The 60,948-nt window shown below is 53.5% G+C and overlaps 1 pseudogene; it reads right to left on the minus strand.

The window, feature by feature from the left end:
- Positions 1–4,140: 4,140 nt before the first annotated feature.
- Positions 4,141–59,872, minus strand: LOC113184383 (cyclin-dependent kinase 1-like; annotated as a pseudogene).
- Between the last annotated feature and the right edge of the window lie 1,076 nt (positions 59,873–60,948).

Below are 60,948 nucleotides of genomic sequence, written 5' to 3' on the forward strand. Positions count from 1 at the left end.
TAATGCTCTTTTGAAGCTTCTACCTTACAGACTTCTATACCTGGAAGATATGAATTAATAGCACCATAATTACATTGATGATTTTATATTAACCAAGTTTAGTTTTTAAAGAAATAACATTACAATAGTGAAAAATACCAGTTGTTGTTTAACCATAGTTGTATATTTTTTAATTTCTTTAAGATTACTTGTTCAAAAACTTACACATATAACCAATTTACACAGACCTTTTTTATCACTTACTTAAACCCTTTTATTAACTTAATCATATAGACTTTTTTATCCAGAAACACATTTTCCCTCTATTAAATCCATATCTAGAACCTTTTAGTTTTTCTTTTCCATCTGTTAACCTTCTTTTTTGTTCACATTTTGAAACAATACTTGTAAATTTCTGAATTTAAGCAATTATTTCATAGACATCAACATTTTATTAGGTTTTATTTTTGAACACCTAGAAAAACTTATAAGCTTAATTTTAAAGACATCTTTACTTTTATCTGTTTACCCAATTTATTTATTTATTTATTTATTTATTTTAATTTTTATTTATTTTTTTAGTCATACATGACAGTAGAATGCATTTTGATATATAATACATACATGGAAAGTACATGCATCAATCATATTGTCTATCTGAATAGGATCTCATAATTTTTGTTATAGGTCTAAGTATTTTCATCATGTTTACCCAATTTAAATTGAACCATTTGAATCACGTGAATCAAAGATATTTGGATCCGTTGTCTTTTTTTTTTTTTTTTTGAGCGCTCTTTGTATATCTGCCAATTGTCATATAACTGCATGATATATGGACATACACACATACAGACATACCGACATACAACACATAACACGAGTGTAACACATACACAAGGCCTTGTAGTTTTGTTGTTGTTGTTGTTGTTTTTTAAATCTCCATTGCAATGTTTAAAAACTCCACAGTTGATCAAAAATAGAACTGATCAGAAAACATTAACTTGTCTATAGGATCAAAACCGTGAGCTAAAAAAAAATATAGAATCTAAGGAAAAAACAAGAGTCAAAATGACTGGCCAGTAATTAGTAAATACCATACAATTTACTTTTTGGTTTGGTCTTGTTTGAGTTCAGATAAAAGGACACTTTTAAGAAAGGGGGATCTGTGGGGATGTAAACTTAAGAAATAAGCCTGTGAGAAGGGTAGAACATCCTTTTAAATATTGGCAGCGTGGTCTTCCATCTCCAGACGATGATAGTGGACCTGTATGGGCTTAGAGGCCAAAATATTAATCTGTTCTTTAATAAATTGTACCAGCCTGTTTATAATGCAGGATCCTATGGACACCATTAAAAGTAAACCCAACAAAGGGCCTAATAGTGGAAGAAGGTAGGGTAGAAATCCATTAAGCCCAGTCCAGAGGGGATTTTCAAATAGTTCCCTTCATCTCTTTTCTAAATCTTCTTGAAGCTACTTAATTTTAGTCCATACTATGCCTGATTTATTGGCATAAAAGCAGCATCGTTCCCCTAAGGCCAAGCAAATACCTCCCTGGTTAGCTGTCAGCAGATCTAAGCCTCATCTGTTTTGAAGGACCACTTCTGCCAGGGAGTCTATTTGGTCCTGTAAATCTTTAATGGTTCCTGATAGAGTTTGTACATCATCTATAAGTTGTTGAGGCAGGCGACGGTAAGAGTGTATAGCCGTGCCTAAGCCAGCTGTACCTGTGCCCACAGCAGCTGTTATTCCAAGGCTGGCAAGGAGTGGTAAGGCCTGTATTGCCCGCCTGTGTCTTTTGACTAAGGTGTCTAGGCTAGGAATGGGTAGAAGTTCATCTCCTGGGACAATAGTTATATCAGGGAGTAATAAGGCAAGAACACAGCCACCGGTCCAATTCGCTGGAAGCCTGGGGAAGGCTGGGTTTCCTCCACACATAAAAACTGTGCCATTGGGGGGACAAAGAGATGGGGTGGGTGAGGAATAATTTTTTACTGTTGAGCAATTTCCAAAGGAAGTAACTCCAACATCAATATCATAGGTATTATTCTGCATCGCGCCTAACTTACTATGGAGGCCTCCTCCACCAGGTGCTTGCTGATAGTTTTAGTGCGGCAGTTCACTGCAGTGCTCTGGGGACTGAAGGCTCACTCTGAAGCCTTGGAACGTCTCAAGTTGCGCACCCCCTAGAGTGGCTTTCCAGCCCGGAGCCCTGGAGCGAAGGCCGGCTTCAGAATTTCCTGCAGTCTGGTCTTGTGATCTGGTTGGGAAGGGTCATCTCGCTGGGGAACTCCAAAATGTTAGACCAGGATGCAAGAAAAGACCACTGACTCCAATTAAAATCAAATTAAAGCAAGCTTATTATTTCTACCAGCTGGGCTGCCTCTCCCTCCCAAAACGGCGGGAACAAGACAGCCCCCACCTTTCCTACAGTCCAGCTTTATAGCCCAGAAAGTTACACAAAGGGGGGTTACAGATAACAGAACTCTGACAAGCATCCCACTAATGATAGTTTACATTTTTTTGCTGGCCCCAACATCAGAATTTATGAGGACCATTAGAGCCTCAGAGAGGGTCGTTGTCTGGCCAGGGAAGGCCAATATTTATGAGGTGTCACTAAGTTTCAGAGAGGGCTGCTATCTGGTCAGAGAGCCAGGCATGGGTGAGTTCAAGGCACCGGCAGGCATTCCAAGAAGATTCAGAATTTGCAGTAATTTATAGTAAAGCTGAAATTATCTTTTCATGGTTTTTATGGCGAGATGCCCAATTTTAAAATAAAAGATCAGGTTGGGTCTATCATCAGATCTATCTCCTATTGAGCAGACTCCAGGCTTCTTCTATTTGCATATCAACTTAAGTCCTGGCTGAGGTCTGGAAGGAACTGGGAAAACTGGAATTCTGAGCAGAAACCTCATGCCTAAGGCATTTTAACCATAAGTCATAATTTCCAGGTTTGGATGTTGAAAATTATGATACAAGTTTAAGATGCAATTCTCAAAATTTTATATCTTTATATCTTTCTACACTAGAAAAACTTGCTCACACAAAACTGAAAATAGGATCTCTACCATCAGAAGAAATTTCTTTAGGATCATTAAGCTACTTTCTTTGTTCTGAAGTTCCTAAAGTAGTATTAAGTTACATTAAATCACCTGGAAAAAATCCACACACTACCATGTATATCCAAAATTAAGCTTTGAAAATTTCCAAGACTGTTGCTAATTAATGTCATTTCAATAAGCCAGACTAACGTTTTAATTTAACACTTGTTTTTTGAATCTTACACACTGAGGGGAACAGATATCATATCATAATTTATTATCCTTGCCCAAGTTAATATACTGGTACACCTAGTGAAATCTTTTCAGGCTACCCAGTTCAAAAATTGATGAAAAAATAAAACTCAATGATTGGGAGTTACTTGCCAACTTGGAAGTAGAGTTCTTTAATTTTCCATCCTAAGTATTTAAGTTTTCTAGCATGAACTATCTGAAATCACAAACTAAACAATTACTTAAACCCAACTTTTAACTGCAAGATTGTGCAATGCTTTAGAAACCCATTCAGATACCAGATTGTTACAATAAAAAATCATCTTTTAGATACACATTCAGCCAAGATCATCCCCAAGAAACAATCTATAATATCAACACATTACTGCATTCATTGTCCCTTTTTTAAGTAGACAGAGGTGGAGTAATCCTTAAAGTGTAGGTAAGGAGGAGGGAGTTTCCTCGAGAAGCGGGAAGAAATAGGTTGTCCAAGGGCATTTGTCTTAGATCTACACTCATTGGCCCAGTGACGACCTTTGCCACATCTAGGGCAAAGGGTGGCTGGGGGCGGTTTAGCCCCGGTTTGAGGAGACACTATCCCTAGGCTTTGTTTGCCTGTTGGACACTCGCGTGCAAAATGGCCAGGTTGTTTACAAGTAAAGCAAGTACGTGAGCCAGGATTGCGAAAGGCCTTGGTAAAGGCAGCACCTATGGCCAGACCCATGGCATGGGCTGCACCCACCCCGGCACAGAGTCTAATAAAGTCAGAAAGTTCACCTTTATCCTTATGTGGTCGAAGAACATCCTGACATGCGGGGTTGGCGTTTTCAAAGGCAAGATGTTTTACAAAGGTGCTTTCGCTTTCGCTTGGTCCAAGCAGGCGTTCCGCGGCTAGGTTAAGCCGGGCAACAAAGTCGCTATAAGGCTCATCAGGCCCTTGTCGAATTTTTGCCAGGGAAGTGGTAGCCGAGCCCTTTTGAGGGAGGCGTCTCCAAGCATGTAAGCCAGCCATCTGAATCTGCGCCAGAAGTCCAGCAGGGAAACGCGCCTGTTTAGGGTTAGTGTCAAAAGGCGCATTGCCCACTAGCTTAACATATGTCCAGGATTTAGAGGAGGCCTTAGTTAAATTTTTTTGAGCAGTTTCCCGACAGTGCTCTTTGAAATCTGCATTCCATAACAGGAAGTCTCCGGCACTGAGGGTAGCTCGGGCTAAAAATTTCCAATCATTAGGAGTAAGCCATTGTGCGCTGTGACTCTCTAGTAAAGCCAATGTGTAGGGCGCAGTGGGTCCATAGTGAGCACAAGCCTTTTTAAGTTTTTCAAGAAAACGCAGGCTTAATTTTTTGTAGACACTCTGGGTTCCTTCCTGCCTAGGGGTGAACTCCTCATCCTCTGAGTCTTGACCTTCCTCTTGCCCTTCCCCCGCTTCATCCCCTTGATCCGTTTCCTCTTCTTCCTCCTCTAGATCTGTTTCCTCCGCTTTCTCCTCTTTGTCCTCAGCCTGGGCGGGCTTATCGGTCTGACTGCGGGTGACTGGGAAGGCGAGACCAGGCCTACGGCGCGGCTTAGCCTTTGTATTAGACCGCCTTGGGCCAGCTCGGGTTGACTCCGTGCCTAAGGCTAATGAGCGGAGCTCAGAATCAAGGGATCTTAATTCTTTTAAAAGTTGGATCTGATCCCGTCTGTGTTGGAGAGACTCTCGCAAGGGAGCCAGGTTAGGCAGAGGAAGTGGAGAAAAAATATCTGAGGGGGCAGTTGGCCCCTGAAGGGCCGGAGCACAAAAGGCAGGAGGGATATAGGAGGGAGGTGGATGTGTGAGTCCTATAGACTGTGGCAGGGTCCTGAGAGGTGGCAGTTCTTCTGAATGATAGCGAGCTGCTTCCTTCTCCAAGGTAGCCTCCTCTCCAGGGGTCAATGTGTCTCCAGGATTTAAAACTGGATAAAGGTGGTTGGTAACCATTGGAGCCTTATTTATTAGGGTGGGGTTTTGAGCGGGACCAGGAAGGTTCCCAGGGTCCTGGGGAGACTGAGAAGGGTCTGTGTCTATACTAACTGAAGGGCATGCCGAGGGGGGACGAGAGGTCTTTTGCTTAGCCTCTTCCCCAATCCCGACAAGTTTTAAGGTACCATTATCAAAGGGTGAACTTTTAAGAAGTTCATTAATTAAGTTCCAGTAAGAAAAGGTGGGAACAGGCACCTTTTCTGGGCCAAAGGATTCATAATAACCTTTTAAACATTCTCCTACTCTAAGCCATCTTTTACCATCAATGGTCCCTTCAAGGGGAAACCATGGACACAATTCTCTTATGTATGAAAAGAATAATTTTAAGTCCTTTTTCTTAACACGCACCCCACGTGTCTTGAGGGCCTCCTTGAGGCCTGACAAAAACAACTCATGTGACGAAACTGCTTGTCCCATGGTGGGTCACTCACCTTGCGTCGTCCTCGCTTTCCTCCTGGATCTGTCTCTCGGTAGTGTCTGCCGAGGCGATTGCCTGCTCCCGCTTGGCCAAGTCTTCCTGGAGGACGGCGTTCCCCCTCAGTCAAAGGCTCGAGCCTCACACTGGGTGCCAAATGTCCCCACCAGCAGGACACATCAATGTGGGCAGCGAACCTAGATGGGGAGGAATGAAGGGACAAGAGACACGAAAGGTGACAGCAAGACAAAAGTTCTGATCAAGCTGCAAACTTTTATTGTTCACACAGGGGTATTTGTGGGCTGGGAATGGGGAAGCTCTCTTATTGGCAGTTGCTGGAAGTCTTCACAAGGTGAGATAACGCAGCAGGATGTTTCAGGAAGACAGATGGCCACAGGATGTCTCAGGGAGATGGATGGCTGCAGGGTGTCTTCCAGGCAAGATGTCTCCCAGGGGGCTGTTTCTTGTAACTGTCAGGCTATTCTTTGAAGGAGAACTCCCTTTTGGTCCCTGGCACTGTCAGGCTATTCTTTGAAGAACTCCCTTTTGGTCCCTGGCAAGAGGGTACTCGCCCCTCCAGGCGGGAAACCCCTCCCACCAGGGTGTGGGGGATAGAGCTTACGTATTCCTGCAGCCAGGATAGTGGGGACTCGCCCCTCCAGGCAGGAGACTCCTCCCACCTAGGTGTCAGGGGGAGCTCTTATACCACCGCAGCCATGGTAGAGGGTACTTTCCCCTTCAGGCGGGAGACCCCTCCCACCTGGGTTTCTGCAGAGCTCCTCTGATGCAGCTTGCGGGTTAAAGGGAACTCTGCCCTCCAGAAGGGAGACCCCTTCCACCTGGGTGTCCTGGGGAGTCCTATACCCCTGCAGGCAGGGTAGAGGGGACTCTGGCCTCCTGGCGGGAGACTCCTCCCACCTGGGTGTCTGGGGAGCTTCTATACTGCAGCAGCCAGGGTAGAGGGGACTCGCCCCTCCAGGCGGGAGACCCCCTCTCACCTGGGTATCAGGGGGAGCTCATATCCTGACACAGCCAGGGTAGAGGAGACTTGCCTCTCCAGGCGTGAGACCCCTCCCGCCTGGGTGTCTGGGGGAGCAAGTATACCGCTGAAGCCAGGGTAGAGGTGACTGGCCCCTCTAGGTGAAAGACCCTTCCCACCTGGGTGTGGGGAGGGAGGTCATATACTGCTGCAGCCAGGGTAGGGGGGACTCGCCCCTCCAGGCAGGAGACCTCTCCCACCTGGAGCTCCTATACTGCAGCTCCTATACGGGGGCAGCCAGGGTAGAGGGTACTCACCTCTCTAGGAAATAGATCCCTTTCACCTGGATATGGATTGGGAGCTCTTATACCTCCTCAGCAAGGGTAGAGGGGACTCGCCCCTCCAGTCGGGAGACCCCTCCCACCTGGGTGTCAAGGGGAGCTGGATTACTGCTGCAGACTGGGTAGCAGGGACCCGCCCCTCCAGACGGGAGACCACTCCCATCTGTGTGGCGGGAGTCACTTGTATACCGCCTTAGCCAGGGTAGAGGGACTTGCCCCTCCAGGCTGGAGACCCCTCCATGCTGGAGACCCCTCCCACCTGGGTGTCGGGAGTGGGGGAGCTAGTATACCGCCCCAACCAGGGTAGAGGGGACTCACCCCTCCAGGCGGCAGACCCCTCCCACCTGGGTGTCTGGTGGAGCTGGCATACAACCTTAACCAGGGTAGAGGGGACTCGCCCCTCCATGCAGGATACCCTTCCCACTGGAGGGACTCTATACCCCTGCCTCCAGGGTAGAGAGGACTCTTCCCTCCAGGCCAGTGACCTCTCCCACCTGTGTGTGTGGGCGGGGTTATCACTTATACAACTGAAGCCAGGGTAGTGGGGACTCGCCCCTCCAGGCAGGAGACCCCTCCCACCAGGGTGTCAGGGGCAGCTTGTACACCACCGCACCCAGGGTAGAGGGGAATCGCCCCTCTAGGCGGGAGACCCCTCCCACCTGGGTGTCAGAGGGATCTTTTATACCGCTGCATCCAGGGTAGAGGGGATTCGCCCCTCCAGGCATGAGACCCCTTCCACCTGGGTGGCCAAGGGAGCCACTAAAAAGCAGCAAGCAGCTTGGTGGGGACTCGCCCTTCCAGGCGGGAGACCCCACCCACCTGGGTGTCAGAGCGAGCTCTTATACTGCTGCAGCCAGGGTAGAGGGGACTTGCTCCTCTAGGTGGAAGACCCCTCCCACCTGGGTGTTGGGGAAGGTCATATACTACTGCAGCCAGGGTAGAGTGGACTCGCCCCTCCAGACGGGAGACCCCTCCCACCTGGGTGTCAGGGGGAGGTCATATATGACCTCAGCCAGGGTTGAGGGTACTTGCTCCTCCAGGCGAGAGACCCCTTCCACCAGGGATTCAGGGGGAGCTTATATACAGCTGCAGCCAGGGTAGAGGCGACTCTCCTCTCCAGGCAGGAGACCCCTCCCACAGGGTGTCAGGGAAAGCTAATATACCACCACAGCAAGGGTAGAGGGTACTTGCCCCTTCAGGCTGGAGACCCCTCCCACCAGCGTGTCAGGGGGAGCTCCTATACCACCGCAGCCAGGGTATAGGGGACTGGCTCCTCCAGGCGAGAGACCCCTCTCACCTTGGTGTTGGGGCCAGCTTGTATTCCGCTTAGCCAGTGTAGAGGGGACTCGCCCCTCCAGGCAAGAGACCCCTCCCACTTGTGAGTGTGGGGGGGGCTCGTATACAGATGCAGCCAGGGTAGCAGGGACTCGCCCCTCCAAGCGGGAGACCCCTTTCACCTAGGTGCCTGGGGGAAGGAAGTTGTATACCTCCACAGGCTGGGTAGAGGTGACTCTCATCTCCAGGCTGGAGCCCCCTCCCACCTGGGTGTCCTGGGAGCTCTTATATGGCACCAGCCAAAGTAGAGAGGACTCGCTCTTCCAGGTGGGAGACCCCTCCCACCTGGTTGCTGGGATGAGATTGTATACTGCCAAAGCCAGGGTAGAGGGGAGATGCCCTTCCAGGTAGGAGACCCTCCCACCTAGGTGTCTGGGGGAGCTTGTATGCTTCCACAGCTAGGGTAGAGGGGACTCGATGCTCAAGGCAAGAGACCCTTCCCACCTGGGAGTCACGGGGAGCTCGTATACTGCCACACCCAGGGTAGAGGGGACTCTCCTCTCCAGGCGGGAGACCCTTCCCACCTGGGTGTCTTTGGGAGCTCCTATACCTCCTCAGCCAAGGATTCGCCCCTCCAGTAGGGATATTTCTCTCACCTGGGTGTTGGGGGAGCAAATATAACTGCAGCCAGGGTATCAGGGACTCGACTCTCCAGGTGGGAGATCCCTTTCACCTGGTTTTCAGGGGAAGCTCGTATCCCGCTACAGCCAGGATAGAGGGGACTCGCCCCTCAAGGCAAGAGACCTCTCCCACCTGGATGTCCAGGTTGGGTCTCTTATACAGCTGCAGTCACTGTAGCAGGGATTCGCCCCTCCAGGCGGAGATCCCTTTCACCTGGGTGTTTGGGGGGAACTCATATACCTCCGCAGCCAGGGTAGTGGGCACTCACCCTCCAGGCAGGAGACCCCTCTCAAGTAGGTGTCAGGAGGAGCTAGTATACCATCCCAACCAGGATAGAGGGGACTCGCGCCTCCAGGCAAGAGACCCCTCTCACCTGGGTGTCAGGGGAAGCTCATACACTGCTGCAGACAGGGTAGAGGGGACTCGCTTCTCCAGGCCGAATGCCTTGCCAACCTGTGTGTGTGTGTGGGGGGGGGGGCTTACATAACACCTCAGCCAGGGTAGCAGGGACTTGCCCCTCTAGGCGAGAGACCTCTCCCACTTGGGTGTCTAGGGGAGCTCCTATACCACCCTAGCCAGGGAGAAGGGGACTTGCCACCCCAGGCGGGAGCCCCCCGAAACCTGGGTGTCAGGGAGAGCTAGTATACCGCCCCAGGCAGGGTAGAGGGGACTCTCCCATCAGGGAGGAGACCCCTGCCACCTGGGTTTCACTGGGAGCTTGTATACCACCTTAGCCAGGGTAGAGGGGTTCTATCCTGCAAGTAGGAGACTTCTCCCACCTTGGTGTCCAGGCAGCTTTTATAGGGCATCAGCCAAAGTAGAAGGGACTTGCCCCTCCAGGTGGGGGACCCCTCCCACCTGTGTATGGGGACAGGAGCTTGTATATCGCCTTAGCTAGAGTAGAGGGGACTTGCCCCTCCATGTGGGAGACCCTTCCCACCTGGGTGTCTGTGGGAGCTCCTTTACCTCTGAAGCCAGGGTAGAGGGGACTGACTCCCCTAGGCAAGAGACCCCTCCCACCTTGGTGTTGGGGCGAGCTTGTATTGTGCCTTACCCAGTGTAGAGGGGACTCGCCATTCCAGGTGTGAGACTCCTCCCACCTGGGTGTCGGGTGGGGAGGCTCATATACAACTCCAGCCAGGGTAGCAGGCACTCGCCCCTCCAGACGGTATACCCCTTTAACCTGGGTGTCAGGGGGAAATCCTATCCTGTCACAGCCAGGGTAGCAGGGACTCACCCCTCCAGGAGGGAGACCCCTTCCAGTTGGGTGTCTGGGGTACTCCTATACCTCCGCAGCAGGGTAGAGGGGACTCGCCCCTCCAGGCTGGAGACCCCTCACACCTGGTTGTAAGGGGAGCTCTTATACTGCCCGCAGCCGTGGTAGAGGGGACTTGCCCCTCCAGGAGGAGACTTTTTCCATCTGGGAGTTCTGGGGACCTCTTATTCTGCCACAGACAGAGTAGAGGGGACTCTACCCTTTAGGCGGGAGACTTCTCCCACTTGGGTGTCAGGGGAGCTCCTATACTGCAGCAGTCAGTGTAGAGAGGACTTGCCCCTCCAGGCAGAAGACCCCTCTTACCTAGGTGTAGGGGGAGCTCACATACTGCAACAGCAAGGGTAGAGGGGACTCGACCCTCGAGGTGGGGGACCTATCCCTCCTGGGTTTCTGAGGGAGCTCATAGACAGCTGCTGACAGGGTAAAGTGGACTCGCCCCTCCAAGCTGGAGACCCATCCCAGAAGGGTTTCTGGGGGAGCTCATAGACCGCTGCATCCAGCCTATGCCCTCTCACCTGGGTGTCGTGGGGGGGGGGGCTTGTATAGTGCTGCAGCCAGGGTAGCAGGGACTCGCCCCTCCAGGCGCGTATCTGAATGTCAGGGTACAGGGGATTCGCACCTCCAGGCCAGAGACCCCTCCCACTTGGGTGTCTGAGGGAGCTGCTTTACTGCTGCAGCCAGGGTAGGGTGGACTCTACCCTCCACTAGGAGACCTCTTCCATCTGGGTGTCGGGAAAAAGCTTGATTACCACTGCAGCCAGTGTAGAGGAGATCCCTGCTCCAGGAGGGAGACCTCTCCCACCTGGGTGTCAGGGGGCGGTGAGCTCCTATACAGCTGCAGCCAGGATAGTGGGGACTCGCCCCTCCAGGCAGGAGACCCCTCCCTCCTGAGTGTCTTGGGGAGCTTGTATACCACCTTAGCCAGGTTAGAAGGGACTGGCCCCTTTAGGCGGGAGACCCCTCCCAGCAGGGTGTCAAGGGGAGCTTTTATACCGCAGCAGAAAGGGTCGAGGAGACTCGCCCCTCCATGTGGGAGGCCCCTTCCACCTGGGTGTAGGGGAGAGCTTGTATACCGCCACAGACGGGATAGAGGGGATTCCCCTCTCCAGGCGAAAGACTGCCCCACCCTGGTGTCAGGGGAGCTCCTATACTGTAATAGCCAGAGTAGAGGGGACTCGACCATTCAGGCGGAGAGCTCTCCTATCTGGTTGTCAAGGAAACTAGTATGCCCCAGCCAGTGTAGAGAGGACTCGCCCCTCCAGGCAGTAGAACCCTCCGAATTGTGTGTGTGTGTGTGTGTGTGTGTGTGTGTGTGTGTGAGCTCCTACACAGCAGCAGCCAAGGTATAGGAGACTCGCCACTCCAGGCGGGAGATCCATTCCACGTGGGGGTCAGGGGGAGTTCTTATACCGCAGCAGCGAGGGTAGAGGGGACTCGCCCCTCCAGTCAAGAGAACCCTCTAACCAGAGTATAAGGGGAAGCTCCTATATTGCCTTAGCCAGAATAGAGGGGACTGGAGCCTCCATGCAGGAGACCCCTCCCACCTCGTTGTCTTGGGAAGCTCATAAACCGCTGCAGCCAGGGTAGAGGGGACTCGCTCCTCCAGGCAGAAGACCCCTCACACATGGGTGTTGGGTGGAGCTGATAAACCTCCACAGCCACAGTAGAAGGGACTCACCCCTCCAGGCGGGGGACCTCTCCCACCTGGGTGTCATGGGAGCTCATATACCCCAGAAGCCATGGTAGAGGCGATTAGACCCTCCAAGTGGGAGACCCCTGCCACCTGGAAATTCGGGGAGAACTCATATACCACCACAGTCAGGGTAGTGGGCCTCGCCCCTCTAGGCGGGAGACCCCTCCCACCTGGGAGTCGGTAGGGGGCTCCTTTACCACCACAGTCAGGGTAGAGGGGACTCGCCCCTACAGGCGGGAGCCCCCATTCACCAGGGTGTCGGGGGAAGCTCCTATTTGCAACAGCCAGGGTAAAAGGGTTGGCCCCTGCAGGCGGGAGACCCCTTTCACCTGGTTTTCAGGGAGAGCTCATATCCGCCTCAGCCAAGGTAGAGGGGACTCACCCCTCGAGGCAAGAGACTCCTTCCACCTGAGTGTGTGGGGAGGCCTCATATAAAGCTGCAGCAAGGGTAGCAGGGACTCACCCATCAAGGCAGGAGACCCCTTTTACCTGGGTGTCTGGGGGAACTTCTACACCTCCGCAGCCAGGGTACAGGGGACTCGCCCCTCCAAGCGTGACACCCCTCCCAACCTAGTATTGGGGGGAGCTAGTATAACTCCACAACCAGTGTAGAGGGGACTCGCGCCTCCAGGCGGCAGACCCCTCCCACCTGGGTGTGGGGGGAGCTCCTATACTGCAGCAGCCACGGTAGAGGGGACTCACCTTCAAGGCGGGAGACCCCTCCCACCTGGATGTTGTGGGGGGGCTCCTATACCACCGCAGCCAGGGTAGCAGGGACTCGCCCCTCAAGGCAGGAGACCCCTATCACCTGGGTGTCAGGGGAAGCTCTTATACCGCCACAGCCAGGGTTGAAGGGACTCCCGCCTCCAGGCTGGAGACCCCTCTCACCTGGGTGTCCTGGAGGGGCTCCTATACTGCTGCAGCCAGGGTAGCAGGGACTCTCCCTCCAGGCGTGAGACCCCTCCCAACTGGGTGTAGGGGGGAGCTCCTATATCCCTGCAACCAGAGTATTGGGGACTCTCACCGCCAGGTGGGAGACCTATCATACCTGGGTGTCTGGGGGGAGCTTTTATACCGTGGCAGCCAGGCTAGAGGGGACTCGCCCCTTCAGTCGGGAGACCCCTTCCACCTGGGTGTCTTGGGGAGCTCCTATACCGCTGGAGGCAGGGTGGAGAGGACTCTCCCCTCCAGGCGGGAGACCCGTTCCACCTGGGTGTAGGGGGAGCTCGAAACAGGAACAGCCTGGTTAGAGGGGATTCTCCCTTCCATGCGGGATAACCATCCCACCTGTGTTTCATGGGGAGCTTGTACACCACTGCAGCCAGGGTAGAGGGGACTCGCCCCTTCAGGCGGGAGACCACTCCCCTCTGGGTATGGGGGGGTGGATCTTATACTGCTGCAGCCAGGCTAGAGGGCACTCATCCCTCCAGGTGAGAGACCCCTCCCACCTGGATATATGGGAAGAGCTCTTATACTGCTGCAGCCAGGGTAGAGGTGATTCGCCCCTCCAGGCGGCAAACCCCTCCCTCCTGGGTGTCCAGGGAGCTTGTATAATACAGAAGCCAGGGTAGAGGGGACTTGCCCCTCCATGTGGGAGACGCCTCCCACCTGGGTGTCAGGAGAGCTCATATACCACAACAGCCAGGGTAGAGAGGACCAGCCCTTCAAAGGGGGAGACACCTACTACCTGGGTGTCTGAGAGAGCTCCTATACCTCCACAGCCAGTGTAGAGGGGACTCGACCCTCCAGGCAGGAGATCCCTTTCACCTGGGGAAAGCTCCTATACCGTGGTAAGCAGGGTAGAATGGACTACTCTCCAGGCGGGAGACTCCTGACTCCTGGTTGTCATATGAGCTCCTTCCTATAAGGCAGCAGCCATGGTAGAGGGGACGCACCCCTCCAAGCGGGTTACCCCTCCCATCTGGCTATGGGGGGTGGTATGCCAGGGTCCAGCCCTAGCGGGGTCCAGGGAGTCCTGAAGGATGAGTGGCTTCAGGCGAAAAGATGAGAGAGGAGTCGTTTCCTTGAAGCTTTCTCTGGATCATCTTTTATTACAATTTTTTCTCATCATTATAGATTAGAATACGTCATTGATTATACAATTTCAAAATTTTGCCAAGACAAAACGTTTCCTCAACCATAATTAGGAGTATACAAAAATGTAACATCAATTTACATTTTTCAGGATGTAACTTTTAGTTATCAATCATTAATAAAATACATCACTAATTTACATTTTTTCAGATTTTCCCAAGATGTATTATTTTCTTATTAACTAATGCCAAACTATGTAACCAGACTCTAAGTCTCCTAACCTATCATTAACCTTTAAGTTTTAAAGCACACCTCCACTTTTATTTCTAATCTAAAATTCCCATCTAAAAAGTCCCTTTAAATCTTATACTTAAAATATCCTAAAGTTTATAAACCATTCTTAAAACATATCAGAAACCCATACAACTAAAAACTTAAGAATTCTAAACCCAAGAATCTAAATAGAATAATACTTCTAACATTATTCTAAAAATATGTCTTATAAAGGTACTTTAATTAATTCCTAAATTAATTCTCATAAAACTGGTTGAGCTGCTTTCTCAAAGAGTTTCTTTGTTTCTCAGTTAAGGTGCACTAGTTCTTATATCTTTATAATCTTTCTCAATAAAAAGTAAGTTCTAAACATCAGTCCACTTTCCGCCAATATTAAATATGCTCATCATAAATCCCTATGTGAAGTAAAAGTGGATTTATAGAAATGAAAAGAATATATCCTTATATGTCTTAACTTTCCTAAATGTATAACATAACTTTTCTTAATCAAGAATGAAACTACATATGGTGGGTTTTGTACAATGAGCATACTGATTAGGTTTTCTAGGAGGCCGGAAATATGGGCTTGGATTCTAATTGATACAATCAATGTGGTGCCTAAAATTCTCGTGACCTTTCGGAGAATGATTGTTGTCCATTATCAGTTTTGTCCTCAATGTGCTGAGATAGTAGAGCAGCTTTCTACTTTGTCCTTGATATTCTGAGGGGTAATAGAACGGCCTTCAAGGCATAACTACCTGTTATGTTCTAGCCATCTGAAATTTAATTTGGTTTGACATTTAACATACTCATGCCTCCTGTCAGGAGCATGAACATGAAAATGAAAAGTCCCAATTACATAAAAAAGGGTCTCATGGTTTCCATTTCCCACCAATCAGCGCGGCTTTGCCAGCATTCATCCTCACTGTGACCTTGTCAAGGCACAGGGAGAGCAGCTTTGCCAGCACTTATTTTCACTGTGACCTTGTCAAGATAGTGAGAGGGGGATCGCCTTCCCCAGGGGTACTCTTATACCGCTGCAGCCATGATAGCGGGGGACTTGCCCCACTAGGCAGGAGACCTCTCAACCTGGTTGTCAGGAGAGATCATATACCCCTGCAGGCAGGGTAGAGGGGACTCGCCACTCAAGGCGGGAGACTCTTCCCACATGTGTTTCGAGGGGGGGGGGGGCTTGTATACCGCCTTAGCCAGGGAAGAGTGGACTTGCCCCTCCAGGTGGGAGACACCTCACACCTGGGTGTCTGGGGGAGCTTGGATATCTCCCCAGCCAGGGTCGAGGGGACTCGCTGCTCCAGGCAGGAGACCCTTCCCAACTGATGTCAGGGGGAGCTTGTCTACTGCCACAGTGAGGGTAGAGGGACTCGCCCCTCCAGGCAGGAGACCCATATCACCTGGATTTCCGGGGGAGCTCCTATACCACCGCAGGCAGGGTAGAGGGGACGCTACCCTGCAGGTGGCTGACTCCTCACACCTGGTTGTCATGGAAGCTCCTATACAGTAGCAGCCAGGGTAGGGGGGACTCGCCCCTCCAGGAAGGAGACCCCTCCCACCTGGGTGTCTGGGGGAGCTTGTATTCCGCCTTAGCGAGGGTAGAGGGGAATCGCCCCTCCAGGCGGAAGACCTCTTCCACATGGGTGTGGGGGAAGGGAAGGCTCCTTTAAAACTGCCACCTGGGTAGCATCAACTTTCCCCTCCAGGCTGGAGACCCCTCCATCCTGGCTGTAGGAGGGGGCTCTTATACCCCCGCAGCCAGGGTAGAGAGGACTCGCCCCTCTAGGCGGAAGACCCCTCCCACCTGGGTGTGAGAAGGAGGTCCTATACCGCTGCAGCCAGGGTAGTGAGGACCCTCCCCTCCAGGCAGGAGACCACTCCCACCTGTGTGTCAAGGGGACCTTGTATACCACCTTAGCCATGGTAGAGGAGACTCACCCCTCCAGGCGCGAGACCAATCCAACCTGGCTTTTGGCGGAAACTCATAAACCACTGCAGCCAGGGTAGAGGATACTTGCCCCTCCTGCCGGGAGACCCTTCTCACCAGGGTGTCAGGGGTAGCTCATATAACGTCACAGCCAGGATAGAGGGGACTCGCCCCTCCATGCTGGAGATCTCTCCCACCTGGGTGTCTGGGGAAGGTCTTACACTGCCACAGTCAGGGTAGAGGGGACTCGCCCCTGCAGGTGGGAGACCCCTCCCACCTGGGTGTGGGGCTGAGTTTGTATACCACCAAAGCCAGCACAGAGGGGACTCGCCCCTCCGTGCGAGAGACCCCTCCTACCTGTGTGTCGGGGGAGCTTGTATACCGCATAAGCCAGGGTAGAGGGGACTCGCCCCTCCAGGCGAGAGACCCCTCCCACCTGGGTGTCTGGGTGAGCTAGTATACAGCAGAAGCCATGGTAGAGGAGACTTGCTTCTTCAGGCGAGAGACCCCTCCCACCTCTGTGTCGGGGGAGCTTGTATACAGCCTTTGCAAGGGTAGAGGGGACTTGCCCCTCCAGGCTGGAGACCCCTCCCACCTGAGTGTCAAGGGGAGCTCCTAACCACCGCAGGCAGGCTAGAGGAAACTCGCCCCTTTAGGTAGAAGACCCGTCCCACCTGGGTGTCATGGGGAGGTCCTATACCCCAGCAGTCAGCAGCCTCCTGTCCGGAGAACCCTCCCACTTGGGTGTCCAGGGGAGCTAGAATACCACTGCATCCAGGGTAGAGGGGACTTTCCCCTGCAGGCGGGAGACCCCTCCCACCTGGGTGTTGGAAGGGAGCTCCTACACCACCGCAGCCAGAGTAAAGGAAACTTGCCCCTAATGGTGGAAGACCCCTCCCATCTAGGTGCCCAGTGGGGGCTCCTATAACGCCCTAGCCAGGGTAGAGGGGACTCGCCCTCCAGGTGGGAGACCCCTCCCACCTGGGTATGGGGTGGGGAGCTTTTATACTGCTGCAGCCAGGGTAGAGATGAGTCGCCCCTCAAGGCGGCAAACGCCTCCCACCTGGGTGTCCTGGGAGCTCATATACCACCAAAGCCAGGGTAGGGGGTACTTGGCTCACCAGGCGGGAGACCCCTCCCACCAGGGTGTCAGGGAAAGTTAGTATACCACCAAAGCCAGGGTAGAGGGGACTTGCTCCTTCAGGCCGGAGACCCCTCTCATCTGGGTATGGGTGGGGAGCTCATACACCACAGCAGCCAGAATAGAGGGGACTCGTCCCTCCAAGCAGGACACCCCTCCCACTTCGGTGTCTGGGAGAGCTCCTACACTGCCTCAGCCAGGGTGGAAGGGAGTCACCCTTCTAGGCAGGAGACCTCTCCCACCTGGGTGCAGGGGGAGCTCATATACCCCAACACCCAGGGTAGAGGCGACTCACCCCTCCAGGCGAGAGACACCTCCCACCTGGGAATGGGGGTAACTCCTATAAAGCCGCAGCCAAGGTAGAGGAGACTCGCCGTCCAGGTGGAAGACCCCTCCAACCTGGGTTTTTGGAGAGGGCTGGTATACCGTAGCAGCCAGGGTAGCAGGAAATCACCCCTCCAGGTGAGAGACTCCTCCCACCTAGGTTTCAGGGGAGCTCCTATACCTCTGCAGCCAGGATAGAAGGGACTCAACCCTCCAGTCAGGAGACCACCTTCACCTGGTTGTCGGAGAGAGGGAGCTCAATTAAGGCTGCAGCCAGGGTAGAGAGGACTCGCCCCTGCAGGTGGGAGCCCCTTCCCACTTGGGTTCCTGAGAACTCTTATATGGCACCAGACAAAGGAGAGGGGACTTGCCCCTCCAGGTGGGAGACCCCTCCCACATGGGTGTCAGGGGGAGCTCCTATACCGCAGCAGCCAGGAGATAGGGGACTCCCTCCTCCAGGCGTGAGACCCATCCTACCTGCATGTCAGGGGGAGCTCTTATTCCTCTGCAGCAAGGGTAGAGGGGACTGGACCCTCCAGGTGGGAGACCCCTCCCACCTGGGTTTCGGGGAAGAAGTTGTAAACCCCTGCAACTAGGGTAGAGCAGACACGCCAATCCAGGTGGGAGACCCTCCCACCAAGGTGTCTGTTCTATATACGAGTCCCCCCAACAGGTAGAGTCCTGTTGGGGGGACTCGTATATAGAACTAGCCGGGGTAGAGTGGACTCACCCCTCTATGCGGGAGACCCCTCCCAACTGGGTGTTGTGGGACCTCCTACACTTCCGCAGCCTGGGTAGAAGGGATTCGTCCCTCCTCCTCCCACCTGGGTGTCTGTAGAAGGTTATTCACTGCTGGAGCCAGGGAGGAGGGGACATGCCCCTCCAGGTGGGAGACCCATCCAACCTGGTTGTTCAGGGAAAGCTAGTATACCACTGCAGCCAGGGTAGAGGGGACTCGCCCCTTCAGTGGGGAGACCCCTCTCATCTGGGTGTCAGGGGAAGCTTGTATATGCCTGCAGCTAGGATAGAGGGGACTCACTTCTCCAGGCAGGACACCCCTCCCACCTGGATGTCAAATACATCTAGTATACCACTGCAGCCAGGGTAGAGGGGACTCACCCCTCCAAGTGGTAGACCCCTTCCACCTGAGTGTCCTGGGGAACTCCTATACAACCAGGCAGGATAGAGGGGATTCTAACCGCCACGTGGGAGACCCCTTTCACCTGGGTTTCAGGGAAAACTAGTTCACAAATGCAGCCAAGGTAGAGAGGACTCACCCCTCCATGCGGGTGACCCCTTTCATCTGTGTATGGTGGGGAGCTCTTATACTGCCACAGCCAGAGTAGAGGTGACTTGCCCCTCCAGGCGAAAGTGCCCTCCTACCTGGGCCTCTGGGAGAGTTTGTATACAGCAGCAGCCAGGGTAAAAGGGACTCGCCCCTCCAAGCGGGAAACTCCTCCTACCTGGGTTTTGCGGGGAGATTGTATACCACCTTAGCCAGGGTAGAGAAGACTCACACCTCCAGTCGGGAGATTCCCCCCCCCCCCCAACTTCTGGGTGTCGGGTGGAGCTCCTATACCCTTGCAGCCAGGGTAGAGGAGATGCGCCCCTTCAGTCGTGAGACCCCTCTCTCTTGTGTGTCCGGGGGAGCTTGTATATCGCCTTAGCAAGGGTGGAGGGGACTTGCCTCTCTAGGCCGGAGATTCCTCCCACCTGGGTGGCGTGGGGAGCTCCTATACCGCTGCAGCAAGGGTAGTGCGGACTGGCCCCTCCAGGCGGGACACCCCTGACTTCTTGGTGTCCAGGGGAGCTTGTATATCGCAGCAGCCAGGGTACAGTGGACTCGCCTCTCCAGGCAGGAGACCCCTCCCTCCTGGGTGTCAGGGAAAGCTAGTATACCACCACCTCCAGAGTAGAGGAGACTCGTGCCTTCAGGCGGGAGACTCCTCCCATCTGGGTATGGGGGAAGAGCTCCTATACCACCGTAGCCAGGGTAGAGGGGACTCGCCTCTCTAGGGTTGAGACCCCTCAATCTGTGTGTGGGGGGGAGCTAGTATACCACTGCAGCCAGGGTAGAGCGAACTTGCCCCCCAAGGAAGGCCACTCCCACCTGGGTGTCGGGAGAGCTCCTATACAGCCTCAGCCAGGGTAGAGGGGACTTGCCTCTTCAGGCAGAAGACCCCTCCCACCTGGGTGTAGGAGGAGAGGCTCCTATGCCCCTCCCACCTGGGGGGGGGAGCTTGTATACCACTGCAGCCAAGGTAGAAGGGACTCGCCCCTCCAGGCGGAAGACACCTCCCACCTGTGTGTTGGGGCGAGGTTGTATACTGCCTTAGCAAGGATAGAGGTGGCTTGACCCCTCCAGGCGGGAGACCCCTCCCCCAACTGGGTGTCTTGGGGAGCTTGTATACTGCCATAGCCTGGTAGAGGGGACTCGCCCCACCAGGCGGGACACCCCTCCCACCTGGGTGGTGGGGGGAGCTCTTATACCCCCTGCAGCCAGGGGAGAGGTGACTCGCCCTGCAGTTGGGAGAGCCCTCTAACCTGGGTATCTGAGGAACTTATATACCGCCACAGACAGGGTAGAGGGAACTTGCCCCTTTAGGCGGGAGATCCCTCCCACCTGTGGGTCGCAGGGAGCTACCATATTGCTGCAGCCAGGGTATAGGGGACTTGCCCCTCCAGGCCGGAGACCCATTCCACCTGGGTGTTGGGGAGCTCTTATACCATCACAGCCAGGGTAGAGGGGACTCGCCCCTCCAGGTGAAAGACCCTTTCCACCTGGGTGTCAGGGGAGCTCCTATACTGCAGCAGCCAGAGGAGAGGGGACTCCCTCCTCCAGGCGGGAGACCCCTTCCAACTGGGTGTCTGGGGAGCTTGTATACCACCAGAACCTGGGTAGAGGGGACTTGCCCCTGCAGTCGGGCACCCCTCCCACCTGGGTGTCCAGGGGAGCTCCTATACCACCACAGCTAGGGGAGAGGGGAATCACCCCACCAGGCGGGAGACCCCTCAAACCTGGGAGTCTGGGGGAGCTCCTATACCGCCACCGGTCTCCTGCCTGGACTTGCCCCTCCAGGCAGGAGACCCATCCCACCTGGGTTCAGGGGGAGCTCTTTTACCCCCCCATGCCAGGGTAGAGGGGACTTGCCCCTCCATGCAAGAGAACCCTCCCACTTGAGGAGGGTTTTATACCGCTGAAGCCAGGGTAGAGGTGACTCGCCCCTCCAGGCGGTAAGACCCCTCTCTCCTAGGTGTCCAGGAGCTTGCATACTGCATTAGCCTGGGTGGTGTGGACTCCACCCTTCAGGCGGGAAATTCCGCCCACCAGGATGTCAGCGGGGAGCTCCTATACCATGGAGGCCAGGGTATTGGGTATATGCCATTCCAGGCGGGAGACCCATCCCACCTGGGTGTTAGGGGGAGCCCTTATACAGCTACCTCCAGGATACAGAGGACTCGATCCTCAAGGCTGAAGACGCCTCCCACCTGGTTGTTGGAGGGGGCTAGTATACCCCTGAAGCTGGAGTAGAGGGAACTCAGCCCTCCAGGCTGGAAACCCCTCCCACCTGGGTGTTGCAGAGAACTTGTATACCACCTTAGCCAGGGTAGAAAGGACTAGCCCTTCCAGGCGGGAGACCGACCCCTCCCACGAGGGTGTCAGGGGGAGATCTTACACCACAGTAGCCAGGGTAGAGGGGAATCGCCCTTCCAGGTGGAAGACCCCCTCCCACCTACATGTCCGGTGGGGAGCACGTATACCGCCCTAGCCAAGGTAGAGGGGACTTGTCCTTCTAGGCAGGAGACCCCTCCCACCTGTGTAGGGGGGAGCTCCTATGAGCCACAGCCAGGGTATAGGGGACTCGCCCCTACAGGCGGGAGACCCCTCCACCTGGGTGTCAGGGAATGCTAACATACCACTGCAGCCAAGGTTGAGGGAACTCGCCCCTTCAGGCAGGAGACCCCTCTCATCTGGGTAGGAGGGGTGGGGGAGCTCCTATACTGCAGCAACCTGGGTAGAGTAGACTCGCCCCTCCAGGCGGGAGACCCCCTCCCACCTGAGTATCGTGGGGAGCTAGTATACCACCCAAGCCAGGGTAAAGCGGATTCGCCCCTCTAGTTGGGAGACCCCTCCATCCAAGGTGTCGGGGGAGCTCATATACTACTGCAGCCAGGCTATAGGGGACTCGCCTCTCTAGGCCATAGATGCCTTTCACCTGGGTAATGCTGCAGCCTGGGTAGAGGACTTGCCCCTCCAGGCAGGAGACCCCACCCACCTTTGTGTTGGGGGAGCTCCTATACTGCTGCAGCCAGGGTAGAGGGGACTTGCCCCTCCAGGAAGGAGACCCCTCCCACCTGGGTGTTGCAGGGAGCTTGTATACCACCTTATCAGGGTAGAGGGGACTGGAGGTGCAAGTCCCCTCTACCCTGGCTAAGGTGGTATATGAGGGCCCCCAAAACGCAGGTGGGAGGGTCTCCCACTTGGAGGGGTGAGTCACCTGTACCTGGGCTGTGGCTATTTTGAGCTTCCGGAGACACCCAGGTGTGAGGGGTCTCCTGCCTATAGGGGTGAGTCCCCTCTACCCTGGCTGCAATGGTATAGGAGCTCCCCCTGACACCCATCTGGAAGGGCAAGTCCCCTTTCTCCTGGCTTTGGTGGTATATGGGGAGAAAGGGGTGTAAGGGGAGTTGGTGGCACAGGGAAGGAGGGCTCAAGACCCAGGTTCCCTGCTGGGTCTCAGGATTGAGGAGCAGGGCCTGGGATGAGGGAGGCCAAAGCCCCCAGGCAAGGGGCACTGCTACCTTTTCTCAAAGGAAGCCTGCAGAGCCAGACATCCCAGTTCCAGCCCCTGACCCTGGTGAGCATCCTGGGAAAGGGATCTGGAAAAGGGGCCCAGCATGAAATGCTGGAGGAAGGGTGTTTTTGAGGTGCCAGGCAGGACCGCAGAAAGGATTCCAGGCTAGGGACCCTAGAGGAGGGCCCAGGCCAGGGGAGAGCAGGGAAGGGTGGGAAAGGGCAGGCGGGGGCAGCACTAAGGTTCTGAGGTGCAGGGAAGCCAAGGGGAGCCGGGAAGTGGCCCCAGAGAAGGCCTCAGTTCAAGCCCGGGAAAGCACGGAGCAAGAATGGCCCCCAGAGGCTCAAGTGGCAAGCCAGGCCAGGGAATGGAGAGCCAAGGGCCAGCGCTGGGGCAGGGGGCTCAGGATAGTGGACATGCCTGGGGAGGGAAGGCAGGGGATCCAGTAGGGGGGAGGCAGGTTGGAGGCCCAGCGCCACTGCCAGGTGTCAGGTTCCTGGTGCTGTCCCAAGGGCCTAGGGAGAGCAAGTAGCCCAGGTGAGGGTCAGGGTTCTTTTTCCCATAAGGCGCCCTGGCCCAGATGAATATCAAGGGCCAGGGACCAGGCCAAGGGGGCCTGGCAAGGGTCGGGGGATGGGAGGAGTGCAATGGGAGGGCACAGTGGGGGGTTGTGGTGGGTGCAGAGAGGGGCAAGAGCTAGGATGCAATCAAGGAGCCCAGGTAAGGGACTGACCCCACCAAAAGGTATTAGGGACCCAATGAGCAGGAGGCCTGAGCTCCAAGAAAAAGCGCTAGGGGAAGGAGAGGTAGGATGGGCGCTAGGATGAGGAGACAGAGGGCTGCACAAAGGGCACAGAGGGGAGCGTGCTAGGGGGCCAAGGCAAGGGTCCCCCAGGTCAGACGCTACAGGAAGAGACACCACAGAAAGCAATGCAACACAAGTAGCATAGTAAGGAGCTCAAGCCGGCAGCCAGGCCAGGGGACTGTAGGGCAAAGGGTCAGGGTGAGGGAGGGCTGGGTTGGCTTAGGGGCACTTCAAGGCTAGAGGGCAGGAGAGGGAAGGGAGGGGATCACCCATCTCAAGGTCATCGCTAGGCCCAAGTCCACTGCCAGGTGTCAAGTTTGGGTGGCAAAGGGGGTCCAGGAGAGGAGCAGGGCTGTGTTTCTATAGGGAGCCTTAAGGGCCCAGAGGCCAGCCAGTTCCAATCCTCTGTCCCAGGTGAGTAGATCCTCAGAGAGAGAACAGGTCCAAAGGAGGGCAATGTGAGGGATACATTTGGTCTGTGACTGAGGGGGTGGGGAGCCAGCAACCAATGGAGGAGACCAGGCTAGGGAGAAGCAGGGGGAGGGGAGGGTCCTGGCAATGACAAAATACCACAAGACAAGGGGAACAGAGGGCAGGAACAGGAGGGGGGGCCAAGCAAGGGGCCTGATATCAAGGGACAGGGACAGGGTCCTTGAGAAGGGTGACCAGGGGCTCCAGCAAAGAGCTAGGCCCAAGAATGGGGACCCAAGTGCCAGGACCGGTCCTGAGTCCCATGAAAACAGACATGGCTGGGAAGGGAGAAAGGGGAGCAAGGGTAGTGGGTGGTGAAGGGAGAGGAGGGCTCAAGGCCCAGGTTCTCTGCTGGGTGTCAGGATCAAGAAGCAGGGTCTGGGCTGAGAGAGTCCAAAGGGCCCAGGCAAGAGGCACAGCTACATTTTCCCAAAGGGAGCCCCCGGGCCAAACACCCAGTTTCAGTCCCCTGGCCCTGGTGAGCATCCTGGGAAAGGGATCTTGAAAAGGGCCCAGCAGGAACAGGGACAATAGGAGGGATGAAAGAGGGTACAGCATGAAAGGCCGGAGGAAGGATGTTGATGGAGTGCAGACTAGGACTCCAGAAAGGAGCCCAGGCTAGAGACCTACAGGAGGCCCCGGCAAGGGGAGGGCAGGGAAGGGCGGGGCCAGGCAGGTGGACTGCAGTAGGGTTCTGAGGTTCAAGGAAGCCAAGGGGAGAAGGGTAGTGGCCCCAACCAGGCCCACAGTCCAAGCCCAGGGAAGCAAGGAGCAAGAAGGGCCCCCAAGGTTCAAACAAGGAGGGAGGCCAGGGAATGGAGAGCCAAGGGCCAGGGCATGGGCAGGGGGCTCAGGACAGTGGACAAGACTTTGTAGGGATGGCAGGGAATCCGGCAGGGGGCAGGCAGGCTCCTGGTCAAGAGCCAGTGCCATGTGTCAGGGTTCCAGGTACAGGACCAAAGGCCCAGAGAGAGCAAGGGGCCCAGGCAAGGAGCAGGGCTCAGTTTCCCATAAGGCGCTCTGGCCCAGATGAGAATCCAGGGCCAGGGACCTTGCAAAGGAGGCCTGGCAAGTGAAGGGAGCCAGGAGGGAAATGGGAGGGCACAGCAGGGGGTCTCGGTGGGTGCGAGTGGAGGCAAGATCCAGGACCCAAGCGAGGTGCCCAGGCAAATGACCCACCTGACCGACCATGGATGAGAGACCCAAGGAGCAGGAGACCTGCAAGCGCCAGGGGAAAGTGTGAGGGGAAGGGGAGGAAGGGCTACACAAGGATCAGGAGACAGAGAAAAGTGCAAGGGGCACCTAAGGGAGCACGCTGGCAGTCCCAAGCAAGGGGCCCCTAGGTCAATCTAACAGGAAGAGACTCCATGCTTCGCCAAGTGACATGAGGAACACTGTCAGAGGCTCAGGTGAGCACCCAGGCCCGGGGACTGGAGTGCAAAGGGTGAGGGTTAGGGAGGGCTAAGTGTGGGTAGGGGCAGCATGCAAGGCGAGAGGGCAGGGGAGGGAAGGGAGGGGATTTCTCAGGACTGGGTTGGAGCAAGTCACATGTTAACTGTCTGGCCTCCAGGTTCAGGAGACGAAGGGGACTCAGGTGAGGAGCACTGCTGTGTTTCCCATAGGGAGCCTTAAGGGCGTGGAGGCCAGGAATTCCACTCCTCTGCCCAGGTGAGTAGATCCTCAGAGAGGGACCTGGACCAAAGGAAGGTCAAACGGGCACTGGTGAGGATACCTAGCATGTGAAAGTTGTGGGGGTGGTCGGTTGGCAGCAAGGACCCATTCAAGGAGCCAGGCTAGGGAGAAGCAGGGAAAGCGAAGGGTCCCGGCAGTGCCAGGATACCACAGCACCAGTGGAACAGAGGGGAGGCACAGGATGGGGCCTGTAAAAGGGGCCTGAAACGAGGATAGGGACAGGGTCCTCAAGAAGGGCGGCCAGGGCCTCAAGCAAGAAGCCAGACCGGTAATGGAGAGCCAAGTGCTAGCACCTGGGGCTGGGTGAATGAAAAGGAAAATGTATGGGGAGGGAAGGGAGGGGAGAAAAAGGAACGGGTGGCACAGGGGAGGAAGGCTGAAGACCCAGGTCCACTGAAGGGTGTCAGGGTTCGGGAGCAGGGCCAGGACTGAAGGAGGCCAAAGGACCCAGGAAGGGGCAGGGCTACGTTTTCCCAAAGGGAGCCCGCAGGACCAAGAGGTCAGGTCCAGTCCCCTGGCCTGGGTGAGCATCCTGGGAAGAAGATCAGAAAAGGTGGCCAGGCAGAGACAGAAACAACAGGAGGGCCAAAGGAGGGCACAGCCTGAAGGGCCTCAGGATGGGTGTGGGTGGGGTGGGGGCTAGGACCCCAACAAGGAGCCCAGGCAAGGGACCTAGAAGAAAGCCCATGCCAGGAGAGAGCAGGGAAAGGTGGAGCCAGGAAGGCGGGCCTGCACTAGGATACTGCAGTACAGGGAAGCAGGGAAGGGGCCCCAGCAATCAGCCCTCAAACAAAGCCCAGAAAAGCATGGAGCAGGCGAGCTGGCAGGGGAGGGAAGGGAGGGGATCACTCAGGGCTGGGTTGGAGCAAGTCTCATGTTAACTGCCAGCCCTCAAGGTTCAGGCACTGGAAGGGACACAGGTGAGGATCGGGGCAGTGTTTCCCATTAGGGAGCATTCAGGGTGCCGAGGGCAGCCAATTCTACTCCTCTGCCCCAGGTGAGTAAATCCTCAGAGAGGGACCTGCACCAATCGAGGGGCAAAAGAGGGCACTATGAGTCGATATCTGGAGAGTAGAGGTTGGGAGTGTGTTCGTTGGGAGCCAGGACCCATTAGAGTAGCCCAGGTTAGAGAGAAGCAGGGAGAAATGAGGGTCCGCTCACTCAATGCCAGCATCAATGGAACAGATAGCAGGCACAGTTAGGAGCCGGTAAAAGATGCCTGAATCCAAGGTACAGGGACAGGATCCTCAGGAAGGGCAGCCAGGGGCTCAAGCAAGGAGCCGGGACTAGTAATGGAGAGCCAAGTGCTAGCACCTGGGGCTGGATGAATGGAAAAACATGGATGGAGAGAAGAGGGCGGGGGAAAAAGGGAAGCGGGTGGCACAGGGGGAGGAAGGCTGAGGACCCAGGTCCACTGCATGGTGTCAGGGTTCAGGAGCAGGGCCCAGGCTGAGGGAAGCCAAAGGGCCCAAGCAAGGGGCAGGGCTACGTTTTCCCAAAGGAATCCTGCAGGGCCATGATGCCAGGTCCAATCCCCTGGCCTGGGTGAGCATCCTGGGAAGGATATCAGGAAATCTGGCCTGGCAGAGACAGAAATGACAGGAGGGTCAAAGGCAGGCACAGCCTGGAGGGCCGCAGGACGGATGTGGGTCAGGTAGGGGCTAGGATCCCATCAAGGATCCCAGGCAAGGGACCTAGAAGAGGGCTCAGGCCAGGGGAGAGCAGGGAAGGCCGGGGCTGGTAAGGCGGGGCTGCACTAGGGTACTGGCAGTGCAGGGAAACCTAGAGGAGCAGGGAAGAGGCAGCAGCTAGGGGCCCTTAAACAAAGCCCAGAAAAGCATGGAGCAGGAGAGCTGGCATGGGAGGGAAGGGAGGGGATCGCTCAGGGCTAGGTTGGAGCAAGTCTCCTGTTAACTGCTAGCCCTCAAGGTTCAAGCGCTGAAAGGGACTCAGGTGAGAGGTAGGGCAGTGTTTACCATTAGGGAACCTTCAGGGTGTAAAGGCCAGCCAATTCTGCTCCTCTGTCCCCAGTGAGTAATTCCTCAGGAAAAGACTTGGACCAAAGGAGGGGCAAAAGATGGCACTTTGAGGCAATACCTGGTGAAGGAGGTTAGGTTGGGGTTGGTGAGCGGCCAAGACCCATTGGAGAAACCCAGATTAGGGAGAAGCAGGGGGAATTGAGGGTCTGGGCAGAGCCAGGATACCACAGCACCAGTGGAACAGATTAGAGGCACAGGAGGGGGCCGGTAAAAGGGGCCTGAAAGCAAGAGACAGGGACAGGGTCCTCAAGAAGTGCAGCCAGGGGCTCAAGCAAGGAGCCAGACCTAGTAATGGAGAGCCAAGTGCTAGCACCTGGGCCTGGGTGAATGAAAAGGGACATGGATGGGGAGGGAAAAGAGGCAGCTGGTGGTGCAGGGGGAGCAGGTGGCTCAGGGTAGGGAAGGCTTAAAACCCAGGCCCACTGCAGGGTGTCAGGGTTCAGGAACAGGGCCCAGGCTAAGGGAGGCCAAAGGGCCCAGGCAAGGGATAGGGCTACGTTTTCCCAAAGAGAGCTTGTAGGGAAATGAGGCCAGGTGGAGTCCCCTGGCCTGGGTGAACATCCTGGGAAGAGGAACCGGAAAGGTGGCCTGGAAGACACAGAAACAGCAGGAGGGCCAAAGGAGGGCACAGCCTGAAGGGCCACAGGACGAATGTAGGTAGGGTGGGGGCTAGGACCCCAGCAAGGAGCTCAGGTAAGGGACCTAGAGGACGGCCTAGGCCAGGGGAGAGCAGGGAATGGAGGGCTGGTAAGGAGGGGTTGCACTAGGGCACTGCAGTACAGGGAAGCCGAGGAGAGCAGGGAAGTGGCCCCAGCAAGGGACCCTCAGACAAAGCCCAGAAAAGCATGGAACAGGAGAGCAGGCAGGGGAGGGAAGGCTAGGTTGGGCCAAAAGAGGGGACTGTGAGGCGATACTTGGTGAGCAGAGGTTGGGGGTGGGGTTTGTGGGCAGCCAGGACCATTTGAGAAGCCCAGGTTAGGGAGAAGAAGGGGGAACAGAGGGTCCAGGTAGTCCCAGGATACCACAGCACCAGTGGAACAGAGGGTAGGCACAGGAGGGGTTGGTAAAGGGGCCTGAAACCAGGGTACAGGGATAAAGTCCTTGAGAAAAGTGGCCAGGGGCTCAAGCAAGGAGTAGGTCCTAGTAATGGAGAGCCAAGTGCTAGCACCTGGGGCTGGGTGAATGAAAAGGGACATGGATGGGGAGGGGAGGGAAGTGAGAAAGGGGAGCGGGTGGTGCAGTGGGATGATGGCTGAAGGCCCAGGTCCACTTCAGTGTGTCAGGGTTGGGCACACGGGACATACTGAGGGAGGCCAAAGGGCCCAGGCAAGTGGCAGGGCTACATTTTCCCAAAGAGAGCCCACAGGGCCATGTGGCCAGGTCAAGTCTCCTGGCCTGGGTGAGCATCCTGGGAAGGGGATCAGGAAAGCTGGCTTTGCAGAGACAGAAACAACAGGAGGGCCAAAGGAGGGCACAGCCTGGAGGGCCTCAGGACGGGTGTGGGGGTAGGGGCTAGGACCCCAGCTAGGAGCCCAGGCAAAGGACTTAGAGGAGGGCCCTGGCCAGGGAAGAGCAGGGAAGTTTGTGGCTGGTAAGGTGGGCTGCACTAGGGTACTGCAGTACAGGGAAGCCAAGGGGAGCAGGGAAGGGGCCCCAGCGAGGGTCCCTCAGACAAAGCCCAGAAAAGCATAGAGCGGGCAAGCTGGCAGGGGAGGGAAGGGAGGGGATCATTCAAGGCTGGATTGAAGCAAGTCTCAGGTTAACTGCCAGCCCTCAAGGTTCAGGTGCTGAAAGGGACCCAGGCGAGGGTCAGGGCAGTTTTTCCCATTAAGGAACATTCAGAGACAAAGGCCAGCCAATTACGCTCCTCTGCCCCCAGTGATAAATCTTCAGGGAAAGACCTGGGCCAAAGGAGATGCAAAACAGGGCACTATGAGGTGATACTTGGGGAAGATAGGTCGGGGGTGGGTTCGGTGGGCAGCTAGGACCCATTGGAGAAGCCTAGGTTAGAAAGAAGCAGCGGGGACGGAGGGGCCGGGCAGTGCCAGGATACCACAGCACCTGTGGAACAGAGTGGAGGCACAGGAGGGGGCCGGTAAAAGAGGCCTGAAAGCAAGGGACAGGGACAGGTTCCTCTAGAAGGTAGTGGCCAGGGGTTCAAGCAAGGAGACGGGCCTAGTAATGGAGAGCCAAGTGCTAGCACCTGGGCTGGGTGAATGAAAAGGGACATGGATGGGGAGGGGCGGGAGGGGAGAAAGAGGAGCAGGTGGCGCAGGGAGAGCAAAGCTGAAGGTCCAGGGTTACTGCATGGTGTCAGGGTTCAGGAGCAGGGCCCAGGCTGAGGGAGGCCAAAGGGCTCAGGCAAGGGGATGGACTAGTTTTCCCAAGGGGAGCCCGTAGGGCCATGAGGCCAGGTGTAGTCCCCTGGCCTGGGTGAGCATCCTGGGAAGGGGATAGGGACAGCTGGCCTGGCAGAGACAGAAACGACAGGAGGGCTAAAGGAGGGCACAGCCTGAAGTGCCGTAGGACAGGTGTGGGCAGGGTGGGGGTAGAACCCCAGGAAGAAGCCCAGGCAAGGGACCTAGAGGAAGGCCCTGGCCAGGGGAAAGCAGGGAAGGTCAGGGCTGGTAAGGCTGGCTGCACTAGGGCACTGCAGTACAGGGAAGCCAAGGGGAGCAGGGAAGGGGCACCAGCAAGGGGCCCTCAGACAAAGCCCAGAAAAGCATGGAGCAGGTGAGCTGGCAGGGGAGGGATGGGAGGGGATTGCTCAGGGCTGGGTTGGAGCAAGTCTCATGATAACTGCCAGCCCTCAAGGTTCAGGCACTGAAAGGGACCCAGGCGAGGGCAGGGAAGTGTTTCAATTAGCGAACAATCAGGGTACAGAGGCCAGACAATTCCGCTCCTCAGCCACCAGTGAGTAAATCCTCAGGGAAAGACCTGTACCAAAGTATGAACAAAAGAGGGCACTGTGAGGCAATACCTGGCAAACGGAGTTTGGAGGTGGGATTGGTGGGCAGCCAGGACCCATCAGAGAAGCCCAGGTTAGGGAGAAGCAGGGAGAACAGAGGGTCCGGGCAGTGCCAGGATACCACAGCACCAGTGGAACAGAGGGGAGGCACAGGAGGGGGCTGGTAAAAGGGGCCTAAAACCAAGGGACAGGAACAGAGTCCTCAAGAAGTGCGACCATGGGCTCTAGCAAGGATCCAGACCCAAGAATGGAGAGCCAATGCCAGGACCCGGGCCTGGTTCACATGAAAACAGTCCAGGCTTGGGAGAGACAAAGGGGAGTAAAGGGATGGGTGGCACAAGGAGAGGAGGGCTCAAGGCCCAGATTCACTGCTGGGTGTCAGTATTGAGGAGCAGGGACCAGGCTGCAGGAGGTCAAAGGGCCCAAGCAAGGAGCATGGCTACCTTTTCCAAAAGCTGGCCCACAGGGCTGAATGCCCAGTTCCAGGCCCCTGGCCCTGGTGAGCATCCTGGGAGAGGGATCTGGAAAAGGGGAACAGCAGGGACAGGGACAACAGGAAGGCCGTAGGGGGACACAGCGTGAAAGGCCAAAGGAAGGGTGCTGGTGGGGTGTGGGTCAGGACCACAGAAAGGAGCCTAGGCTAGGGACCTAGAGCTGGGCCCAGGCCAAGGGAGAGCAGGGAAGGGTGGGGCCAGGTAGGAGGGTGGCACTAGGGTTCTGCTGTGCAGGGCACTCAAGGGGAACAGGGAAGCAACCCAAGCAAGGTGCCCGCAGTCTAATTCCAGGGACACACAGAGCAAGAAGGGCCATCAGACAGTCAAGTGGAGAGCCAGGCCAGGGAATGGAGAGCTAAAGGCCAAGGCTGGGGCAGGGCACTCAGGACAGTGGACAGGGCTGGGAAGGGAAGGATGGGGATTTAGTAGGGAGGAGCCAGGTTCAAGTGCCAGGGCCACTGCCAGATGTCATGGTTCCAGGTACTGGACCAAGGGCCTCGGGAGAGCAAGAGGCCTATGTGAGGGGCAGAGCTTTGTTTCCCACAAAATGCCCTGGCCCAGATGAGAATCAAGGGCCAGGGACCAGGCCAAGGGGGCCTGGCAAGGGACAAGTTCTGGAAGGACTGCAACGGCAAGGCATGGAACAGAGTCCTGGTGGTTGTGGAGAGTGGCAAGAGCCAGGACCCAAGCAAGGATTCTGGACAAGGGACCAATCCACCCAAAAGAGGATTGGGAACCAAGGAGCAGAAGGCCCACTCTCTAGGGGAAAGCGCTAGGGGAAGGAGAGGAAGGGACGGTGCTAGGATGAGGAGATAGAGGGCAGTGCAAAGGGCAAGCAGGGGAGCTCACTAGGGGGTGCAAACAAGGGTCCCCCAGGTCAAACCCGACAACAAGAGACACAGGAAGCCACTCCACACAAGGAACTCAAGCAGGGGCTCAGGTGAGCAGCCAGGCCCGGGGAATGGAGCGCTAACCATCAGGGTTAGGAGAACTGGGTTGAGGTAGGGGCAACATGCAAGACTAGAGGGCAGGGGATTGAAGGGAGGGGATAGTCAGGGTGGTCAGCACTAGGCCTTCAGTGGGCAGTGGCCAACCAATTCCACTCCTCTGCCCCAGATGTGTAGATCCTCAGAGAGGGACCTGGATCAAAGGAGTGCCAGAGGAAGGCACTGTGAAGGGATATCTTGTGTCAGTAATTGGGGGGTCAGTGGGGAGCCAGGACCCATTCTTGGAGCCCAGCCTAGATAGAAGCAGTGGGAGGGGAGAGTCTGGGCAATCCTAGGATACCACAGTATGTTATAGGGTCAAATGAGGCAAGGCACCAAACAGAAGGAAACAGTTTTATGCAGCCAGGCTCAGAGGGCACAACTTTTGCTATAATCAATCAATCCCATGAGCCCCAATTTCAGGTAGTTTCAGAATTTTATACCCAGCATGTAAGGGGGCGGGGCTCAGAAGTTCACAGTCTGCAGAAGTTCACAGAAAAACAGCTTTTTCTTTCACTGTTTTGGACAAGCTAACTCTTCAAGGACAACGCCTGAGAAGGGGAGATCTTCTTTTCCCCATTTTTCCTCTCCCTACCAGTTGTTACCATGGAGCTCAGTTGATAACATATCTTAAAAAGGTAGTCATTTCTGTGAAGCCCAGCTAAAGTCCAGAGGCCTTGTTTGCACATTTCTACAAACTACTATACTGGGTATGTTTGTAAAAAACTAGTAAGGGGGTGTCCTGCAGCTGGAGTGCTGGTATCTTCTCTGCCACTGGCCAAGTAAAACAGGGCAACAGGAAAATAGGAAGTTTATTTACATTGAACTCTTTTGCAGACACTCTCTTGCCGAAAGTCCTAAAATCAGCCTTGGTGAAGATTTCTTTAGAATCCCAGGTAAGACTTTTCTTTGGAGAAACGGGTTGCCACTTCAATTCCCCACTTTAATAATGCTCCCCATAAATTAGTCCTTTAAGTTTAAGAGCACCATTACCATTATATTGGCTTAAAACCTTATATAATGTCAAAACCTTAGTTGTTTTCATCCTTTCAACAGCAGCTTCTATAGTGTTTTTAATGAACAGTGGAGCCAAATATGGGAGCAATAAACAGGTTAACAGCAGAATACCCATTATACCAGTTAAGCTTTTAAATCTACCAAGAGTTGACAACCATCTCCCAAAAGCGTGTTTGGAACCCAAAGTTTAATGCCCTTCTAGGTATGAATTAGCACATGTGCTAGTTCTCTTGTGTTGTTGGCTACATTCTTAACTCTTTGTCTATTGTCATTCATTTGGATGCAACAATTTGAGCTGTTGAACTCTCCACATATTTCTCTTTCCTCAACCAGTAAGTAATCTAATGCCAAGTGGTTTTGATAGCTAGCCACTCACATCTGGTCTGTTGTGTGGCTAGGAGGTCAAAGGCTGTGGCAATCTGATTAATAATCATTTCTAGAACAGCTTGTAAGTGAATAATTCTGTGTTTTTTTTTTTAACTCAGTGTCCAATCAGTAGGAGTTACTGTTATCAAACCAGTAGCAAAATCCAGAGAATTATGTTTATATCTAGAAGCAAGGAGGTGGCAATGCATTATAGTATAAGAACTGTCTTAGAGATTGAAAGAATTCATTAGTCCTGGTGGGAGGTTTATCTTCCACCGTGCATTTTTCAGCCAGTCGCTCCCGTGTGACTGAAGCAGGGCCATAGTCTCCTCAAGCTTTGGCCATGCATTCACCAGTCAGTTTCCAGAGTGACTGGAGCAGGGATGTTGTCCTTCTGACCCTCAAGCTTCTCCGGTGCTCCTTTTTTTCCCTAGATATTCAGCTTCAAGGGCATAGCAGCATCTGGAGTGCATATGCAATCCATAGCTGCAGGCTTGAATCTGGTGTAGTCAATCCAGGGACCTATTTCTGCGAACTTGACTGCAGTTGAGGTGGATAAAATAACAGGGAAAGGGCCTTTCCAAAGAAGTTTAGGTGTTTGAATATTCCATTCTTTGACCAAGACTCAATCTTCAGGCTTGAAGGAGTGTGTACCTGTGGTCAAACTTAGTGGCAATCTTTTTCTAACCCATTGGTTGAGAACCTGTAAAGTTTTCCCTAAGGCCTGAAGCTGTCATCTCAGGGTGAATTCTCCTATCTCTTTTAAGTCTCCCAATAGTCCCCTAATAAGAAGGGAGCCTCATGTACATTATCTTATAAGGAGAGAATCCAGTCCTCCTAGTGAGAGTGGATCTAATCCTCAACAGTGTAATAGGGAGAAGTTCATCTTAATGTAAGTGAGTCTCCTGACACAGCTTACCCAATTGAGACTTAAAGTCCCGTTCATCCTTTGAACTTTACCAGAACTCCACAGCCTGTAAGCAGTATGTAACTTCCATCTGATGTTTAAACTCTTGGTCAGTAATCATATCACCTCTGCCCAAAAGCTGTCCCATTGTCTGAGCCAATTAATAGAAGCATCCTAGTTATCTCACTAGCCTTTTCAGGGAGGGTGGGTAAGGCTTCCACCCAGTCAGAGTAGGAAGACACAAAAACCAAAAGTTACTTATAGCCCCATGAGCGTGCTAGTTCAGTGAAGTCTACTTCCAAGTCTTCAAAAGGTGCTCCTCCTATAGTTTGGATTCCCAGTGGGAGCTCGGGCCCCTGACAAAGATTGTCATGAGCACAAAACTCATATTGTTTTCAGATCATCCTGGTGATGTTTTTGACCTAGGGGACACAGAAATGTTGACTCAGTACTGTCTCAAGTGCTGTATGTCCAACGTGTTCTCCTGTGGAACTGTTTGATAAAGGCTGGGGCTAGAATCTCTGGGATGGCTATGCTGGCCATCAGAAAATCTCCATCATCCTCCTGGGAGAAAATTTTCTTTTTCAGTCTTAAACCATTTATTTTCATGTTGGGAGTATATTGACTCCCATTCTGTTAGATAGTTGGCCAGGCAGAAGGGCAGCATTTAAACCTATGACTGGATTTTCTTCTTATTTCTTGCAGACAGCTAAACTGGCCTCTCTGTCAGCTCTCTGGTTGGCCTGGAAACCACAGTGTTTCCCTTTCGGTGACCTTGGCAATATAGAATCACAACTTTCTTGGGAGCCCACAGTGCATCCAAAAGTTTAAGAATTTCTTGCTCATACATCATGCCTTTCTTTCCTCCTGAGTTAATTAGCCCCTTACCCTTACATAAGGCCCTATGAACATGAAGGATAGAGAATGCATATTTTGAGTCTATGTAAATATCCACACAGACTCCTGTTGTCAACTGAGGTGCTTGAGTCAAAGCCTTAAGTTTTGCTTTTTTGCTGAAGTTCCCTGAGTCAGAGATTCTGTCTCAACAGCAGAGTCCAGAGTGACCACTGCATATCCAGCAAAACATACCCATCTTTTATAAAACTGCTTCATCTGTGAAGTACTCCACATCAGGGTCACTGAGGGCTGATTCTGCCAGGTGAGGTCTGCTGGAGAACATTTCATCCATGACTTGAATACAGTTGTGATCAGGTTGTCCAGGTCCAATGGGCAACAAGGTTGCTGGGTTTAGAGTCTGGATGACTTCCACATGGATACATGGGTTTTCACATAACATGCCCTGGTATTGACCATTAGTCAACCAATTTTGTCCTTTGTCCTCTAACAATGTCAAAACTAAATGAGGAAGTCTGAAAACCAATTTTTGTCCCATAGCCAGTTTATCAGCTTCCAACACCAGAAGATCTGTAGCTACAAGGGCCCGTAAACAAGGTGGCCAGTCTTGGGCTACAGAGCCCAGCTATTTGGACAGATGTCCATGTCAAGACTCCTACAGCCATTCCAGATTATTCATGGACGTACAGAAAGTAAAGTTTTGTAAGGTCAGGGAGCTCTAGTCCAGATGCACTGGGAGTGCTTGTTGAATGTCCTCAAAAGCCTTTTGCTTAGTAGGCCCCCATATTCCAGAATCCCATTCTTCCCCCTTTCTGGCTTTATAGAGGGGCTTGCCATAACTGAAAGTTGGGGATCCATATATGGCTGAATCTCATAGCCCCCAGGAATTCTCTAGACTGATGTCAGGTTGAAGGGAATGGAATTGAGCAGATCATCTGTTTCTTTTGAGGCCCAGGGGCTATTGTCTGTTCTGTTGCTGAGTCAGATGATAACCAAAGTATTTGACCTTTTTCTTTGTAGATATGGGCTTTTAAGTCAGAGTCCAGTGCTGCCCAAGGATGGTGTACTCAAGCCCCTGGGAGGAACTGCCATTTAGGTAAGGGGAGCTTACATAGATCCTCTGGTGCTTTAAGATGCAGATTTTTTTTTTTTGTTATCTCCTGATGCAGGATCTTGGCTGCTGGGATTCTCCAATTCTCACATCTAATGTAAATCTTAGCAGAGATTGATAACCTGGGACATCATTTGTATAAAAGGCACCTATGCCAATCTCGCCATAGGCCATCTGCCAAGGTTGGAGGACAGGTTCCATGCAGGTCCTGGTGTGGCAGCTACATTGTACTCACCTAGGTGTTGCTCTTTGTCTGTGTGGCTATCTCCTCTTGTCAAATGGGAGCCTTCTCTAAATGTATTTATTAGGTGCCCCACTTGTGTTTTTGTTCACAATGCCTAGGTGCATGGGGCTCTGTGGCCCTTTCTATTGGTGGCTCACAGCGTGTGGCTTGGAGCCAGGGTGGCATGTCCTTTTGGAGTGTGCACCCTATGGCCCATTATCGGCTATTAATATGAATATATTTCTGGTTCATTTTGGGGCTTGCAGCAGCTGAGCCCTCCTGAGACACTGGGTCCTGTGCATCAGTTGCAGTTGTGTGTGTCTATGGGACCTCTGCCATATTTGTCAATCATCAACTTCTGAGCAAGTGGGAAGAAACTGAAAGGAGGGCCTGGGACAAAAGGCTGGGGGAAAACATTCATTCCTTCTCTGTTCAAGGCTTAGCATTTGAGCATGGCAGTGGGTGCTTGCCTGCTGGGACACTGGAGCCTTCCCCTTTTGTCTGGCCTCGCTTTTTTTCCTTATAAACATTTGGACCTTTGGCTTTGTTCTAGTGAGACCCCCCCTTTGAGTGACCTCTGGGTTTGTGGTGAGGGCAGCTGTAAGGAGATCCATCCTCCTCTTTATCTTTTTGGTCTGCCTGTCTTTGAGCCTCTGGGTCTCTATTGATGAAAACTGTGGTGCCATCTTCATCAGCTCTCTGGCACATTTTTCAGTAAAGCCCTCTAGGTTTGTAATTTTTAGTAAATGTCACTCTGAGCCTGTTCCACAAAGGCTGCATTGGTCACCTGTTGCTTGAGCCTCTGCATCTCTTCACTGACAAACTTGCATTGTGGCAGCTATGCTTGTATGGTGCCCCTCCTCTCCCGGGCACCTCTGGGCAAGGAGAGGGGCAGCAGCGGCAGTGGCCTGCACACTCAGCTCTGAGTCAGTTGGGCACATCTTTTGATCATTACTGCCTGTTTCATAAGGCAGAGGGCCTTAGGCAGATGTGGGTCCCAGAAAAATGTTCAGGACTATGAAAGGTGCAAGAGGGGAGACGCTGGAACAGAGGGGAAGCTTTGCTGGGCTCTGTTTGTCTGCAGATATGCTCTTGCTTACACTAGGGCTAAGGGCTGGCTCTGATTCCTTCTAACTCTTGGGCACAGTTTCTATCTTTTTTTTTTTTTCTCTTAGACTTCCTATGAGGGCTTTATCTCTTTATTTTTTAGCCCTTCTTCTTTGTTGGGACCCCACCCTAGGTCTGGATAATGGGCTGCATCACATCAGTCATGGCCCAGGGTTTCTCCATGTAGGAGGGAGTGTGATTTTTCCAGCTTATGAGTGCAGTGGTGGTGAAAGGGTGGCACACAAAACTTCCTTGTCTCCCTCAGGTGTTTCCCTCTGGTCATTATGGCCAGGTCCTTGAGTCCCTTGCAAGGGCATCTGGACTGCTCTCATCTAAGTTGTAGCTCTGGTCTTGGGACAAATCTCCCACTTTAATCTGGGAGGTGAAAGAGTCTTTGGTTCTAGGAAGCCATTGGCTCTAAGGATATTACAGAGGAAGGAATAGCCAGTATTGGGGGCCATCATTTGTTGCTTCTGAGGATGAGGGGGCTGAGGGGGAAGTTTGCTGTCCAAGTGGCCTTGGCAATGTTGGGTAGAGTGAGACATAAGGTGGTGGGTCCTCTTCTGGCTCATGGGGAAAACTGTTTCCCTTCTTGTTTTTCCTCCATCAGGTTTTCTGGTTAGTTGCTTTCCTCTGGGTCTTAGAGACCCCTATGCTCCTGGGAAACAACAGCTTGGACTGTCCATCTAGACAGGCTCTCAACCAAGGGGGCTATTTCTATACTATCTCTTAACAGCAATCAATGTAAGAGAAATGGTTCAGGGACTCAAACAAAAATCAAAAGGACCTCTGCAATGACTCTCTCATCTAAAGATCCTTCTGGTAGCCAGTCCACATCTTGTGGGGGCCATTCGTCATTCAGAGAGTATGCCACCTTTGTGGAGTGAGTTTCACTCCACTGTTACCAGGAAAACCTTCCTAACGGTTTCTAACACACATTTGAGAAGGCTCAGTTTCCTTTGTGTCCTGCCCATGTTCCACCCTGCATTGGTGCCGCACATTTAGGACAAGACTCGCATTGTCCATCTCTGGCTGCTCCCCTCACAGGGACCTAGGGCCCTCTTAGCCTTGTGGGTCGGCATCAACCCCCGACCTGGAGCTTTCACCTAGATGTTGGTTGGTGAAATTCCACCATAGACTGTATGAGGTGCCATGGAACCGTAGATAGGGACTCCACACTCACTTCGGCTCTCGGGTTGGGTAGGAAATTTTCCCTTTGTCCTTCTCATTCCCATACTTTCACACACTTTCCCACAGACATGGTCAGAATAAAATTTCTATACTGCCCAAATTCCAACAATTCCAGACCAAACAATAAGGGTGTCACGGTTTCCCCTCTGCTCACTGACCCCAAACACAGACTAATCGGGCAACTCCCTGGGTCTGTTTTAGCTCCAACTACTTTGGAGGATACTCGGAACCCTACAGAGGTTGATCAAGCCTCTCTTCCACTTGCTTAGGCCTCAAAGGAGAATTCAGGTGGGCTGCAAAAACAAATAGACCCATGTCCTATCTGTTCAGTTGGGCAGTGCTCCAAAACCTTAATTCTGGCTCCTGCTGCCTGTGAATCCCTTTGTGCTCGGGGTGGCAGCCCCAGGGTGCTGGGTGAGTGGATCCTCCTTCAGGCTAAGAGTGGCCTGGGTGTACCAAGGGAAACACTGTCCTCCACAGTCTCCTGGAAGCCAGTACCCAGAGACAAGAGAGGCAGAATAGCCTTCCCTACCTGCTCTGTCATCTGGATCGCCAAAAATGTTGTAGGGACAAATGAGGCAAGGCACCAAAAATAGCAGAAAACAGTATATTTGGCTGCAGCCAGGCTCAAAGGGCACAGCTTTTGCTATAATCGATCAATCCCATGAGCCCCGAGTTCAGGTAGTTTCAGAATTTTATACACAGCATGTAAGGTGGGGGGCGGGTCTCAGAAGTTCACAGTCTGCAGAAGTTCACATAAAAGCAGCTTTTTCTTTTACTGTTTTGGGCACGTTAACTCTTCAAGGACAACACCTGAGAAGGGGAGAGCTTCTTTTTCCCATTTTTCCTCTCCCTGCCAATTGTCCATGGAGCCCAGTTGGTAACATATCTTAAAAATGTAGACATCTCTGTGAAGCCCAGCTCAAGGCCAGAGGCCTTGTTTGCACATTTGTACAAACTACTATACTGGATATGTTTGTAAAAAACTAGTAAGGGGGTGTCCTGTAGCTGGAGTGCTGGTATCTTCTCTGCCACTGGCCAAGTAAAACAGGGCAACAGGAAAATAGGAATTTTATCTACATTGAACTCTTTTGCAGAGACTCTTTTGCTGACAGTCCTAAAAACAGCCTTGGTGAAGAGTTCTGGAGAAGCCCAGTTAAGACTTTTCTGTGGAGAAAGGTGGCGACACTTCAATATAAGGAGAACAGAGGGGAGGCACAGGAGAGGGCCCCATAAAGGGGTTTGAAATCAAGGGAAAGGGACAGGGTCCTGGAGAAGGGTGGCCTCAAGCAAAAATCCAGGCCCAGGAATGGAGAGCCAAGTGCATCGGTCCAGGCAGGTGTCCCGTGAACACAGACAGAGCTAGGGAGGGGAGAGAAAGGAGAAAGGGGAGTGGGTATTGCAGGGAGAAGAGGGCTCAAGGCCCAGGTCCACTGATGGGTGTCAGGGCTGGGGAGCAGGGCCCAGGCTGAGAGAGGCCAAAGGGTCCAGAAAAAGGGGAAGGGCTACATTTTCCCAAAGAGAGCCCCCAGGGCCAAAAGGCCAGGTCCAGTCCCCTGGCCCTGGTGAGCATCCTAGTAAAGGGATCAGGAGAACGGGCACAGCAGGGACAGAGACAACACGAGGTCTCAAGGAAGGCACAGCAGGAAGTGGGGGAGGACCCCTGTTGGTGGGTGGGGGCAAGCAAAGATACCAGGCTAGGGGCCTAGAGGAAGGCCCTGTCCTGAAAGAGCGGGGAAGGGCAGGGTTGGGCAGACGGGCAGCACTATGATTCTCCTGTGCAGGGAAGCCAAGGGGAGCAGGGAAACAGTCCAAGCGAAGGGCCCCCATCCAAGCCCAGGAAAGTACAGAGCAAGAAGGGCCACCAGAGGCTCAAGTGAGGAGACAGGCCAGGAAATGGAGAGACAAGGGCCAGGGCTGGGGCAGAGGGCTCAGGACAGTAGACATGGCTGAGGAGGGAAGATGGGATCCTGCAGTGGGGAGGCAGGCTCCAGGCCCAGGGCCACTGCCAGGTGTCAGGGTTCCGGTTGCAGGACCAAGGGCCCAGGGAGATCAAGAGGCCCAGGTGAGGGACAGGTCTGTCTTTCATGAGGTGCCCTACCCAGATGAGAATCAAGAGCCAGGGACCGGGCCAAGGGGGCCTAGCAAGGGACGGGGGCACAGCAGGGGGTCACAGTGGGTGCAGAGAAGGGCAAGAGCCAGGACCCAAGCCAGGATACCAGGCAACGGGCCAATCCCACCAACAAAGCAATAGAAATCCAAGAAGCAGGAGGCCAGCACTCGAGGGGAAAGCGCGAATGGAAGGAGAGAAAGGGTTGGTGCTAGGATGTGGACACAGAGGGCAGCCAAAGGGCACCCAGTGGAGCACCTAAGGGGCCCAAGCAAAGGACCCCAGGTCATACCCAATGCGAAATGACACCTCACGACCCCATACACCACGCAGAACGCGGTCTGGAGCTCAGGCAAGCAGTCAGGCATGGAAACTGGAGCACAAAACATCAGGGTTAGGGAGGGCTGGGTTGGGATAGGGGCAGCATGCAAGGCTAGATAGTGGGGGAGGGAAGAGAGATGATCGCATAAGGCAAGGTCAGCAGAAGGCCCAAGTCCACTGCCAGGTGTCAAGGTTTGAAAGGCGAATGGGCCCAGGCGAGGGGGCAAGGCTGGGTTTCCCATAGGGAACCTTCAGAGCTTCTGACCCAGGTGAGTAGAACCTCACAGAGAGACTGGGACCAAAGGAGGGCCAAAGGAGGGCACTGTGAGGGGATACCAGAATTGGGGGTGGGTCGGTGGGGAGCCAGGACCCTTTTGAGGATCCCAGGCTAGGGAGAAACAGGGGGAGGGGAGGGTCTGGGCAATGCCAGGATACCACAGTACAAGGGGAACAGAGGGGAGGCACAGGAGGGAGCTGGAAAAATGGATCTGAAATCACCGGACAGGGACAGGATCCTCCAGAAGGGCAGCCAGGGCTTCAAGCAAGGGACGAGGCTAAGGAATTTGGAGCCAAGTGGCAGGACCTAGGCCAGTGTCTCATGAAAACGGACAGGGCTGGGGAGAGGAGGGAGAATAGAAATGGTAGCGGGTGGCGCAGGGAGAAGAGGAATCAAAGACCAGGTCCACTGCTGGGAGTCAGGTTTGGGGAACAGGGCCCGGGCTGAGGGAGGCCAAAGTGCCCAGGCAAGGGACAGGGCTACATTTCCCCAAAGGGATCCCAAAGGGCCAAAAGACCAGGTTAAGTCCCCTGGCTCTGGTGTGCATCCTAGTAAAGGGATCAGGATCCTAGTAAAAGGGATCAGGGGCAGGGACAACAGGAGGTCCAAAAGAGGGTACAGTGGAATATGCCAGAGGATGGGTGTTGTTGGGTTGGGGGCCAGGACCCCAGCAAGGAGACCATGCTAGAGACCTAGGTGTGGTTCCATGCCAGGGCAGAGCAGGGAAGAGCAGGACAGGGCAGGTGGGCAGCACTAGCATTCTGCAGGGAAGGGAAGAAGAAAATCTGCCCAAGCAAGGGGTGCAAATTCAAAGTCCAGGGACACAGGGAGCAAAAGGGGCACGGGAGGCTCCAGGGAGGAGCCAGGCCAACAAATGGAGAGCCCAGGGCCAAGGCTGGGGCAGGGGGCTCAGGACAGTAGACGGGGCTTGGAGGGAAGGCAGGGGATCCGAGAGGTGACAAGCAGTCTTGAGGCCCAGGGCCACTGCCAGGTGTCAGGGTTCCGTGTTCAGGACCAAGGGCCAAAGGAGAGCAAGAGGCTCACTGGAGGGGCAGGGCTGTGTTCCCATAAGGTGCACTGGCCCAGATGAGAATCCAGAGCCAGGGAACAGGCAGAGGGGGCCTGGCAAGGGACGGGGCCCAGGAAGAGGGCAACTGGAGGGTTCCACGTGAGGTCGTGGTGGGTGTGGAGAGGGGCAAGAGCCAGGACCCAAGCAAGAAACCCAGGTAAGGGTTCCACCCGACTGACAAAAAATGAGGGACCCAATGAGCAGGAGGCTCCTGCGCATGCCCAGGTAAAGCACAAGGGATTGGGGAGAAAGGGGCAATGTGAGGAGGAGGAGTCAGCTGGAAGCTTGCACAGGGCAAACCCAGCGGAGCACACTAGAGGGCCTAAAATGGAATGATACCAGGTGATGCCACAGGACTCGGGAACGCAGTCAGAGGCTCAAGTGAGGGTCAGGGTCAAGGAGGGCTGGGTTGGGGTTGCGGCAGCATGGAAGGCCAGAGGGAAGGGAGGGAAGAGAGGGAATGGCTCAGGGCATGGCTGGTGCAAAGCACATTTCCACTGCCAGGTTTGGCCCCAGGGTTCTGGCTGCAAGGGGGACCCAGGCGAGGGGCAGGGCTGTGTTTCCATAGGGAGATTTCAGGATGTAGAGACCAGCCAATTTCACTCCTCTACCCCAGGTGAGTAGATCCTCAGAAAGGGACCAGAACCAAAGGAGGGGACTGTGAGGACATACCTTTCCTCCAGACATGAGGCGGTGGTTTTGGTGGGGAGCAAGAGCCCAATCAAGGAGCCCAGTGCTGTGGGAGGGGAGTGCCAGGATACCACAGTACAAGGAAAACAGAGGGGAGGCATATCAGGGCTCTGAGTAAGGGGCCTGAAATCAAGGTACATGAGCAGGATCCTCAGGAAGGGCGGCCAGGGGCTCAAGCGAGGATCCAGACCCAGGAATGAAGAGCCAAGTGCAAGGGCTGGGGCCAGGGATGCATGAAAAAGGACAGAGCTGGTAAGGGGAGGGAAGGAAGGGAGGGAGCTGGTGGCACAAAGGAGGGAGGCTCAAGGCCCAGGCCCACTGCAGAGTGTCAGTGTCGGGGAGCAGTGCCCAGGCTGAGGAGGCCAAATGGCCTATGCAAGGGGAAGGGCTATGTTTTACAAAATGGAGCCTGTAGGACCAAGAGGCCAGGTCCAGTCCCCTGGTCCTCATGAGCATCCTGGAAAAGGGATTAGGAAAAGGGGTGCGGCAGGCACAGGGATGACAGGAGAGCACAAAATGGCACAGCATGAAGGGCCAGAGGACTGGGGAGGGTGGCGTGGGTCCCAGGACCCAAACAAGGAACCCAGGTTAGGTACCTAGAGGAAGGTCCATTCCAGGGAAGAGCACAGAATGAGCAGGGCTATGAAGGTGGGGCTGCACTAGGGTACTGCGGTACAGAGAAGCCAAGGGGAAGTGGCCCCAGTGAGGGGCTCCCATACAAAGCCCAGGGTTGCAAGGAGCAGGAAGGTCCCACAGAGACTCAAGCGAGGAGCCAGGACAGGGCTGGAAAGCCAAGGGCCAGGACTGGGGCAGGGGTCTCAGGAAAGTAGACAAGGCTTGGTAGGGAAGGCAGGGGATCCAGCAGGAGGAGGCAGGCTGCAAGCCCAGGGCCACTGCCAGGTTTAAGGATTCTGGGGGAAGGACCAAGGGCCCAGGGAGGGCAAAGGGCCCATGTCAGGGGCAGGGCTGTCTTTCCAATAAGGTGCACTGGCACAGATGAGAATCCAGGCCAGGGACCAGGCCAAGGGATCCTGGCAAGCTAAAGGGGCCAGGAGGAGTGTGATGGAAAAGGGACACAGCTGGGGGTCGCGGAGGGTGTGGAGAGACGCGAGAGCCAAGACCCAATCCAGGAGCCCAGGCAAGGGACCCACATGACTGACTGAGGATGACGAACCCAAGGATCATGAGACCTGCGAGCACCATAGGAAAGCACAAGGGGAAGAGTAGTAAGGAGCAGAACAAAGATGATGACACAGAGCAAGGGACATCCAGGGGGCACTCTAGGGGGCCCAAGCAAGGGGCCCCCTGGTGAGACCCGACACGGAGTGATGCCATGCTAATACATGTGACACTGAGAAACACTGTCGGGGATCAGGCGAGCAGTAAGGCTCAGGGACTGGAGCACAAAGGGTATGGCTTAAGGAGGGCTGGGTTATGGTAGGGGCAGGATGTAAGGCGAGAGGGCAGGGTGGGAAGGGAGGGGATAACTCAGGGCTAGGTCGGTGCAAGTCCCACGTCCACTGCCAGGCGTCAAGGTTCTGGCGTCCAAGGGAACCCAGGAGAGGGGCAGGTCTGTGTTTCCCATAGGGAGCCTTTAAGACATAGAGGCCAGCCAATACCACTCTGCTGCCCCAGGAGAATAGATCCTCAGAAGGACCTGGACTAAATGAAGGCCAAATGAGAGCACTGTGCAGGTATACTTGGCGTGTGGAGGTGGGGGTATCGGTGGGGAGCCAGGACCCATTCAAGGAGCCCAGGCTAAAGAGAAGCCATGGGAGCAGAGGGTCTGGGCAGTGCCAGGATACCACAGCACAAGGAGATCAGAGAGTAGGCTCAGGAGGGGGCTGGGAAAAGGGGCCTGAAATTAAGCGAAAGGGACAGGGTCCTGGAGAAGGGCAGCCAGGAGCTCAAGCAAGGAGCCAGACCCAGGAATGGAGAGCCAAGTGTCAGGACCTAGGCCAGTGTGCATGAAAAGGGATAGGACTGGGGAGGGAAGAGAGGGGTAAAAGGGGCATGGGCAGCACAGGGAGAGGTAGGCTCAAGGCCCAGGTCCACTGCTGGGTGTCAGGGTTCAGGAGCAGGGCCCTCGCTGATTGAGGGCAAAGGGCCCAGACAAGGGGCAGGGCTAGGTTTTCCCAAAGGAAGCCCACAGGGCCAAGAGGCCAGGGCCAGTCTCCTGGCCTCAGTGAGTATCCTGAGAAAGAAATCAGGAAAAGCGGCCTGGCAGGGACAGGGACGCCAGGAGGGTCAAAGGAGGGTACATCTTGAAGGGCTAGAGATGTGGGTGGAATGTGGGCCAGAATACAAGCAAGGAGCCCAGGAAGGGACCTAGAGGAGGGCCCAGGCCAGGGGAGAACAGGGAAGGGCGGGGCTGGTAAGACGGGCGGCAGTAGGGTATTGCAGTACAGGAAAGCCAAGGGGAGCAGGGAAGCAACCCTAGAGAGGGGCCCCGCACACCAAGCCTAGGGAAACCCTGAGTAAGAAGGGCCACCAGAGGCTCAAGCAAGGAGCCAGGCCAGGGAATGGAGAGTCAAGGACCAGGGCTGGGGCAGGGGGCTCAGGAAAATGGACAAGGCTAGGGAGGGAAGGCAGGGGATCTGGCAGGGGGGAGGCAGGCTCCAGGCCTAAGGTCACTGCCAGGTGTCAGGGTTCCAGGGGCAGGACCAAGTGACCAGCGAGAGCAAGAGGCCCAGGTGAGGGACAGGGCTCTGTTTCCTATAAGGCGCCCTTGCCCAGAAGAGAATTCAAGACCAGGGGACTGGGCAAAGGCGGCTGGCAAGGGAAGGGGGCCAGGATGAGGGGGATGGGAGGGCACGTCTGGGGGTCGTGAAGCGTGTGGAGAGGGCAAGAGCCAGGACCCAAGCCAGGAGCCCAGGCAAAGGAACAACCCGACCAACCAAGGATGAAGGACCCAATGAGAAGGAGACCCATGAGCACCAGGAAAAAGCGCAAGGGGAAGGGGAGTAAGGAGCGTGCGAGGATGAAGAGACAGCCGGCTGCGTAAGAATCACTGAGGGGAGAGTGCTAGGGGACCCAAGCAAGGTGCCCCCAGGTCAGACCCGACACTGAGCGATGCCACGCTAAACCACATGACACTGAGGATCGCGGTCAGAGGCTCAGGGGAGCGGCCAGGCCCGCGGACTGTAGCACAGAGTCAGGTTTGGGGAGGGCTAGCTTGGGGTAGGTGTAGCATGCAAGGCGAGAGGTCAGAGGAGGGAAGAGGGATAGGTCAGCCCAAGTCCCAACTCCACTGCCAGTCATCAAGTTTCAGGCAGCAAAGGGGACCCAGGCAAGGGGCAGGGCTGTGATTCCCATAGGGAGCATTCAGGGTGCTGAGGCCGGCCAAATCCACTCCTCTGTTCTAGGTGAGTAGATCCTCAGAAGGACCTGGACTAAAGGAGGGGCAAAAGGATGCATGGTGAGAGGATACCTGGTGTGCAGAAGTGGGGAGCTCGTTTGGGAGCCGGAACCCATTTGAGGAGCCCAGGCTAGGGAGAAGTAGGGGAAGCAGAGGGTTCCGTCAGTGCCAGGAAACCACAGGACAAGGGAACAGAGGGGGCACAGGAGTGGGCAAGAAAAAGGAGCCTAAAACCAAGGGACAGGGTCAGGGTCCTTGAGAAGGGCAGCTAGGGCCTCAAGCAAGGAGCCAGCCCAGTATTGGAGGGCCAAGTGCTAGCACCTGGGGCTGGGTGAATGAAAAGAAACAGGGCTGGGAAGGGGAGGGAGGGGAGAAAGGGGAGTGGGTGGTGCAGGGAGACAAGGGCTCAAGGCCCAGGTTCACTGCTGGGTGTCAGGGTTGAGAAGCAGGGGCCAGATTGAGGGAGGCCAAAGGGCCCAGGCAAGGGGCAGGCTTCCATTTTCCCAAAGAGAGCCCACAGTGCCAAATGCCCAGGTCCAGTCCCTTCACCCTGTTGAGCATCCTAGGAAAGGGATCTGGAAAAGGGGCCCAGCAGGGACATGGATGACAGGAGAGCAGAAGGAGGGTACATCGTGAAGGGCCAGAGGAAAAGGGTTGGTGGGGTGAGAGCCGGGACCCCAGAAAAGAGCCCAGGCTAGGGACATAGAGGAGGGCCCAGGCCAGGGGAGAATAGGGCAGGGAGGGGCCAGACAGGTGGGCAGCACTAGGGTTCTGAGATTCAGGGAAACCACCAGGAGCCGGAAGATGCCCAAGCCAGGGGACCTCAGTCTAACCCCAGGGAACCACGGAGCAAGAAGGGCCCTAGAGGCTCAAGCCAAGAGCCAGGCTAGGGAATGGAGAGCCAAGGGCCAGTGCTGGGGCAGGAGGCTCAGGACAGTGGACAGGGATGCGGAGGGAAGATAGGATCCCCGCGCAACCCCATTCTCTCCTTCCCCTTGCACTTTCCCCTGGCGCTCGCGGGTCTCCTGCTCTTTGGGTCCCTCATCCTCGGTCAGTTGGGTTGGTCCCTTGCCTGGGCTCCTGGCTTGGATTCTGGCTCTAGACCCTCTCCACACCCACTGCAACCACCACCCGTGCCATCCTGTCGCCCTCCTACTGGCCCCCTTCCCTTTCCAGGCCCCATTTTCCCGGTCCCTGGTTCTGGTTTCTCATTTGGGACAGGGCCACTTATGGGAAACAGAGCCCTGTCCCTCACCTGAGCCCCTTGCTCTCCCTGGGCCCTTGGTCCTGCCCCTGGAACCCTGACACCTGGCAGTGGCCCTGAGCCTGGAGCCTAGCTCCCCGCTGCCGCTTCTCCTTCCTTCCCTCCCCAGCCCTGACCAATGTCCTGATCCCCCTGCCCAAGCCCTGGCCCTTGGCTGTCCATTCCCTGGCCTGGCTCCTTGCTTGAACCTCTGGTGGTGGTTCTTGCTCCATGTGAGTCCCTGGCTATGACAGCAGGCTCCTCGCTAAGGCCCCTTCCCTGCTCCCCTTGGCTTCCCTGAACTGCAGTACCCTTATGCAGCCCCGCCTTCCTGGCCCCGCCCTTCCCTTCTATCCCCTGGCATGGGCCCTCCTCTAGGTCCCTAACCTGTGCTCCTTGCTGAGGTCCTGGCCCCCATCCCACCCACACCCCTTTTCCTGTCCTTCATGCTGTGCCCTTCTTAGGCCCTCCTATCGTCCCTGTTCCTGACAGGGCCCTTTTCCACATCCCCTTCCCAGGATTCTTACCAGGGCCACAGGACTAGACCTAGACTCCTGGCACTTCTGGCTCCCTTGGAAAAAACATAGCCCTGCCCCTTGCCTGGGCCCTTTGGCGTCCCTCAGCAGGGCCCTGCTTCCGAACCCTAACACCCAGCAGTGGGCCTGGTTCTTGAGCCTTCCTCCCCATTCTCCCCTCCCTCCCCTGCCCTGTCCATTTCATGCCCCATGGCCCAGGCCCTCACACTTGGCTTTGCATTCCTCGGCCTGGCTCCTTGCTTGGGCTCCTGGCCGCACTTTTTTTGGAGGACCTTATAACCGTCTCTTAATTTCATGCCACTTTTTCCAGCCCCCTCCTGTGCCTCCCCTCTGTTCTTCGTGTGCTGTAGTATCCTGGCACTGTCCGGACCCTCCATTCCCCTTGCTTCTCCCTAGCCTGGGCTCCTCCAGTGGGCCCTGGCTTCCCACAGACTCCCCACCTACTTCCAAAGGCTAAGTATCCCCTCACTGTGTTGTCCCTCCTTTGGCCCAGGTCCCTCTCTGAGGATCTACTCACCTAGGGCACAGAAGTGGAATTGGCTTGCCTCTGCACCCTGAATGCTCTATGTTGGAAACACAGCCCTGCCCCTCCCCTAGGTCCCCATCATAGCTATAAATTTGACACCTGGCAGTGGAGGTGGGACTTGCACCTACCTAGCCCTGAGTGATTGCCTCCCTTCCCTCCTCTGCCCTCTTGCCTGGCATGCTGCCCCTACCCCAACCCAGCCCTCCTTAACCTTAACCCTTTGCACTCCAGTCCCTGGGCCTGGCCACTCTCCTGAGGCCCTGACCGCATTCCACGTGTCCTTTGGTGTAGTGTGGCGTCTCTTGGTGTCGGCTCTGAGCTGGAGGCTTCTTGTTTGGGCCCCCTATGGTGCTCCCCTTGGTGCTCCTTGTGCCTCCCTCTGTCTCCTGGTCCTTGTGCAGCACCTTCCTCCCCTTCCCCTCTAGCTTTTCCCTGACTCTTGCATGTATCCTGTCCTTTGGGTCCCTCATACTGTGGGTTGGTTGTTCCCTTGCCTGGGCTCCTGGCTTGGGTCCTGGCATTCGCCCCTTTGTGCACCCAACGTGACTCCCCGCATTGGCCTCCCCTCATCCTCCTCCTGGCCCCCTTCCCTTGCCTCCTTTGCCAGGTCCCCGGCCCTGGATTCTCAACTGGGCCAGGATGCCTCATGGCAAACTGAGCCCTGCCCCTCGCCTGGGCCCCATTCTCTCCCTGGGCCCTTGGTCCTACACCCAGAACACTGACACCTGGCAGTGGCCCTCGGACTAGGGCCTGCCTCCCCACTGCTGGATCCCCAGCCTTCCCTCCCAAGTCCTATTCACTGTCCTGAGCCCCCTGCCCCAGCCCTGACCCTTGGCTCTCCATTCTCTACCCAGTCTCCTTGCTTGAGCCTCTGGTGGCCCTTTTTGCTCTGTGAATATGTCTCTGGGGTTTTTCTGAGGGTCCCTTACTGGGGACAATTCTCTGCTCCCCTTGGCTTCCCTGTAGTGCAGAACCCTAGTGCCTCCCAGCCTGCCCGGCCCTGACCTTCCCTGCACCCTCCCCTGGCCTGGCCCCTCCTCTAGGTACCTAACCTGGGCTGCTGGGTCCTGCCTCCAACCCCATCCACACCCATCCTGCAGACCTTCAGGCTATGCCCCCCATCAACCCTTCTGTCATCCTTGTCCCTGCCAGGCCAGCTTTCCTGATCCAATTTTCAGGATGCTCACCCGGGCCAGGGGACTTAACCTGGCCTGTTGGCCCTGCAGGCTCCCTTTGGGAAAATGCAGCCCTGCCCCTTGCCTGGGCCCTTTGGTCCCCCTCAGCCCAGGCCCTGCTCTTGAACCCTGACACCCTGCAGTGGACCTGGGCCTTAAGCCTTCCTCCCCTGGTGCCACCTGCTCCCGTTTCTCCCCTCCCGCCCCTCCCCATCCATGTCCCTTTTCATTCACCCAAACCCAGGCTCTCCATTACTTGGCCTGGCTCCTGCTTGAGACCCTGACCGCCCTTCTCGAGGACCTGTCCCTGTCCTTTGGTTACAGGCCCTGTTTACCAGCCCCCTCCTGTGCCTCCCCTCTGTTCCCCTCATGCTGTGGTATCCTGGCACTGCCCAGACCCTCTGCTCCCCCTGCTTCTCCCTAGCCTAGGCTCCTCGAATGGATACTGGCAGCCAACCGACCACCCCCGCTGCAACCTCTGCACGCCAGGTATCCCCTCACAGTACCCTCTTTTGCCCCTCCTTTGGTCCAGGTCCCTCTCTGAGGATCTACTCACCTGGGGCCGAGGATCTACTCACCTGGGGCCAAGGAGCAGAATTGGCTGGCCTCTGTGCCCTGAATGCTCCGTATGGGAAACACAGCCCTGCCCCTCGCAGCCTGAACCTTGAGGCCTGGCAGTTAACATGGGACTTGCTCCAGCCCAGCCCTGAGAGATTCCCCTCCCTTCCCTCCCCTGCCCCCTTGCCTTGCATGGTGTCCCTACCCCAACCCAGCCCTCCCTAATCCTATCCCTTTGTGCTCCAGTCCCTGGGCCTGGGCGCTTGCCTGAGCCCCTGACCATATTCCTCATGTCCCTTGGCATAGCATGGAGTCTCTTTGTGTTGGGTCTGACCTGGGGGTCCCTTGCTTAGGCCCCCCAGTGGGCTTCCCTCTGTCTCCTGGTCCTCATGCAGCCCCTTCCTACCCTTCCCCTGGCGCTCATGTGTGGTGAGCCGTTTCTGTGTACTGTGGCCGCCATTACAAGATGGCGCTGATAGCACCGTGGCCTGTGATAAACAACTCCTTATTTTGGGAGAGTTGGCACGTAGCTGTAAATCACCCTATGAGAAAGATCCACGTGGCAGTTGTGCATTGGGGCTTTATCTGCTTTATTAGGGCTGGGGCACGTAGCAGTAGTAGTAGGAGTAGTAGTAGCAGGAGTAGTAGTAGTAGTAGTAGTAGTAGTAGTAGTAGCAGCAGTAGGAGTAGTAGTAGAAGCTAAAAGACATGTCAATACAAAGGCCTGAATAAACAGCTGAGAGAAGAAAAAGTATCAAGGACCTGAATAAACTGCTGAAAGAAGATTCCTGAGTTGCGTCTTCCTTGCGGGCAAGGGGTCGCGACAAGTGGTGCCGAAACCCGGGAACCAGAACTTTCAGTCAGTCAGGGGTGGTGCACCGGTTAATCCCAGGTAAGTGGGATCTGCTATGAAAGCAGGGATAGTCCCATTAAGTGGGATCCGCGTCCAAAGCGGGGTCAGCTCCTCTACAAAGAAAGAGAGAGCCTCATATTTATTGCAGCTGCACTGTGTACTTTCACTTTTGTTTTCTGTGTTTCTTTTGTTGTGTCATCTCGTTTTTGTTTTTTGTGGTATCTCTTGTTGTTTTTTGTGCGTCCTTTGTTGTTGTGTCATGGGTGCCGCGTCTTCAAGTCCGCTCCTCCTGGCCCTAGATGACCTGTTACGTTCCAAGGGCCTGGAAGTGAAAAGTAGTACTTTAGAGAGATTTTTACAGAAGACAGATATTGCTGCACCGTGGTTTGCATTCTCGGGCAGCCTTACTATACCTAGCTGGGATAAATTAGGCAAAGACCTTGACTTTGCTTCTGAGCAGGGCATATTAGAGGGTGGGGTGATACCCCTTTGGAAGATGGTCCGTAGTTGCCTCACAGATGGCAGATGTCAGGAAGCACTTACTAAAGGACAGGAAGTTTTAGAGCAATTACATGAGGAGAAGTCAGAGACGGCAGAAAGTGAGGTATCTCAGGAGGATGGGAGTGTGCGGAGCATGAAACAGGGGAGGAGGCGGCTGTCTCCGGCAAGAAGTGAGATATCTCAGAAGGATGGGAATGTACGAAATGTTAAACAGAGGAGAAGGCTCTATCCGGACTTGACTGAGTTAAAAACTCCCAAGGACACAAGTAGCTCGGACAGTTCTGAGGAATTAGATCCACCCTAGCCGCTCTCAACCCCTCCTTCTCATCTTCCCCCTCCCTATCAGGCCCACAGAAAAGTCTTAATTGACCTTCTCCAAAATATTCACCATGGCTTATTTTAGGACTTTCAGCAAAAGAATCTCTACAAAAAGGTTTAATGTAGATAAACTTCCTATTTTCATGTTGCCCTGTTTTATTTGGCTACTGTCTGAAAAAATCAGCATTCCAGGCACTGGACACTCCCTTACTAGTTTTTCACAAAAATATGTAACAAGGCCTCTGGCCTTGAGCTGGGCTTCACAGTGCTGACTACATTTCTAAGATAAGGGAGTTACTAACTGGGCTCCAGGGTAACAGCTGGCAGGAGGAAAAACTGGAAAGGGAGATAGAAGAACTGGAGGGTCGATTAAAAAAGTCAAGATTTAAAGCACCTACGGCCCCGATGCAGTCATGCTCCCTCCTTGTAACCCCGATTGGGACAAGGACAACCCCAGAAGGCTGGGGGGTGTTCAGTGGCAGCCTAAGACGGCCCAAACTTCCCAGTAATTGAAAACTTGGATGCCGATGGACAGCCGGCCAGAGTACATGTTCCTTTAGCCTTTAAGGATATTAAACAACTAAAGGAGGCAGTTACTAATTACAGACCCCTGCCAATCAGCCAACACCTAGTGACTGGCAACAGCTTTGCATGGCTGTGTTGTCCGGAGGGGATTTTTTGTTGTGGAAAAGTGAAAATCAAGAGAGGTGTCGCGAGCTAGCCCGAGTCAATCAGGACGCCGGCTTCCCACGGCGTAACCTTGAAATGTTAACAGGCTTGGGACTATATGCTATCATAAATCAACAAATTAATTATAATCCTGGGGTCTATGCTCAGATAGCTACAGCAGCCATTTAGGCTTGGAAGGCTCTACCTATTTCAAATGCTAAAACAAAAATTTCAAAAATTGCTCAAGGACCCTCTGAGCCTTATTCTGACTTCCTTGCCTGATTGATACAGGTAGCAGAAAAAATATTCCCTAACTTGGAACAAGCCATGCCGGTCATTAAGCAATTGGCTCTTAAATATGCAAATTCCTATTGCCAAAATGCCATTAAATCTACCAGAGCAAAGAGTGTTGATGACATGATTCGAGCTTGTAAGGATATTGATGGAGCTCATATTACAGGACAGGTTCTGGCCGCTACCCTCAAAACGGAAACAGGGGCCCGGCCCGGGCCCCGGAAGCCTAGGTGTATGGGGCAATCCAGGGACGGAATGGTACCCCGGGGAGTGGGCGACTTCGTCACCTCCCACGGACCAACCCCTTTCTATCTGTAGACTCCCTAGGGGAACGCCAGGAAGTACAGGATGTACAACTGCAACCGCAGGTCGCAGAGACAGAACAAGCTGCTACCGCAGTAAGATCTTGGCCAGGTGGGGGAAAATGCAGACAAAATCAAACAAAATACAATCGGCTAAGAAAACTTGGAGAACTTTTGCCCTGAAAATGGGCACCAGACTCCATGTTGTTTGCATCACCATGGTAACCATGGGATGCCTGGCCGGCATAGCTGCTTCCTGGTCCCACCTCCCACACTTTTGCGGGCTTCCGATTGGTTCTTCCACAGTCACTCAGACAGGACTTCTAGTCCCGCTTTCCAGCCACTAACCTGTACTGCTGTGTTTCAGGTTTCTACCGGAGCTGCTCAGAGCCTGTATTTTTTTTACAACAAAATGCCTACCTGTAAATGCTAACAAAAGATATCTTTTTCAGACAAAATTTAATTCCACAGGTTTCTATGTTACAGTCCTAAATTTAAGCTAATTCTAAGTTAAATAACCTGACTTTTTCTCTATAGTTGTGTTACTAAATAATGTTCTATTGATGGGAGATATCAAATATGCTTCTTTATATTTTACTTTTAATTTTGAAGGTTATGAGGATGCATTTGCTCGCCACAGGAACAAGCCGGCAAAGTTCCTGTGATGACCAAAAAATCCTTATTTTCATTGCTAACTATAAAAATAAAAATGTATACTCAAGGATCTTATTTCAGTTACATCAAGTGACGTCACATAGAAGAGTGCACTCCTAGTTAAAAATAAATTTAAATGGATCCAAATATTTTAAGACCACGTGGTTACATGAAGTTAATACAATTATAAGTTATGTTCTTATTCTTTATATATATATTTTAGATATTTAGATAACCTATATTTGTTAATCTATAAATTAATTAGCACATGCCTAATTGATTAGTTAATATATATTTGCCTAATTGTTTTTCTTCAACAGAAAACCCATAATTTATGTTTTATATTTACATTTATCAGATACTCTGCCTTTTCAGTTACAGATATTTGAGATAAATGCGTTTACTATAAATTTGCTTTTAAATAAAAATACAATCAAGTAATTTCTACTTCTCAAGGTTATTGTTCAAACTCATATAATGATAAATTATTATAATTATTTCTCCAAAATATCTAAAGGTTTTAACTTTATTTTCATTGATATTTCTTCTCAAAATATAATAATTTGTTTATAGATTCTAAGGTTTTCAAAAATTGTTCCAAAGTATAAAAAGAAATTTAAAAAAAAAAAAGGCACACATGCCTCCTCCTGGATAAAGAACCTTGGTGTCCTGTGATTTTTTTTATTATTTTTTAACCTCGACGTCTCTCGCCGGACTCGGTTTCCGTTGGCCGGACTTGGCATCTGGAGGTCCTTACCGAGATTCGGAAAGCAGAGGTAAGCGGAGGAGGCTCACCTTCTAAGGGAGAAGGGGGAAGATTGGATCAAAGATGATTTAAAGAGACAGGGTACGTACCATGGGTAACTCAACAGTGAAACTTCGTCTGGCCAACGAAGTTAAAGAACTGTTAAACAAACAAGGAACAGGAATAAAAACCAAGACAACAACTAAATTCGTTGAAGCTATAGCCCAGGCTTGTCCTTGGTTTCTGACGGGAGGCTTTCTTAATAACAGTGATTGGGATTTGGTAAAGCAGGATCTCCAAAAGTTGTTGAGGGACCAAAGTCCAGATAGAGTCCCGATTGCTACTTTCTCTCTATGGAGATTGGTAAAGGATGCTCTTTTAACTGATAAAGTGAAGATTAAGGAGCAGCTTGCTGAATGCAAACAGGCTCTTAATCAGGTCCAAACTGCTGCCACTATTAATCAGGTTATTCAACAAACTTCCACCATACTCGATTCTCAAAATAAAGTTAACCAACATCTTTTGTCAGGGATTTTAGCTGCCAACCAAAGAATAGATTTACTCCAAGCTCAGGTAGAAGAATTGGCTGACTTGGTGCTTTTAGGTTGTGTTGACCAACATGCACATTTATGCATAACCTCTGTCAGATTTAATAATTCCAGGAATGCTTCCCGCATCATCGGAGAGTACTTGGCCGGAAATTGGTCCATGGTGGCAGAAAATTTGATCCAGTCTCAACTGACTCAGATAGCTGTTTTGAACAACACCCATGTCGTACCAGTGACTTTGGGACAATTCACCCTTTGGATTTCTTCTGCCTTTTCCTTTTTTAAGGAATGGGTGGGAATAGGCATTTTTGGTGCAATGTGTTGCTTTGGTATGTTTCTCTGCTTGTAGTTTCTCTGTCGCCTCAAGGCCCGCAGTGCTCACGATAAGGCTATGATCATACAAGCTCTTGCTGCTTTAGAAAATGGCAACTCGCCACAAGTCTGGCTTGCGCATCTTAAACAGTAAACCTTTGACATGGTCGTTGCACCCCAAGTTATTATAACATTGCACTGGGATCGACATGTCTTTCTTTTGTCATTCTTCTAATGTTGAAACTTCTACCATATCTTTCCTTTGTGCATACCTCTCCTCCCTGCCTTTCTGCACTAGGATCTTTACTAACTAATCTTACGGTTCAACTACACCTGCCATTTGATGGTGATGGTCATGGGTCCTGTATATGGAGGCAGTTAAACATTTACCATGACAATGTCCTGTTGGCCACAACACGCTGAGCTGATCTTGTAGTACCCAGTGACGGGCAACTTCCACGCTTGCACTGCAACCTAAGACAGGGGAATGGGGCCTCCCCAGAGACGGGTAAGCAGTGCAGGGGCGGTGGACGACCTAAGACAGGGGCTACTTGATTCCCTTTGACATGCAATAAACAAAAGAGGGGAACTTGCTGATAGCAGGCCTTCCCTGGCCCTCGGGGCCCAGCCCCCAATTCCTTGTTCTGCATGTCGAAGTGGCCAGCTCACTAGGCCTCCTGTTTTTCCGCCTGAGACACATGTATTCCACGGGAACGTCTTGGCCTTTATCTAACAATGGCAGATGTCACGACCGAATTTCTCCCCCTTTCTACTGTCCGTGCCTTTCTTTCAGGGTGCTGCCAACTTGTTTGTCGTCGTATTTCTAATCAGTCACAGTTCAGCCTCAGCTGTCCCCCTTCGTCCACCATCGTCACGATACAGGATGCGAGGCAAGGCACTGCACTTGAGTGATCCTTGAAGTGGACCTCAAGGGGAGCATGTCCTATTGCATGCGGGTTGGACGTCCACGCCCCGCCCCACGAAAAAAGGCGTCGGCTGATATGGAGCCAGATCTGGGGAAGGCGCCTCCTTAGGGCTGAACCATATGCAGCCACTTCTGCACAGTGGGATAGGACCTCTACTCTCGCCTGTATTGTCTTAGTAAAACTAAAAAGGGGGAACTGTGGTGAGCCGTTTCTGTGTACTGTGGCCGCCATTACAAGATGGCGCTGATAGCACCGTGGCCTGTGATAAACAACTCCTTATTTTGGGAGAGTTGGCACGTAGCTGTAAATCACCCTATGAGAAAGATCCACGTGGCAGTTGTGCATTGGGGCTTTATCTGCTTTATTAGGGCTGGGGCACGTAGCAGTAGTAGTAGGAGTAGTAGTAGCAGGAGTAGTAGTAGTAGTAGTAGTAGTAGCAGTAGGAGTAGTAGTAGAAGCTAAAAGACATGTCAATACAAAGGCCTGAATAAACAGCTGAGAGAAGAAAAAGTATCAAGGACCTGAATAAACTGCTGAAAGAAGATTCCTGAGTTGCGTCTTCCTTGCGGGCAAGGGGTCGCGACACTCATGCATCGGGTCTCCTGCTTCTTCTCATCACCATAGGTTGGGTGGGTCTCTTGCCTCGGCTCCTGGCTTGGGTCCTGGCTCTTGTCCCTCCACACACCCATCCTGACCCCCGACCGTGCCCTCCCATCCCCCTCCTCCTGGCCCCTTTCCCTTGCCAGGCCTCCTTTGCCAGGTCCCTGGCCCTGGATTCTCATTTGAGCCAGAGCGCCTTATGAGAAACAGAGCCCTGCCTCTAGCCTGGGCCCCTTGCTCTCCCTGAGTGCTTGGTCCTGCACCAGGAACCCTGACACCTAGAGGTGACCCAGGTCCTGGAGCCTGACTGCCCCCTGCTGGATCCCCTGCCCTCCCTCCCACGTCTTGTCCACTGTCCTGAGCCCCCTGCCCAAGCCCTGGCCCTTGGTTCTCCTTTTCTTGGCCTGGCTCCTTGCTTGAGCCTCTGCTGGCCCTTCTTGCTCCATGCTTTTCTGGGCTTTTTCTGAAGGCCCCTCCCTGGGGCCGCTTCCCTGCTCCCCTTGGTTTCCCTGTACTGCAGGACTCTAGCGCAGCCCAGACCTTCCCTGCTCTCCCCTGGCCTGGGCCCTCCTCTAGGTCTCCTGCCTGGGCTCCTTCCTCGGGTCCTGACCCCCACCATCCCCACACCTGTCCTGGGGCCCTTCAGGCTGTGCCCTCCTTTAGCCCTCCTGTTGTTTCTGTCTCTGCCTGGCTCACTTTCCTCATACCCTTCCCAGGATACAAACTCGGGCCAGGGGACTTGACCTGGCCTCTTGGCCTTGCAGGCTCCCTTTGGGAAAACGAAACCCTGCCCCTTGCCTGGGCCCTTTGGCCTCCCTCAGCCTGGCTCATCCTGACACCCTGCAGTGGACCTGGGCCTTGAGCCCTCCTCCCCCTGTGCCACCTGCTCCTCTTTCTCCCCTCCCGCCCCTCCCCATCCATGTCCCTTTTCATTCACTCAGGCCCAGGTGCTAGCACTTGGCTCTCCATTACTGGGCCCAGCTCCTTGCTTGAGCCCCTGGCCGCCCTTCTTGAGGACCCTGTCACTATCCCTTGGTTTCAGACCCCTTTTGCCGGCCCACTCCTGTGCCTCCCCTTTGTTCCCCTCATCCTGTGGTATCCTGGCACTGCCCAGACCCTCCGCTCCCCCTGCTTCTCCCTAGCCTAGGCTCCTCAAATGGATACTGGTAGTCCACCCTACCTCCGCACTCCAGGTATCCCCTCACAGTACCCCCTTTTGCCCCTACTTTGGTTCAGGTCCCTCTCTGAGGATCTACTCACCTGGGGCAGAGGAGCAGAATTGGCTGGCCTCTGTGCTCTGAATGTTCCCTATGGGAAACACAGCCCTGCCACTTACCTGCATCCCCTTCGCAGCCCGAACCTTGAGGCCTGGCAGTTAACATGAGACTTGTTCCAATTCAGTCCTGAGAGATCCCCTTTTATCCCTCCCCTTGCCATCTCACCTTGCATGGTGTCCCTTCCCCAACCCAGCCCTCCCTAACCGTGACTCTTTGCACTCCAGTCCCCATGCCTGGGCACTTGCCTGAGTCCCTGACCATGTCCCTCATGTCCCTTGGCATACCATGGAGTATCTTTGTGTTGTTGGCAATGCTACAAATATGGTGCCTATACTTCAAATGAGAACTAGAGTGGAGTAATGAGCTGACCCCAGCAAAATTTCAGGAGATCTATACCAGAGTGGTACTATCTTATGTGTATATACCCTAATAGGTATTCTAAAAGGTCTGGAAAGCCAAAATCAGCTAGTTTCATTGTTCTTCGTCATAAATAAGAGGTTTTAAGTCTCTGTAAAGAACTTCTAGAGTGACAAAACACAATACCCTGAAGGATTTGATACAAGTAACTCTTAACAAGTGAAGAATCTTTGAACTGACCAGGAGGAATAGAATCCAAGTATTTCTTGAGATCCATAGAAAGAAATTCAATAGAGAAATTTCCTGACTTGCAGTACTAGGAAGCCCTACCTCTTCACTTTCTAGTCTGATTTTCTTCATGGCTACCACTTGACCTGTTGTTTTGTGTCTACCCTATTATACAACTCCATAAGTACCTTCCCCAATTTTCTCTATTTTGGTATGGTCTTCCACAGTTACTCTATAGGTAGGGTAGATCCCAGCTTATTGTCCCATGATGGCTACAGTGGCAGCTACCATGTTCATAACTCCACACTTCCAAGCACCAGCTTTGCAGCCAAGTGCCCAAGGTCAGTAGTTTTAACGTAAAATACAATGATGACCAAAACAGACTTCACTCACTTAGACTTTCCTATTGCTGATAGTCAGTCATCCCTTGAACCCCCTACTAGAGATGCTGCATTTAGATCACCACATAAAATTTCTTCACCATATGCAGGATATTGAATTTCCTCAAGCTATATGTTTGTCAGTCCCAGCTGTCCTGGAGCTCTTGGGCCTTTCATATACCTCCCATGATGTCCCTGGAATGATGGCCATTCCCAGGACTACTAGTGGCATACTTGCATACTTGTTACATGTGTCATCAATGTCACATAGTGTGTGTGTGTGTGGCTGGGGATTGAACCTAGGGCTTCATTTATGCAAGGTAAGCATTCCACTACTGAGCTATATCCCCAAGCCCCATATCATGAATCTTGGTACTGATCTTAACATACCACATAGGCGTTTTATCCTATTTTGAGTATATGGTAATATACATCACATAAATATTGAGTTTATTAAGAAAGAAACTGCCTTGGTTTGGTGGCAAATGCAAATTAAGCTCAGCTAACAATAAAACCATCTAAGTGCTCAGAGACTTTATGGAAAAGTGCTTCATGCTACACTGTCCAAACATCAAGCAGTTTAGCTTCCGTGAGAGGGGCAAGACTAAGTTCTAAAGATCTCAGTAATATCCTCTGAATAGCTTTAAAATGCCTGGCTCTAAAAATGTCTAAAATATCTTTCCTCCATCATCCACTCTGAATCTTCCCAACATTTCTCCTTACATTATAGTGGATGATATGAAGTTGGATGTTAATAAAGCCTTTTAAATTCTTTCAGAAAGATCACAAAATTCTGTTTATTTGATTTATTCTTTATTGCCTCTATAATTCCATCCCTATCATGATCCCATAATTTGTCTCAATTGTTTTCTCTGAGTGGGAGCTCCTATTTCTCATTTTCTGTCTCTCTATATATTAGGCTGCTTCATTCTACACTTCCATTCCAGGGATGGTGGCACACACCTGTAATCCCAGCTAGTTGGGAGGCTGAGGCAGGAAGATGGCAAGTTGGAGCCCAGTCTGGGCAACTTAGTGAGAAATTGTCTCAAAATAAAAATAAAGGGCTGGGGCTATAGCTCAGTGGTAAAGTGCTTGCCTGGCACTGGGTTTGATCCTCAGCACCACATAAAAATAAATATATTGTGTGTCCACCTGCAACGTACAAATATTTTTAAAATAAATAAATAAAAAGGGCTGTTGCTATAGCTTAGTGGTAGAGTGCTCCTGGGTTCAATCCCCAGTACTGCAAACAAAAACTATACTTTCATTAGGCAATTAATATCTCCCACCTGTCCCTATACCTATTACTAGCATCTCTTGAACTTATTTAATTACTTTTTTTTTTTCACTGCCCATGTATTTCCTTTGAAGCTGTGCGCTCAGATCAGGGCATTCCTCCCAGGTACAGGGTGATGATCTCCTCAACCACCTCCCATTATGGGTTTTCTCCTTTCAAATCTTCTCATCTTCA

The sequence above is a fragment of the Urocitellus parryii genome, chromosome 6 (genome assembly GCF_045843805.1).
Source record: "Urocitellus parryii isolate mUroPar1 chromosome 6, mUroPar1.hap1, whole genome shotgun sequence".
NCBI classification, from domain to species: Eukaryota; Metazoa; Chordata; class Mammalia; order Rodentia; family Sciuridae; genus Urocitellus; species Urocitellus parryii.